This window comes from Mixophyes fleayi, chromosome 1 (assembly GCF_038048845.1).
Source record: "Mixophyes fleayi isolate aMixFle1 chromosome 1, aMixFle1.hap1, whole genome shotgun sequence".
Taxonomy (NCBI): domain Eukaryota; kingdom Metazoa; phylum Chordata; class Amphibia; order Anura; family Limnodynastidae; genus Mixophyes; species Mixophyes fleayi.
The window spans coordinates 340,447,267-340,519,355 of record NC_134402.1 but is presented as its reverse complement, the minus strand read 5'-3'; the positions used below and the strand labels follow the sequence as shown (position 1 = coordinate 340,519,355).

The 72,089-nt window shown below is 38.2% G+C and overlaps 1 protein-coding gene across 1 annotated transcript; it reads right to left on the bottom strand.

Moving 5' to 3' along the window:
- Positions 1-35,694: 35,694 nt before the first annotated feature.
- MAPK1 (mitogen-activated protein kinase 1) lies at positions 35,695-68,368 on the bottom strand. Its single transcript, XM_075216297.1, has 9 exons — positions 68,015-68,368; positions 57,255-57,437; positions 55,827-56,016; positions 53,878-53,994; positions 46,870-46,984; positions 46,642-46,773; positions 44,623-44,732; positions 41,059-41,186; positions 35,695-38,932 (listed from the first exon to the last, which is right to left on the bottom strand). The coding sequence occupies exons 1-8, from the start codon at positions 68,143-68,145 to the stop codon at positions 41,076-41,078; spliced, it is 1,089 nt and encodes a 362-aa protein (XP_075072398.1). The 5' UTR covers positions 68,146-68,368; the 3' UTR covers positions 35,695-38,932; positions 41,059-41,075.
- Between the last annotated feature and the right edge of the window lie 3,721 nt (positions 68,369-72,089).

Genomic DNA, 72,089 nt, shown 5'->3' with positions numbered 1-72,089 from the left:
TAATGAGCAGGGTCCTCCATACCGTTTGTTTTCATGTCATTTATTTTGTCTGCCTTGTCTGTGCTTGTTTTACGTATGTCTTGTTTTATGTATGTCCTTGTCTTCCCTACTGTACGGCGCTGTGGACCACTGTGGTGCCTTACAAATCTACGATAATAATAATAATAATAATAATAATAATAATAATATGCCTCTTAGTGAAGCAGATGATACACAGAGTAGCCTTGGGTACATGCTGCTGATGTTCCTGCTGGTGAAGGCGAATCACCAACCCAGTGGGCTGTCACAGTCATATAATCTTTAGTTTGCACAGTTCCGCTTGTCCACGTATCTGTGGTTAAGTGTACAGTGGGTAGAATGGCATTTTGTAGCCCAATAATTACATTTTTATGAACCTTCTGGTAGAGGTGAGGAATAGCTTTTCTAGTAAAATGGTGTCATGATGGAATTTGGTCATGGGGACACAAGACCTCTAGTAGTTGTCGAACACCAACTGCATTAATAGTGGATATTGGACATAGATCTAATACTAGAACAGTCGCTATGGCGTCTGTGATCCGCTTTGTGACTGGGTGACAGCTTTCAATCTTGCTAAGGATTGTTTAACAGTTAATTGTTGTAAGCATGCAATGATTACTCCTATTCTGACAAAAACAAAATTCTAACCCAAACTCTCTCCCAAATTACTGTCCCATATCTCAGCTCCCATGCCCCTCCAAGCTTCTAGAGAGACTTGCCTACACTCGCCTCACACTCTTCCTTTCCACAAACAACTTATTGGATGCTTTTCAGTCAGGCTTTCACTCTCAACACTCCAGAAATACTGCGTTGACTAAGGTTGTCAATGATTTGATTACTGCTAAAAACAAAGGTCATTACTCTACTACTCTCTTCTAATTCTCCTGTATCTCTCTGCTGCATTAGCCACTCTCTTCTCATGGAAATGTTACAATCCCTAGTTCTTCAAGACACTATCCTATCCTGGATCTCATCCTACCTATCTAATCGCTCTTTCAGTGTTAATTTCTCTGGATCTACCTCTGCTCTGTTTCCTTTATTAGTAGGCGTCCCACAAGGCTCAGTACTAGGTCCTCTGCTGTTTTCTATCTATACCACTTCTCTTGGAAAACTAATAAGCTCTTTTAGATTTCAGTATCATCTCTATGCGGATGATACCCCAAATTTATCTATCCTCTCCTGATCTCTCACGGTCTGTCTTTTTGACATTTCATCTTGAGTGTCCTCTCGCCAACTTAAACTCAATCTTTCAAAAACAAAGTTAATAATATTCCCACCCACCAATAGAAGTTACCTACCTGACATTTCTATTTCTGTTGACAACATGACCATAAATCCCACCCCACAAGCTCGCTGCCTAGGTGTGATCCTTGACTCGCAACTATCCTTTGTTCCCCACATCGACTCTATATTTAAATCATGTTACATACATCTAAAAATCATTTCCAGAATACACACATATCTTACACAAGACACTGCAAAAACGTTAATTCATGTACTCATCATCTCCCGCATTGAAAATTGCAAATCCCTCCTTACTGGTCTTCCCCTAAACAGATTTCCCTTGAAAATAGTTCTTTCTCTGCTGAGCAACTCTGTCAGTCTCTACATTGGTTGCCTGTATTTTACAGAATCCAATGTAAAATTCTTCTACTAACGTACAAGGTCATCAACAAAACTGCACCATTATACATCTCCTCACTTGTCTCAAAATATCTCCCAACTTGACAACTTTGTTCTGCACAAGATCTGCTTCTCTCTTCCACTCTCATTACATCCTCCCATTCCCATTTACAGGACTTTTTTCAAGCTGCATCCACTCTTTGGAATTCCCTCCCTCGCACAATAAGACTTTCCTCTGGTCTACAAACTTTTAAGTGTTCTGTGAAAACCCAACTCTTCAGGCAAGCTTAGAATATTCCTCAACCACCCTCTTAACCTCACTAGGCTACCCTATTACTACCCTTTACATAATTCACACAAGACAACAACCCTCTGAACCCAGACCAACATTGCTTTGTGACTGGATCACATAGCATACAAATTACTTTTTATCCTTTGCAATCTGGCTGGACCAATATGCAGTATGTAGATTTAACCTCATGTATCTGACTCCCATTGACCTATAGATTGTAAGCTTGCGAGCAGCGCCCTTTTACCTCTGTGTCTATTTTACCCAGTATTGTTTATTACTGTTTGTTCCCAATTGTAAAGCGCTACAGAATGTTCTGCCACTATATAAATAAGTGTTGATGATAATGATGATGGTCTGTCTCAAAAGTGACAGATGCCCATATCTAAAGTCATGGAACTTGGGACAGAGAAATACTAATGGCAAAAGTTATTTTCAAATCTGTGCATATCGTGAATCAGTCTCAGTCGGTACTCTGGAGGAGAAGGCTTTGGCCTGTTATTTTGGAGGCATACAGCACCCAGTCATTATTGTGAGGCATCTGCAGAGATCACCACTGGTAAATGCACATTAAAGTACTGAACTACTGTAGGGCTTGTTAACATGTGTTTTAATTTTGTAACTGCAGTCTGCTGTGGCTCCTGCCAGTACCATTCTGTATGTTGGTGTAGGAGCTGTCTTAGTGGTGCAGTTGTCTCACTGTAGTTGGGAAGAAATTGTGATAGATAGTTTGTCATTCCCAGGAATCGCTAAAGACTGAGTTTGTCCTCAGGGAATGGCATTTGCTGACTAGCAACCATTTTTTCATGGTCTGGCTTGACCCTCTTGTCAGTGTGGAGGTGACCCACATATGGAACTTCCAACACCCGGAACCTGTATTTGTCTGGGTTGAGGTTTAAGTTTATAGCACAGGTCCTTTCCATCACCTGACGGAGGCGCTCATTGTGTTATTACATGTTGCGACCCCAGGTGAGGATGTCGTCAACAATGATTTCCAGGGGTATATGTCAAAATCCCCATTTAGCATCCAGGGTGCTGAAGATTTTTGCCTCAGGCATGTCAGCAATAACCTGTTCAACCATTTGAATAGGTGTTGAGGCAGTACTTTGTTTAGCTGCATGGGATGTATGCATAGTCTGACTGACCCATCTATTTTCACTGCACCCCTTATAGGGGTAATTATACCAAGCTTTTTTATGCAGTCAAGTTCAGCAAGCACTTGTCTTTCATGGTAATGGGGATAAGTCAAGGTGCACAGACTGGGGTGAATTGATTCATCCAGTCACATGTGGTAAATGACAGGGAGTTTACCAAAGGTATCACAATTGAACAGATGTTTGAGTTCCTTGGGTTCTGAAGTTTCTGGCTGTACCATATGGACTTCGACTCCCAGGTGCATCAAACCGAGTTTACAGGAGTTATAGTGTTTATTAAAGGCTGGCATTTTTGTTGCCAAAAATTTCACCAAAACCACTTATTAATGTTTCACTCTTAAATAACATACACATGTAGCATGAGCCCCACTTGGTAAATTCACAAAGAATCATGGAGAATATGCTAGATTAAATGTATTTAATTTGAAAAATGTTTCCAAGGCTTAAGTACAAAACAGTTAATAACAAAAGACATACAAAATAAGTTGCACAAATAAGTTTCAGAAATAAAATAGGAACTAAAACCAGAGTTACTAACTTACTAGTTTAAGACTTGGTGTGAAAGGAGTACACTTTGAGAAGGATGACAAACTGCAACATAAATACTTAGGTTTCCTCAGAGAAATGAACAACATTATCAGGTCAGGCAACAGATTTAACTTCTTACACTGCAGGTTGATTCCCAGAATGACACAGGGCTTCCAAGTGAGTTATCTATTCCTGAGATATATATGTGGCATCTCAGAGGGCATGATTCTCACCTCTGCTCTACTTGACTGGCCGGACTATTTACACAACTCTTAACACTTACATTACAAGATTGCATACAATATACACATTGTCATACATGAATATTCAGGGGAATAATAACAATTAGTGATTAGGTGCAATACATAATCACTAATATGTTTAGCCCAGTCTGAGTATATTCTATTTTTAATAAGCTTCTTCCTATTTATTAGACATGACTGGTCTTATACGAAACCATCAAAATATTTTCTACAATATATTTGAGAATAAAACACTGGTATCAGTTGTCCTTTCTGTCAATCTAGTGGCACTGACCCAGTTATGAGGGACTGGACAAATAAAATAAATATTTGTCTATCAATTATCAAACTCAGTCTTGTAGCACATATAGATGGATGCCATTTGGGGTAGGTGTAGGTTGGTGTAACTACCCCTTCTCCTGTTAGTGAAGTAACATTAAGTAGTGTGCACAGGCTATTGCTATACAACCTACACTGAGGCATGTTTACTCTTTTTTGACTACAGTTGAAAAACAATCATATTTAAAAGATATTTCCTCTATTATCTACAATTACTTTTCCTCCTGTATCATTCAGTGGCCAAATATTAGTTTTGTTTTTCTTACTCTTTATTTACTTGAAAAACATTTTAGGATTAGACTTTCCTGCCCTTTCTAGGTTTAAAAATAAAAATACCCTCTTATTACCTTCAATAATTTATTCAACCACATTGCTTACTTTTATTGCTAGAAAATTTGTTTCCATTTGCTTGGAACTAATCAAATATTTTTTAAAATGCTCCCAAGTTAATTAACTAATATTCTGTCATGCTTAGGGTCATGTATAACAATGCTGCACAGACCCAGTTGTCCAATATTTTGGTTACCATGGCTAGAGAAAGAGACTGGGTACACACTATAGGTTTTTCACCCGATTATTGGGTCAATCACATGATAAACCACCGTTCAGCCCGATATTGCATTAGTGTGTACTCTCCAAAGATGAACAATTATCGTTCCATAACACATCGTATCGTTTGATTTTATAAATGGACTAAAAGTCTTGTTCAATGGGTGGAGCATGGAATAGAGCTCCCCGGCCTGATTATCTGATATATCTATTCTGCCGCAATACAAATATACTAAATTAGGTCTACTCTAGTGTAGGAGTAGCCCCTTTCCCATCCGGTCGGAGTTGTGGGGCTGCCGGAGGTTCAGGGTGGCTATTGTGGGCATCTGCATTGGGTGCTGGACTGGGCCTGGTCTGCGAGTGGCGAAGAGGTCTCGTGTGGAGCCAGATACCTGAAAAGAGCTGAAGAGAGTCATCACTTACTTCCTGCTTTCTCTCCAGGAAACGTTGGGGAGATGTCGGGCTGCTGACCGCGGGCAGTGAGGAGGATGAGGGTAGCCGAATTTTCACGCCACTGGACAAGTCGAGGCGCCATCTTGGGGGAGAGATTGCTGTGCTCGGGCAGTTATATATGTGGCTGGAGGTGAGAGGCTGGCGGGGGGACTGCTTATCTAGCAAATTTCATGTGGTGATACCATGAATATAGGCACAACTTAGCTCCTGCTTTCTACTTGGATCAGTTATTGATTTTGTAAAAGCTGCCTTCAGTGGGACAGTGGTGAGAGGCTGCTGATATACCAGACTCTATTGGAAGATCCTCTCTGACTGGGGAGGGGGGTAGTTTGAATAGAGTAGGGTATGGTTGGATTGTTTTTCTTATGCAAATATGTTGGGATGTTGAGGTCTGTTGATTTTGTATATGTCATTGTGGCTGTTTGGTGGCTGGGTGTCTGCCTGGGTATGTTAAATTGTGTATTCCCTGGTGTTATGGCAACTGTGAAGATGAGTAATGGTTCTCTTAAATTTCTGACCTGGAATGTTCGGGATCTAAATGATAAAATTAAACGGTCTTTAGTTATATCTCAAGTAAAGAAATATGAAGTAGATGCTGTCTTACTGAGACTTATTTAGTGGGAGGGAAGTTGATGGCTCTTAAAACACCATGGGTTGGATGGGCTTACCATGTTACTCACACTTGTTACTCCAGGGGGGTGTCTCTCCTTATACACAAAAGAGTTAACTTTGTTTTGGAGCTGGTGGAACCTGACCCGTTGGGTAGATTTGTATTTCTGAGGGGCATTTTTGATCCTACTCGTATACATCTCTTAGCTGTCTATGTTCCACCCCCTTATAATAGTGAAGTTCCTAAAAATTGTGGTGATTTCATCTCTTTGTCTCCTGATACTCCCGTGATTTGCTGTGGGGACTTTAATGCTGTGTTGGATCCTGCGGTTGATAGGTGGAGGGAGGCGGGAGATTCTGCGCATGCTGGGAAGTCGAAACTTGATGGCTTGGTGGATGTGTGGCACCTGAGGCATCCGGTGGAAATTTGTTTCTCCTGTTATTCTACTTCGCATTATGCTTTTTCCCTAATAGATCTGGAACTTATTTCTAAGAGGTTTCTGCCGACTGTCTTGAATGTTGCATATCTGCCTAGAAGGATCTCGGATCATTCTCCCTTGGTATTAACTCTGAAATGTAATGCTCCTCAGGGCAAAGTATTTCGGAAACTTAACCCCTTCTGGTTGACGTTACTGAAGAATGGGGACACATTAGAGTCTTAGTGGGAGGGTTATTTTGCTATCAATGTAAATACGGCTGCTCCACCTCTCATCTGGGATTCCTTTAAAGCTTTTTTTGAGGGGGTCTCTGATCAGTAGTATTAGTTGTCTTAAAAAGTAGTCTAGGTTTCGAGGTGATGTGCTAGAAAAGGATGTCTCAGGATTGGAGGTGTATCTTTCCTCCTGTCTGTCTTCTGACAGATAGGCTTGGTTGGCGGTACAGTGAGAGTGGTCAGACTACTTATTAGACAAATCAAGGCGTAAGTTGTTGTTTGCTAGACACACTCAGTATTTTGAAGCAGATAAATGTAGCAGATTTTTGGCGTATCTGGCTAGATCGGAATGGGGGGCAACTATAGTGGCAGGGATCACTGATGCTTTGGGTGTTGTGCATACTTTGACTGAGGAGATTAGTGAGGTTCTTTATACATATTTTAAAGATGTGTATGCATCTAAGGCTGAATATTCTGATTCTGACTTAGACTCGTACTTGGCAGCTGTTTCCTTGCCTGTACTTAATGTGGATAGCAGAGAGAGCCTGGATTTGTTGATTACTGATGAGGATATTGCTGCTGAGATATCTTCATTCCCAAATGGTAGGGCTCCAGGTGTGGATGGGGTCCATATAGAATTGTATAAGAAACATATCGGGTTTTTTGTGCGCCGCCTGCAAGAAATATTTGCAAGTTTTAGAGATTTGGGTTCTGTATCTCCATCCATGTCGGAAGCTCTTATAATTCTTATTCCTAAGATGGGTAAGGACCCCATGTTCCGGGACTTGTACAGACCTATATCCCTATTGACTATAGATATTAAAATATTGGCGAAGATTTTGGCGTCGCGCCTGAGTCGGGTGATTAGTGAGATCATGCATTCTGACCAAATTGGATTTATGCCGGGAAAATCTACAGGTATAAAATTGTGCATACTTTTTTGCCATCTGCAGTTGCCCCACTCGGCGGAGGAGGAGGTGGTGGTGGTGTCGTTAGATGCTGCTAGGGCCTTTGATTCTGTGGAGTGGAGGTACTTGTGGGTGGTAATTTTGAAATTCCGGTTTGGGACGGTTTTCATCCAGTGGGTGCGATTGTTGTATTCTTGCCCTACAGCTAGAGTCTGTGTCAACGGCTTTGTGTCTAACTAGATTGCCCTGGGCACAGGTACAAGGCAGGGTTGCCCTGTCTCCTAACCTCTTTGCCTTGGCCATAGAGCCGCTGGCTTGTGCGCAGCCAGATAATAGTGGGTTGACGGTGGGTAGCAGGACGGACACGATTGCCCTCTATGCAGATGATATGTTACTTTTCTTGTCCCGGCCCAGAAGATCTTTGCCTGCAATTCTTAGTGTGGTCAAGGTTTTTGGTTTCTATTCGGGGCTTTTGATCAATTGTAACAAATCTAGAGTGACTTCGGTATGAGGGACTTGCCCAGCTGGTCAGGTCTTGCAGACTCCTCTTAAATGGACCCCTGTATTCAAGTATTTGGGTATCTGGATCTCTAATGACATGGGTCAGTATATTCAGCGTAATCTCCAACCTCAGATCGACTATCTTAAGAGCCGGGTTCGGGTGTGGAAGCAGCTGCCGTTAACGGTTACAGGGTAGAATTAATTTGGTTAAAATGATAATTCAACCAAAATTCTTGTATGTTTTGCAGCAGTCGCCAATCTACATTCCTCATACTATATTCCGCTCTGTTGATCGTCTTATATCCTCTCTGGTGTGGACGGACAAGAGGGCCCGGATTAAGTTTTCTACTTTTTGTCGCTCTCGGAGGTCGGGGGTCTGGCTCTGCCGAATCTGCGGCTTTATTATTATGCTTCCCAACTGGCACACATTGATGTATAGCTGCGGTCTCGGGGAGGGGCTTGGATCTCCATGACAGGGTCATGGAAACAGTTTCTTCTAGCTGGTAGAAGGTCTAGGGGGGACCCCCACTTGTTGATGCAGGCCTTGAGGGTGGGGCGGCTCTCATTTCTAATTGGAGATGAGTCAGCCTATGAGCCATGTTCCCCACTTTGGGATAATCTGGAGTTTGGTGAACTTGTGAAGATGGGAGGAGCTGGAGCCTGGCGTACTTATAATGTTGTACATATTGGGCAACTGTATGTGGATGGGATAATGTGCTCTTTCGAAAAGCTATGGGGATTATATCAACTGCCTAGCGGATATTTCTTTAGATGTTTACAGTTAAGGCATGCTTTGGCCATGCAGTTTCAGGGGGCCGCCCTGAGTCTTAGAGCAGATTCTTTACGGGTCCAGCTGTCAAGGCTGGGCTCTGAGCGACAAATTTCATCCATGTATTCAATTCTGCGGGTAGTTTGCCGAGACTGCGATGGCTGTGGGAAATTGATCTTGGGGAAATTGATGATAGGACTTGGGATATTATGTTGAACAGTGCGAGTCGGCTTATTGCTTCTGTCAGGTTTCGTCAGGTCCAGATTTTCCTTCTACATAGAGTGTATTTCATTCCCCTCCGGATCTCTAAATTCAGCGGGGGTCAGTTAGTTTTATGTCCTAAGTGTGGGAGTGAGTGGGGTGATTTTTGGCATATGCTTTGGGAATGTCCATTGGTTTTCTGCTTCTGGAGGTAGGTGGGGGTTTGTATAGATTAATTGGGAGTGTCCACTATCACGCCAGGATTGTGTATATTTGGTCTGGGTTTGGACAAATATATCATCATCGTCATCATCACCATTTATTTATATAGCGCCACTGATTCCGTAGCGCTGTACAGAGAACTCACTCACATCAGTCCCTGCCCTATTGTGGCTTACAGTATAAATTCCCTAACACACACAGACAGAGACTAGGGTCAATTTGTTAGCAGCCAATTAACCTACCAGTATGTTTTTTTTTTTTTTTTTTTTTTGGAGTGTGGGAGGAAACCGGAGCACCCGGTTTCCTCCTATTATAATTAACAATGTTATTATTTCTTTGTCACATTCTGATTGTATGGACTGCCTTTATTTTCTAATGTATGATGCATTTTGATTATATATGTATAATCCTTTGACACTGCTTATACCCCTGCGTGGGTTTAGTTTTATTCTTCTAGCCTGATGTTGTGGGTTGTTTTTTTTTGTTAAAAGAAAAAAGAAAAATCATAAAAAATGTTCTGATGAAAGAAAAAAAAAAAGTCTTGTTTAACGATGGAACAATGTCGTTCCTATTCTGCAGTGTATATGCATTTACGACCTGCAGTGTAGGCAGCTCTCCATAGAGTTTACAGATCTTTTCTTCATCATCATCATCATCATCAAATAATCCACTAATTCTGCAGTGCTGTAGGGAGAACTCACATCAGTCCCTGTTCCACTGGAGCTTACTATCTAAATTCCCTAACATACACACATGCACACCGAGAGAGACTAAGGTCAATTTGATAGCAGCCATTCAGCAGATGGTTATGACAGATGAAGAGCACAGATCTGAAAGTAAATCTTGTAAAATTTGTAGAGTGTGTACACATGAATCAGCTTGCTGATCAGGACTTTCAGTCATTGGTAAAATCGTTAACAATATTTCATCAGGAGAAATTTTCTGTAGTGTGTACCCAGCCTTAGTGACAGAGAGAAGAGTGAATGTTAGGGCATGTTTGGAAGGAGGTACAATAATAAATACTGAGTATCTTCACACGAAACAGTGCTTAAGGCAAATCAACCAAATAATAATCTAGGGCATGAGCAGCAGTATCATGAAAAACATACAATTGAAGCAATTGGGCAGGACTCAACATGTAGCTAGAGCTGAAGATTTACTAAGTTACATACCAGCATATCATATTACATATCAGTTGCAGAAATGGAGATGTGAAAGCCTTGGGGGAAAAATTGGAAAACTCGGATCACTTCCCTGATTAATTTATTACAGTCTTTTCCAAATAATTAGAAACATTTCAAATTTGTGGAAAAAATAAATGAAATATGTTTTGTTTTTAGAATTAGAAATAACAGCAAAGTATAACTCCTCATACTTTGCTCCAGGCCTTACTCCTAAAGCATTCTCCTCGTGGACCACACAAGGGGTCCGTTTCTTAAACGATCTCACCTCTACGGCTGTGTTCCCCTCATTTTCTGACATCCAATCGCAAATAAATATTCCCACTAAATTATTCTACCAATTCCTCCAGCTCCGCCATTTTCACCATACTGCCAAAACTCGCCTCTCCTCCCGTCCCCTTACCACATTTGAACATCTTTGTCTCCGTCAGTCCTCCACGAAAGGCTTTATTTCAACATTATATTATGAACTCGCCCCACCTTCCTCAGACCTTAGAGTTTCGCATGAACTGGCCTGGGAACGTGACCTTGGTGAAGTTCTTTTGAGCGAGGAATGGTCGGAGATATATGAGAATGCTGCCTCCAGCTCAATCTGCGTTAAAATAAAAGACAATGTCTATAAGGTATTGTACCGATGGTACTACGTTCCCTACCGGATTCATAAAATTCTTCCAGACTCTTCTGATCGCTGTTGGCGTGGGTGCTCCCATGAGGGTAACTTTATCCATATATGGTGGACTTGTCCCAAATTATCAAACTTTTGGGCCGAGATTAAACACCTGATCCAATCGATTCTCCAGATAGCAATACCATTAGAGGCAAAAAAATTACTCTTGCCCTTGGGAGCGCCAGCGGCGACTCGACACCGAAACAAGTTAGCTAGGCACATCCTGACGGCAGCTACCTGCCAAATTGCAGCAGACTGGAGGCAGCAATCTCCACCTTCGCTTCAGGCCGTTATTAACAGAGTTTGGCAGGTTCAGCGCCTGGAATACATGACCAGCATCATCAATAGGACATCAAGATCGCTCACTAAGGTATGGAGCCCATGGCTCTCGTTTTTTCAGGCTTACTCCCCTTTCACTTGACTTTACACCTACATATATCCGTCTTCTTTTTGAGAACCCCTTTCTTCCTTTCCTTTTCTGCTCTGTTCTAGTCTCTCTTCTCCTCTCTCCCTGCGTTATGCCCTCCTCTTTTGCGGCATTTCGCTCTCTCCCTTACATCTTTTAAAAAAAAATAAAAAAATTCTGGTCATTCTTTATACACGTAATTTGACCTCTTTGCACTGATTTTTTACGATATTCTGTTGATTTTATACCATGTTTTATGTGATGTGTTTTTTTTTTCTTGCTGACACTGCATATCGGTTTTGTTTGTTATGTGACCTTCCAAAAATAAAAATTTAAAAAAAAAGAAGAAATAACAGCAAAGTAATACAATACCTTTTGTGTGCAATATTGATTCAGATAATGATAATAGATAATAATTGATGTAATGAAGCCAGTTATTTCCACTTTCACAGGAAGGACTTTGTGCCTTCAATATATATGGTCATGTTCCTGTACATATTAAAATCCAAGAGCTTATTGCCCCATGTTAAGAAATAGGATAATTTCTGAATGCCAGTTTTCTTCACTGTTAGCCCCATGCCTGGAGCTCTTATGTGTGTCATTATATCAGTGTTCACTATAGTATCATGCAACGTCAGGATGTCCACTGCTATGCTGTGGAAAGTTGCTTAACATCCAGTAGAATCCTCTCCACCAACTCAGCTATCATCTCGCTGATTCAGTTGATTGCTATGTAAATAGCAACTAGCATCTCTTGAATGCTTGGTGCAGCATCAGCTTTGCAATCACTGCTGCAACCATGCAGCTTCTCATCCAGCAAACTTCTGATTGGCTTTCCTTGCTTTAAAAAAACACTTCCTGTCACCATTCCAATGCTGGTGATAGTTTCTGCTTGATCTGGTGTGCCTTGCATTCTGACCTGTTCTGCTATTAGTTTCTGACCTGGATTGTTTAAAGAAACTCCTGTGTTTTGACCTCAGCTTTTTTTAATGGATCAGCTCTTACAGCTTTAGGTGTCCTGACCTCTGGCTTGTTTAAAGGAACTGCTGATTCTTCTGCTCAGGACCTTGGCTAGTCTATTACTCTGTATTTAACTCCTATCTGTCTGTCTCTGCGTTCTGCCATTTACATCCTGGTTGCTCACTACCTCCTACTGTGTCCACTCAACCGGGCAAATGCTAGATCAACAATTGCTACTACCTGAGCTTAAGTTCTGGGGGCAACCAAGTACGGCAGTTCCTCGGAAAGGGGGCTGCTAAAGGTGAACATCTTGTGAAGTGGTTTTAGCAGTTGAGGATTTCACGCTACTGTTTCTTAACACAACGCTTGTTAAAAATCTTTAAGAAAGAGGAGACAGAATAAGTCTAACAGCTTCATATTTAGAATCTGTATCCTCTTGCTGTGAGTTTGAGATCCAAAAGTCTAGAAGTACAAAGGATCTGAAAGAATATATACTATGATATAAAAAAGTAGGTTTAATTTCCTTTGTACTCAGTATATTAAACTATATTTAGGCTGTAATACATAATTGTATTCCTAGAAATATTATGTATCATATTTTAAGACATCATCCCAGCTTAGCAGTGAGGTGAGACCTGCAGGGAAATGAACTTATTTACAGTTTACTCAGTGCAGGCGCGTCACTTGCATCCATTACAAAACTGCAGATGTTGTAGCTTAATATTTATGGCAGTCTAATCATTAAGAACATCTCAGTAACTAGATTTTCTAATCATTTATTGTGAAATTTATTAAGAAAATGTCACCGGGCAGCTCAGAGAAACTCAACTCCCCCTGTGATACTGGCTGGTAGCAATAAGAAAATCCTGGGACCAGAGTTGCCAAGAACAATGTCAGACCCTGCTACAGGAACTTTTTGGGGCCCCTTTTATAGATGCCTACAGTCAAGTCCATAAATATTGGGACATCGACACAATTCTCATATTTTGGGCTCTATACACCACCACAATGGATTTGAAATGGAACTAACAAGATGTGCTTTAACTGCAGACTTTCAGCTTTCATTTGAGGGTATTTACATCCAAATCAGGTGAACAGTGTAGGAAGTACAACAGTTTCTATATGTGCCTCCCACTTTTTAAGGGACCAAAAGTAATGGGACAAACTAAACAATCCTACATCACACTTTCACTTTTTAATACTTTGTTGCAAATCCATTGCAGTTAATTACAGCCTGAAGTCTGGAAGGCATAGACATCACCAGACCCTGGGTTTCATCCTTGGTGATGCTCTGCCAGGCCTCTACTGCAAATGTCTTCAGCTTCTGCTTGTTCTTGGGGCATTTTCCCTTCAGTTTTGTCTTCATCAAGTGAAATTCATGCTCAATCGGATTCAGGTCAGGTGATTGACTTGGCCATTGCATAACATTCCACTTGTTAGCCTTAAAAAAACTCTTTGGTTGCTTTTGCAGTATGCTTCGGGTCATTGTCCTTCTGCACTGTGAAGCGCCTTCCAATGAGTTCTGAAGCATTTGACTGAATATGAGCATATAATATTGCCCGAATGACTTCAGAATTCATCCTGCTGCTTTTGTCAGCAGTCACATCATCAATAAATACAAGGAAACCAGTTCCATTGGCAGCCATACATGCCCACGCCATGACACTACCACCACCACCATGCTTCACTGATGGGGTGGTATTTGGATCATGAGCAGTTCCTTTCCTTCTCCATACTCTTCTCTTCCCATCACTCTGGTACAAGTTGATCTTTGTCTCATATGTCCATAGGATGTTGTTCCAGAACTGTAATGGCTTTTTAGATGAAATAACGAGGGAATAGCCCACACATGTCCATGAAATAGCTTTTGAGTCGATTGTCCCATTACTTTTCTTCCCTTAAAAAGTGGGAGACACATATAATATAATTATTTAAAATATGTCTGTTATGGGCTTCCTCAAAGTATATGAGACTGATCCAGTTGCTACTATTTAGTTGATTGGTATTATTTGTACCAGTGAGGTATCTGTACTATATTTTTCCTCTTCCCCACCATCTGTTTTAATATCTAATCCCTTTATAAACATGACTGTACCAAAACTGATAATTTACTAGCAATGGAATCGACCATTAACATCAATATTATACTTTTTTTTTTTTTTTTTTAACATATATTGCAAAAGACAATTCCTCTGATGGACCACATTCCCAAAAAATCAGATGCACTCACCTCCCAGGTATAGGGGGTTTACATCTACATCACAAGCCAGCCCTTGCTAGATGTAAACCCCTATACCTGGGAGCTGAGTGCATCTGATTGTAACTGTTTGTTTGACTGCCTGTGCTGTGCTGTTTATGCAGATAATTTGAACCATTTGGCACACGGGGCAGTTGAAAGGTAAGACTGACACTACGTATTTGAGAACTGTACACCGCTATCACCATTCCAGCACTGAAGCACCTAACATTGTGTTATTTTAACTTTAAGATGGAAGCAACTTGCACAATGCAAATTGTAACACAAGCCCATAATTGTATGTAAGAATTGTGTTGCAAACATGAAAATTCCTTTGTGGGTCTGATAGGAGATAGATCATGATGAGGAAATTACAAGAAGTTCTTCCACTGTTTCAGTCAATCCAGAAGTCGTGCTACTACTGCTTCTTCCATCACACCAGCCTCATCAATGGGTGCCCAGTCAACATCTTTAATTAATATATAAAAACACCCACCAAAAACCATGTCCCATATCTTCATTTGTAGAGAAGATGGCAGCTGAAGATCAGGAAAATGTAACAAAGCTATTATAAAAACAATATATTCTTATGGAACACCATTGGCAATAACAAAATTCATATTGGGAGGAAGCTTTCACTTTACTTGGACCCAGCAAACCAAGGTATCCTGCATTACTTACAGAAATGTATTGACAAATATGTGTCAGTGTTTACATGTTTCATCTAGAATGAACCTAGAAGACATATCTTCACAAATGACTGAAGAATTCCTGCTAGACATTTTCTTTTATGAGGTGGCCCAGATAAAATCAGCTGTTATGGAGAAGCTAAGTGCATCTCTGCTTAAAAGTACATGAGAAAAAATGAAACACTTTCTGTTTAATAAATTCCAGTAAGTTTTTTGTCTTTTTTTTCTTTGCCAGTCAATGCTGTTGTTACAATTCTCTTCGAGATGGCACTGGGAAGGTACTTCCAAAATTTGCAGACGACAGAATATTTTCAGGTGTTTGGTTTAAGAATGCACTCTGTGCTATGCCATGCATTATCGCTCCTGTAGCATGCCTTGGCAGAACGCAGTACCTGACATCTCTTGGTTCTCACCGGCTTCGTGTTCCGCCATCTTCTGCAGCACGCAAAATACCCATATCAAATCAAGAAATAGACTAACATGATACAAAGGATAGAAACTTGTCTCAATGAAAGTACACTTTCCTTTTTTAGAACGTTGGAAAGATAGCCCAAAAAAAAAAAAAAAAAAAAAAGAACCAGAAACTACTGCTAATGAGCTCAAAAAATTAGACCGATCAGAATGATTTTATTTAACAAGTAATTTGTCACACTTTATAATTTACATAACTATTTTACAGTGTTGAGAATAATTTTTTTGAGCAAAATATAGCTCCATTTGTAACAAATGTAAAAAAAGGGATTAAAGTACAGATCAATGCATTTGTAATTACTGTCTAAATAAACTGCACTTTCAAATGTAATAAACATACCAAATATAATAATTCATACAAGCAAACCAAGTTAAACATGATGTCGGTTAGGTTCTTAAATAGCAACGCGAGTTTAGAACTACGAAAGGTTCCAAGCAAATAACTCATTATGCAACACTTTCCCCGAATTTTTTTTTCATGGCGTCAACATTAAGAAACTTTCCATTACTAGTTGTAGGGCATACTGCTCTCTCTTATGTACAACATGTGTATCAACAATTGTACGATAAATTCATAGTTACATCTCAAATGGTCTCATTAAAAATGTCCCACTTGCAATCCTATTTCTGGAACATAATAATAGGTACTTACCCACTTTCATAATAAATATATAACAAAACAATAATAATGAAACCAAACTACATTAAAACAGATTACTGTGAAAACACTGGATCATTCAAAAAAAGTCCAATATTCTTTAATTACATTTTGTGGATCCTACTTAACCTTTAGGGATATCATCTACAGCCCTGAACCAATCATTTGTTGCTTGTAACAACTTTTAACCAGGAAATTACTAGGGATAACACTATATTATCGCTGACGAAGCATTAGATGAAGAAAAAAAACAAAAAAAAAACCACAAAACAAAAAAACAAAAAAAAACAGGTATTAAATCTATAGTCAACCATGAATACATAGCATAATTTTATTTCCCTGTGCACTGAGTGTTGCTACACAGCTTTCTATCAACTAGTATGCCATCTCCATTTTTTGTGTCATGTATTTTTGTGGACATTGAGCCTGCATCCCTCCCCTCAACCACTGCATTTTTATGGCCCCATGTTTCAACTGACCTGTAGATGCCCACTTCCACCTAACAATGTGCTTGTCCTCTGCAAACTAAACATGCTGCAACAAAGAAAACTTTTTAGCCCTTTCACCATTTCCCCCAACACACTTCAGTTTAATCCAGGACTCCATTGGCGCATTTCCCCAACTGGTTAATAAGGAATCTGATATTGCTCAACAGCCTAACAAAATGTGGAACCTTCTCCACATATGCAAATTTACAAGAAACTTTACAACCTTCCACCAATATTTGCAAATCAGCCATTACGCTCAGTCTTCCATCACCAGAATATCTGCTAGACCACTGGCAGAACTTGAGCACCATTGTCTGAACAGTCCCTCATCTAGAGGCCTCATTATATCACTCAATGCTGACCTCCAGTGAATCTGGGAAATTCCTGCATGAGAACAACTGGGAAGGGTATCTTGACAAGGAGCTGGATGCAGAGGATTGGTTAGACATCTGAATGGGAGTAGCGGAATTCTCCTGGGTCTCCCTATTTGTTGGAGAGGTCGCAAAGAAAGCATCTACTTCCTTCACATATTGTGGACATAACCATTTCTGAAGAGTTTGTGGCGTTATGGACTTCATTGCCACTTTAACCAGCACTAATACCCCCCCCCTCCCTTCCTCCTAAAATATACGCTACTTCCTTTACCATTCTGACCTTCCAAAATATCTTAATAAGCTCGCTAGACATGTCCTGAGCGCAGCGACTTGTCTGATAGCTAGCTCCTGAAAAAGCCAAAGCCCATGGATGAAACAGATGACAGGCATTCTGAGGAACTCATCCGTCTATTTCCTCAAAACCTGGAACACCTGGACCCAGCTCAACACCACCCTCTCTCCCCTATCTCCAATCTGACCTAAATGTTCGCATGGAATTTACAATCCCTTACAGACTCTGCTTTGCCCAAGAACCCACCTCTCCTCACCCTTTTTCAAAACAAAAAAGCAAGCATGAGAGCCCCTACACCCTGCCAGTGTTTGATCCAATATTTGACTGCAGCCTTATATTTGCTATAGACCAGGCCTGTCCAACCTGCGGCCCTCCAGGTGTTGTGAAACTACAAGCCCCAGCATGCTTTGCTGGTAGACAACCAGGTGATAGCTGGAAGGGCATGCTGGGACTTGTAGTTTCACAAACATCAACAAACAGGTTGGACAGGCCTGCTATAGACAAATACTGTTGTGCTGTTTTCACTCCTCTGCGAACAATGTAAAATATATCTCCCATATTTTTGTACTTTTTATATCTTGATGCTGTTAATAAAATATTTAAAAAAGAAAAGATTAAAAAAAAAAAAAAAGAAGGACACGGTCAACAGTCCCAGTGATGCAACACTAAAAACTTTAGTGCAGTAGGAATACATGCCATTTTATATACTTTTTTTCTCCTATCAAGTGGTCTGACCTTATGTATCAGACTGTTATGTCGCATTGAATTGGGACTGAATGGACCAAGATCCAATTTAAAACTTGCCTTCTCATAGAAACTAACATTAAGCAAGAATGGTCCTTCAAGAAACAATGCGACTTCTAAAATTGACATTTATTTATGTATGACTGAAACCATGACCAAATTATTCAAATTAAAAAAAGTCTAAAAACATAAGCACACGGTTTAACAATAAACAATGACATAAGTTAAAATAAGTATGAAAATTAAAACAATGAACTTATTTAAGATTAAATTCAAATGCAAAAACTGGAATCTTTCCATGGTTTAACACTAAAGGAAATGTGACTGCATACAAACAGTAGATATTAAGCAGGTTAAACAAGGTTTCATTTTTGTTTTAGGCTTAACCTTATTCACATAGCAACAAAGGGAAATGGATTCGTACCCTTTAATAGAACATTGATTCAGAGTGCGCATGGCTACCTAATTGGCTACGGCTGAAGGCAACCCAGTTTGAAGATCATGTTTGTTGTTTATAAACAAATACCACATTGTTGTTTATAAATTAAGTGCAACTTGGTCCTTGTACATTTTTATATCACTATGATATACTTGTAAAGTATCATTATATTGGTATACTGAATGTCATAAATTATTACATAGTCCAGAGTGACTAAAATAAAGCTTAAGATATAGAAATCATTATTTCCCATATGGAGTTTCTTTATATCTTGTGAACTTGTGGCTGTGGGCAAATAATGGGGTTAAAAAAAGCAATGCTGACAGTCTCACCTGTCCATTTGTCCTGCCCAGGCACCCTACAATGACCAGTGTCTACACTTAGCTAGACTGGATAACTTCACCTCAGCTCAATACAACTTTACAGGGGTCAGCAGATGTAAAGTCTTTTTGAAGTTACAAAAGGTGTACTAGCTATAAAGTTCAGAATGTTCTATATAGCCCATATATACAAAAGGTAATACATAATTCATATTGGTTTCAATGTCTCCATATAGGTATAAATCAGGGAAGGTAGGCCCCTAACTGGTGTCAAGTTTAAATTCTAGCCCCACACAGGAGATCAGCAATAAAATATTGTCTCCATTAATATAACTAATCTTGTCAGATTTTATATGCATGTGTGTAAATTTGTGACCAGTTCATAGAACGCATTGTTTTGTTTCTATGATGTATAGGCAAAAAGGTTTTTCCATTTTCAAAAATTTCCTACTAAAATTGTGTGTAGTGGAAAAATATGTTTATATCCCAGTGTTCAATTTGCTATTAATAGCTGATAGGAGTAACTCAAATTAAGCAAAAAAGCATATTGTACAATGCAAAAAAACAAAAAAAAAATTAAAACATTATTCAAAACAAGTAAATGAGCAATACGTTATCAATGATCATCAAGATGTCAGGAGATTAAAAACAGAGAAGTTATAACAGATAGTCAATCAACATTTGTATAGATTGAGCTCAGCGTGACATGCATTCCAGGCATGGCCAGAGTTTGTAAGCACCATTACCTTACAGTAAGTAGTTGTCTCGTTATAAAAGTTTATTCGTTACATGTCTAATATTTCGCTTTTATTTTTTGATTTTTTTTCCATTTTATTGTGTCATTTCATTATTCTTTTGTTACCTCAAGCATTGTGACTATTTTGCCATACTACATTTCATTTCATAACATTCTGCCTTTCTGTTCTTTTTACATTACCCAAGCTATCATTTAAATTTGTAAACACTACAAGCCTGAAATACAGTGGATTAACTTGCTTACAAACTCGGGTTAAATTAAATTTGATTGTAGGGTGTTTTAAGTTAGAAAGAACCTAAGAGCTCCCATCAAGTGTTAGTGTCATACCCACCACAATGTCTGCTTTATCTTGTCCGTATCCAATTTCCAATTGCGATAGTAGCAATTTGTCACACTAGCCTGTATTTTATATATTATACACACTATCATTTCATCCTCTTTTTTCAAAATCACAATTGCCTGGATTATTATGAATTCTCTGTAATGAAGTGTTTGGTTTACTTTTTAACAGAACTGTGGTGAATTTCAGTTTGGGGGTATGAAAATATAGGGAATAATTTTCAATTGAAATAATTTTTCTATATTGTAACTATTCCGTATATTAATGCATAATTACTGTAAAACACATACAAAACATGGACGTGGTTAACTAATACATGTCTGAGAATGTTTTTTGGTGTAAATTAATTTGTTGTACAATTTATTGCATGGATATTTACTTTTCTTATAATTTGCATTATTGTAAGTACATTGCTAAAGATTGTCAAAAATGATCTTCTATTTTCAATGACTTCCTCACGGATAAATTCTTATCTATATCTTGCCATAGAACCCCTTGCAGAATACCTTAGACTTTGTAGGAGTTTCAGGGGATGGAATCTATGGGTAACCATCACAGTTTAAGCTTGTTCACAGATGACGTTCACTTATTTAATACTAGCCCAGAGACATTGTTGCTGCCGATGCACTGGATTCCCAACAGCTACAGCAGAGCTATAAATTAACTACCAAAAGGAGAGTTCTCTCATATTTAGGAATACATGTCCCTTTCTGATGTCAATTATCGCCATTGAACTCCTGGCTGGGAAGAGTGGCAGCATTTAAAATGATGCTGCTTCCCAAGATGTTTTTAGAACGATACCCTATCTCACCCCAGAGATATCTGGAGAGGCAGGCCTTCACGTTTGGCCTTTAATCAAATGATCTTGGCCAAGCAGGAAGGAGGTCTTGCCCTGTGAACCTAGTCAAATACTAAAAGGCATGCATCATCATACATATCAGAGGAGGATTGTTCCTGCTGCATAAGCCCTGGGTTGATCTAGAACAGGCCCTGAATCCTGCCTTCCCTATTGAAGATCTAATCGGTCTCCCCATATCACTCAGACCCAAATATGTTCATACTCCATCTTCAACCCCAGACTCCTTGAGTGTGGGACAGAAACCTTGTGTTAATCAAATATTTCACTCCCCCCCCCCCTCCCCAAATAGAAACCTCTCAATAAACCAAGTAGCTATACCTGACCCAAAACTTATTCCTGTGGACAACCAAGAGAATCATCTCAACAATTTATTTAGGGCTGAAAGCCTTTGCTCCTTTGCACAATCTCAGGAGCAATTTCACATCTGCAGTTGCGACACTGGATCAATGGGCTAATACAAAAGTAATGTCCTCTTATATTACCCCCGGCATTGATCCATGCCAAATTAACGAAGGGTGATCATAAAAGGTGGAATCGCCCTTACCTTAGTGTAAAAAGTCACAAAGATATCATTAACTCCCTCTTTGCTAGTGGTCCCCCTTCACATTTACATGAAATATATCCCAAAATACCATAGATATATGTGTGGGGCCACATCCTAATCGCACAGCGACAAATAGCCAACCCTGGAAAAACCCTCCCCCCCTCCACTACCCTAACAATTACCAAAATCCAGTTTGGTTTTGAAATAAAGACAATAGGAGTCCCCTACTCCATGGCAGCCTCCTCCCCCATGGTTAAATGGTATACTTGGCATGAGTTAGATACAGATGGTGAGGGCTCCCCCCTCCTCCATCGAACAGGTTTCATAGACACCCAACACGCCAGCTTGACTGAATCGCCTCCACATTTTTCACCGTTAACACTGCGTGGTAGTAGTTGGCCAGTGAGTATACTACGCTGTGAAGAAAAAGGTCTTAAGATTATTTTGTATTTTATAGTCTGATACCCATTATGAATCCCCCCTCTTCAACACAAAACTCTCAAACAAAAACTAGTGATGTTAAAAAAAAATAAATGAAGATACTAAAAATAAAAAAGTTTGGGGTATAAAAGTGTCTTATATGATATATTTGCTGATCATTAATAATTATCCAGATATGTAGATGAGAAATGTGACTTAGAGGTCTATTTTAACAAGCGCAAACATTAATTTACATTTCTTATTGCAGTAAGAAATTAATGTGGACATTTCTTGAAACTGATAAGCTGGGACAACGGTTCAGATAGGAGCCTGTCCCAGGGTATAATCTATGCTAAATTGATTGCAATCATGATCACTTTACCAACAGGTTCTTAATGGCCTGGTTGAATTTGCAATGAGGGTGCAGGAAACCTGCTGGGGAGTGATCTGAAGATCCCTCTCCTGCGATGATCTCCCCTTAGTTATAACTGCTAACAGCATCTTCAAACGGTGTTCAACATATTTCTTTTCACATGTTGTGATTTGTCTCTAGATAAAAAAAATGGAAACAATGAATTGTAATTAAAGTTTATGTATTCAAAAGAACAGATATAATTTGAATCGAGGTTATAGCACACAGATCTGTATTCTTGTTCTATAGGTGGTCTATTCCAGGCTGTGACTGTATAGAAAATGGCCACCGCAGCATCAGAATGGTTAATGATGTACTGCACATAACTGAGACTCACCCCTTGTAATAAAAGACTGGAATTATGCTGGCTGATGATTGAAATGTCAGCAAATTTGTTTGGTAGAGTAACTTATCTGTATGGATGTGGTCAAGTGCTAACTGCACTACCAGGGCCACAATGTGACCAATCCATTGGCGTTTGAGTTCCATCTGTACAATTTGGAAAGTGAACATTTGCTTAAGTGCGGATTTCTTTAGTCACACGATTCCAATGTTCTCTACAGGCCCTAATTAAAAGGGCATACAAATTATCAGACTAAGCCATGATCTATGCAACTCTCTGCTGGTTGATATTACACCTCCCACAAGTGCATACCAAAAGGAAAGAAATGTTAGCAGACATTGCTGATTGTTTATTGAAGTTGTGATCAATTATTTTAAAATAGCTATGAGCAAAAGAGCTTGTAGAATTACTAGCAGGCAGCAGATAATAGAGTAGATATAATGAGCAGGTTGCAGAACAGTTATTACATTACAGAGCAGCTTCCCACATATGGTGGGTTTGAAATCGTGCCTCAAAGAAGGCGGATGAGAAAGAGCTCTGCAAGCATACAGCATGGCATAAAGATTGCATTGAATGGTACAAATGACTGACAGTGCACAGCTGTGCATAAAGAGGGAAAAAAGCACTCTCCAAACAAATAGAGTACTTAAGAAATGTGTTTCACTTGTTTTTGTTGTATATTGTTCACACAATTTTTTACTGTTTGAGAATACAGCACAACCCATTTCTGGGAGGATTCTGTACAGTTTTGTATGTGTTGCAGTATGAGAATTGTATATTGCCATTCCAGGTCATAATAAAATTGTAAACTCCTGTAAACATAATAAACCTCTAGTTTGAGGGTTGGCAGTAAAATTAGTTTGTCTTGCCTAGTTCTCATTTTTACAACTTTTGGACCTTTGGGTGCATTTACTCATTTTTATTTTTATGAGAAGCCTCAAAATGTCCATGCTTTTGGATGGTGCTTTCGAAGACTGTCTGCAGCTTAGAGTAGTATGAACTTAATAAGCTCTACCATAGCACTTTGAAGTCATGTGAAAACAAAAGTAGACCCTCTTTCAAATCTGTGTTTATACATTTCAAGACATAAATCAACAATCTAGTCCTCACCATGTCCAAAGCTTTTGCAAAACTCACATACTTCACTTCTAATATCCACCCAGTCTTCTAACTTTCAATGCCTCTTTGCCAACTTCTTACCCTTTCTAAACCTACCTGCACCTCCCCCACCTTTCCCTTCACAAAATAAACACTATTTGACTATATTTTCACAAGTGAAATCACACGCCCCAACTTCTCCTACACTCCACAGTCCAAACAGTTCAATCTCTCCAAATTTATCCTCTTGAAGCTCTCGGAAGGTTGTATAAGATAAAAGGGTGATCAAGTGGTGAAAGCAGCAATCAATTGACCTATGCAAGTTAATTTCGGCTTCACTTCCTACCCATCAAACCACTCCTTTAGTGTCTCTCAGCCTCCTGTATCACCTCTACACTGACGACACCCACGTCTCCCTTTCCCTATTTTTTGTGTGAAAACAACTGTCTTACCTAAAAGCTCATTTTCTCTCCTCCCAATGTAACCACGTCCCGTCAAATCTCTCACGGACAATAACCCCACTATTTTCTAAGCCTTCCAAACCCCCCCGACTTTCACACTTGGCTCCACCCTCTGTTTCAATTCCCAATCTCTCTGTCCTGTTGCTTCCACATTCAAAACATTGCCAGAATATGCCCTTACCAAGAGGCTACCAAAACTCATCCATTTTCTCATCTCTCACTTTGACTACTACAAGCTTCTCCTATCAGGCATTACACTTTCCCATATTTCCTCGTATCGCAATCAATTTTAAATGCCACAAGATTGACCTCTTATTTTTTTGCCGCTCCACATCTACTGGACCATCCCGCAAATACCTACATATGCTCCCTGTGTGCTCCGCAATCCATTTTAAAATTACTGATCATTACCCACAAAGCTCTCTAAAATCTCATTTCAAAATACTCTCCCTCTTGACCTCAGATCTACCTCTGACCTGTGCAGCCCTCTGGTAACCACACCTTCAAATCTTTAAATACCCTCTGAAAACCCATCGCTGTTAGTGTCTACCATACTTCCACCTATACTAAACACACTAATGCACGACTCAATCAACTCAATTCCCAATCTCCACTCTGAACTACTCTATCCTCTTGTTTCAGCTGTGACCTCTTCCAATGGGGATGTAAGCTCTCATGAACAGGGCCCTCTCTATGCTTTGTTTTCATGTCTGCATTTATTCTACCTCGTATGTCTATTTTATGTATGTTCTGTTTTCCCCACTGTCCAGCGCTGTCGTGCCTTACAAATCAAGAATAATCCATAACAAATTTTACTTTGTCATACTTCAACAAAAAATATGGAAAATGAACCCATGTATGAAAGTACCCCCCTCACTGCTTCCATAGCAATGGAGGACAGTTGCCAATCTTCCCAGTAGAGGATGTCCCAGCAAATTCACCCAAAGATCAGTCAGTATGATGCTCTAAGTAGCAGAAAACCCAGAAGCTACATCCAGCGATCTACAGGGAACACACACAAAAGATGGGTTCATCTTAGGTTTGCAGTTACATATGAACAGAACACAAAGACTTCTGGAATAATGTCCTCAGGAGAGACAAGACCAAAGTGGATTTGTTTGACCTTATTGCATGCTGCCATGTGTGATGAAAAAAAGCATCATATCAACACATAAACCACACACACAATTGGGATAATAGGTACGGCGCTAACTATAGAGATCATCATAAAACACCCCTAGGACAGACAGATAACTTTCCAGACATAAATTATAATGTATAGTCCATAAGTCCCAAAACAGATGTTTTCCTTTAGGAGTGATTGAAAAGAATATCGAATGTTGGATTTCCACAGTGCATATAATGGTATGTCCCTGCCCTCTTCCAAATACTCAGAAGAATATATCCCAAGAATTTCTCTCACGAGGTTGTATATATAAAAAGGATCATAAAAAGAGAAAGCATCTTAGGATGATCTAAAACATATACCAGAACTCCGTCCCCCAAAGGATATCAATGTAAGTGGTTCTATAGTTGATTATAACACCACGTGAGTAATAAACACCCACTCGGTACACACTTACATGTAATTCGATATTCTTTTCAATCAATCCAAAAGGAAAACATCTGTTTTAGGACTTATGGACTATACATTATAATTATGTGTGGAAAGTTATTTGGTTGTCCTAAGAGTGTTTTATGATAATATCTATAGTTAGCGCCGTACCGATTATCCCAATTGTGTGTGGTTTAGGTTTTAACATACTTGGATGGAATGTATGTAGATTAATAGGGGGCTGCTGTTTATTATCAGTGCGGACTTAACCATATTATATTCTATCATATCATATCAACACAGGAACCTCATACTAGCAGTCAAGAAAGGGGTTGGAGGGAGTGATGAATTTAGGGTGCTCTGCAGCCATCTGTCCTGGATATCTTGCAATCATTGAATCCACCATGAACTACAGCCGCCAAAACTAAAACCAAATGGTCGGAAAAGAATCACAAATTTGCAGTAGCCACGGTCAAAATCCAGACCTCAACCCCATTGAGATTCTGTGGTGGGACTTTAAGAGCTGTGCATTAACAAATGCCTACAAAACTCAAAATTCTTGAAATATTTTCAAGGCTAATAAACTCATCCAGAAAACTAGTTATTGCTGCCAATGGTTGTTCTATAAGCTACTGAATCATGGGGTGCACTTTTCTCCACATGCCAATTTTTTCATATTTTTTTTTGGGAGTAAGTTACAAACGTAAAATTTGTTATGGGCTAGTTGTCACATGAGATTAGAGTTAATTAAATCATTGTCCTAATAAAAATATTTTCACGCCTAAATATTGTATGGAGCATTAACGATCGTGAATGCTGCAAAGTTGAAATCGGCGCATAACAAAGTGAACACTGGTCAGAACGGTTGTACAAACCAATCCACATGCATTATTTTTAAATGATCAATGCCAACTAGCATTCAGACTAACATGTGCTGAGTATTTATCAGTAATACACAAATATCTGTCATTTCAATACAGGTGTGTAGACTTGTATTTTCCATTGTAACTGTTTCAGGCACTTAACAGAACGTAAAATAAGTTTTAACATGTAGACTTGCTTCCCTGTTGCACAACAGTCACTCCTATCTGAAAGGTTTATTTCAGTGCAACATAGCATGAAATGTGTTGATATTTAATGGAAAATGGGATTTTTTTTCAGGGTATACCTTAGAAGATAATCACTGGACTTGGACCTTTGAAACATGACTATTCTCTTAATATTGTAATATATAGCTATATAAAATCTTGCACGAATGGTATTTGTTTCATTTAAAAAAAATGTTTTCCTATACATCAGCCCTGTGCTTATGGGGGGTATATTTCACTTGGAAACTTATTGCACTGTTAGTAGACTTGCCCAATGATTCATGGGTTGTGGGAAGAATGTTCTAAAATGATAGAAGTCTTGGATATTCATTTGGATTTGAATATATTGATTCTGGTAATCTGCATATATCTACCCTCCCTGAATAAAGACTTATATGACAAGTGTGCAGCAATCGGGTATGCACTGGTTTCTACGTGGCAACAAAACCAACATAAGCTAATGAAAAAAATATGCCAATATTCAATGTGATGTCATGGATCAGTATGTTTTTAGATGACTGGAGTGAGGAATGCATCGATGTTTAGTCTGTTAATTTGATTTAAAAACAAAAAAAACCCTAACATAACTATATTGTGTGGTTATCTTAGTTTTACTTACCACTGTGTTCAGCACTTCAAACTCAGACACGGAGGAGTTATTTTTACACAAGCTGCCTGAAATCATAATCTTGGAAATGTATACCCCTTGAAAACATAAGACTTCTATGTGATTTTGTAGCATAATTTGCTCAGCTGATAATTTATTGAAAACATTTTTATTTACATAAATCTGGCAGCCCGTATGGCAGCTTGAACACATTTTGCAGAAGGTGCCAACTTATTCATGATCCATTTAATAGCAACCATTTTACTGCTTATGTACTGTTCAGCGTTTACCTTCTCTTCAGGACAATTAAGATAGAGATGTTTAATAAAAATATGCTAAATATAAAATGAATTTTTTAGGCCAAATTAATACCAGTTACTCACACCATCATATTATTCCATGAGGAAAATACTTGCCATGAAATTACACAATTCCAGTAAACTAGCATTTTAGCTACGTTTCCAACAAATTATAACCTATAGTTAGTCATTTTAATGAAACAATTAGTTATTTCCACTATATAAATCAGAATGCAAAATATTAAATTAGATGTGATGTAGAATACTTGTTTCTATACCAACAGCTTTTTCTTCCCACTGTTTTTTAGTCAATCTGTTGCAAACGCATTTCATTCCTTTTTGGTATAATCAAGCTATTATAGTACTTCACTCTTTCCATGATTTATTTGCCTAGATTTTAACATAAAACCAGTAGTGATCCAAGTTCATGTTTCCTTCCATGAAAGGTCACTTTAATCTCCTCCTCGCCTTGCACTTGGCACCTTGGTGAACTCTCCCCCACACAAAATACAAAACAAAGACTCGGGGAGTAAAGGGGGAGAACCACTCATGAATTTACACAATTCCCTGATGCAGCTGCTGTATCCAAGGATATGATGCTACCACAGCAACAAGTTCTATGCTACAGCCTCTAGCAACAGAGACATTTAACTCAATCAATTCTGGAAAAGCAACCACATTATTCTGTTATCAACAAGCACATCCAATAAAGAGAGAGTTAATCCATCTGTAGTAGACTTGAGGCTGCTTTTCTTTTCCTCGTGCGACAGGTTTTTTTTTTCCCTCCGCTTTCTTTGCAGCTTGTTGCCATGACAGCAAATCATTTGTTGAAAGTGGAGGCATTTGGTGTAATTTCATTAAAACGCAAAGCCATTGCGATCCAGCTTCTTCCCCCATTTTAACTAAACTAGTGTATTCTCAGCTCAAGTAAACAGTGGGTATTTTTTTTTTTTTTTTACAATGCCCACGTAGTATACATATTCTCCCAATCAATGTACACACACAAAACAAAAATAAAAAACACAAAAACCTGCAATACGATAGACCAGTGTGAACACTAATTTGACACAAATCACACTGATCCGAAACAGTTACAAAGCTAACTTCAGACAGATCTCTGTGTAGCTGTTAACAGCATTTATAGTTAGCAACATTTACCATAGGTTAGTACTGTAAAAGTATTTACATGCAGAGGGCTCCATATGTGAACTATGTGCTTGTAAGCCCAAGACACTAGTGTAGCTAAATACAATGAAACAATCAATAATATATGCAGATGTTGTGGGCCAAAGAAGAAACAAAGCCTTGAGGGGCTACATGTGGACTGCATGCTGTCAACTGGGCAGCCATAGGTGGTAGGGCTCATTTAGAACAGAGCCCTGACTGAACTCACCCCCAGCTGTCATATTGATCACTAAACACAATAATGAGCAAATGTGTGCAGCAATCACATCATGCTGAAAAGTGAATGAGCATGAGTTGCAAGAGGGGTCAATTACTACGATAGCTGCATGTTTCCTTCCACTTTCAAGCAGCTTAAAAGGCAACAAGTTGTATTTATATACGAGCCGCAGTTGTGTCCATTTTAGAAACACACTGCACACCAGTGTCTGTAGTTTATGAACATGTAACAGTTACCATATTGTACAGCAGGTGATCTATCAAACTGCAGCAGACAGCTAGTCACATTGCCAGAAAATTGACTAGTACTTAAACTGCAACATTTTGTCAGTGGGCATATACCAGAAATGTAGTGGACTGAAAGGTGCACTATACCCTCCAAACATAGGCACATGAAAGATCTTCATGAATGGGATATGGAAAATGTTAAGCATAATTATGTACTTACAAGGATAACAGCTGTCAATTAGTTTGTGCAGAACATGTTTAAAACTGACCGGTTGTCAGCGTTATTTTTCTTTACAACATAGAGCCATACTGGAACCCCATCCAGTCAGGCAGGTTTCCTCCAGTCTGCACATTAGTAGTGTGCCCAAAACACCAAGACAGTGTGTAGAGAAGCACAAAAAAAAAAAAAAAAAGCAATAGTTGAGGACCTGATGACATTAGTTATTTTGTCATATTATACAGGTAAAATCTGCATTATACAGGCACACAATTACATGGTCTCTTTCTGGAGTTCAATTAAGGATATATGGCAATGCTATAGCTTTAACCAGCCAAGGCAAAAACAGGCTATGACAAACTTGGAAGAGTACCTGCGGCTCGCTGGGCTCATCTGTCCCTCCCCCCCCCCCCCCATGCTGGTTCCCTACTGGGCTTCCTTGGGCCGGGTCACCTGCATTGTGTTTTCCATTAAAATGTTCCTAGTAGGCTGCTGGGCATAAGTTATAGCCATTGAGAGCTCACGTGCACAAATGCATTTGTTTGAGATGTACTTACTAACTGCACAAAGTATACATAGATCAGACGGAACAAATTTTAGTATGCACAAGTTTACAGAGGAGCATGTGGAAAGCATATCGTATATAGTGTATACTATATAAAAAAAAAGGCTATTGCAGAGGGTTCATGGATCCCAACACAAAATTAATTTTGTTTAGAGTCTGATCATTACATGCTCAGACCACCATAAAGGACACTGTAGAAATACATCCATATGACCAAGTCCATCACACCCCCAATTTACTGAACCATAGTATGAAGACAAATATGAAAGACGCTACTCAATTTAGCTGTTCAACTAAAATCTAAACTATTAAAAACAAAAACACAACAGCTTGGTCATGGAAATCATTTGATCCCATTCAATTGTACAAACTATATGCAATATAAGATGTACAAGATTAGGAAAATGTTTGGACTAGAGTTCTTTTACATCATTTTCTGTTTACCTTAGCAATACAACTTCTCTTCCGGAAAGAAATGTGTAGCATAATCTTTAATTTCTGTTCAGCTCATAATATACCGATTGGTACAACCAAAAATTGTGATTGGCTTGTAAAATATGTGTGACTAACTTAAGAGATGAATGTATAATATTGCTGTCATTTTCCTATTTATTGGTATTACCCATGTCAGACTGCAGCGTTTACCTTGTCTACAGCATTATTATTTCTTTCATAATACACTTATCTGTCAGTATCATTCATGTGCAATAAAGTGAAAAATAAAACAACTTGTGTGCATGACCAAGTGGCAGGAGGCTGGCATGTCATTTCACACAGGTTTTGAAAGGTGCCAAAATGTAGAAACATTCTCTTAATTCATGGAATTTTTTTTTCCAACATATTACCAAATGGGCTTAGTTGACCTTAATGCAGTAGTTCCCAAATTGTGCGCCGCAACTCCCTGGGGTGTCGCTGCGATCTCAGAGGTGCCAATGCCAGGGTCAGTGGTAAGCAAGGCAAGGGGACTACTTGGTAATTATTTGGCTTGAGAGTGCCTTGAAAAAAAACCTTGAAAGACTAAGAGTGCCTCAAACTGAGTAATTCTGGGATCAGAAAGGTTCATCATGTGTATGCCCACAAGATTAAGGTTGATCTCCAAAGCACTCCCAGTCAAAACAATTATAAAATCACTTATTATTAACATATTAAAGTACTGATCAATTGATTATACTGGTCTCCAGAGGAAAAATATTAAAATCAAATAGGTGAAAGTATAGGAAAACAGTGAAATTAAAATATATAAAATCCTAGGCCCGCTTCAGGAGCTGGTAAATTGTGTGCTCTCTTCAAACTGTATGTGATATCATTAGTACTTACAGGGAGATACTTTTTGAAGGGAGTATTAACATATGTACTGGACAAACTATTGCTAATATCACATTAGATTAGCTTAATATGACACATTTTCCTCAATGTATAAAGAATATCTACATGATAGCGATATGGATGTAATGGTGACTTGGGGAGAGATCCATATATCTAAATGGTCCTAGGAGTAATAAATCTCAGAGTTGAGACCACCATAAAGATTTTAATAACACTCCTATTAGGCAGTTCAACACCTACATTGATACTAAACATTATTGCATTGTTGTGCTTTTTCATGGTTGCTTAGCGTGACATGTCAGTTTGTGATTGCCATTACTTAAAACAGATTGATTCTCTACTAGTTGAATAGCTCATATAAGGCACTCTGACCTACACTTATTTCAGGCACCTTCAAGAGTCACTATAGTCATCCATTAGTGTATTGTATTTCAAGTTGTTCCTATAAATTCATAAAGGATATCTGATAATTCTCAATTTGCAATACAGCACTATTAGATCAAATATCCATAATTGCCCTCGCTTGTATTTTAAGTTTGGGATGCCGTGCCTTAATGCAAAGTCAGGTTTATCATCAGATCTGCCAATACCAGAAAAGCCATTTTCATTTTTAATCATGGAGAGGATACGATGCTCCTTCATTAACCTCTATATACAAACCTTGGCTGTCAATTACAGCTGCTGGGTGCAAAAATAGGGCCAGAAACAGAACAAAAACACTTCTTGACCCCCACAATATTTACATACCACCTTAAACACTTAACTGCCATTGCATTGTGAAAATGGTGTTAAGTGCTTCTGCATAGTAAGAAAATCAGAGTACCATATCTTCAAGGTCGGTAGGCCTGGGACAACAATCAGCTGACATGAATGGAGTAATAACAATTAATTTGTTCCATTAGTTTAAAACAAATGCGAGTATCCCATTACACAAGATTTTTTTTTTTTTTTTTTATTACAAATTATACTTGAGACATGTACCTGAAGACTGTGTGCAGAGTTCTATTCTGTGGATTGTTTAGAACTTTGATTACATTTGTGCACTGCCTTACTGGAACTGCTTAGAACTCAGAGTAGCAAAAGATTTAAATACATGACAGACTAGAAGAAAAAACCTAACACAAAAACACCTACATGCGGTTTTATAAATCAATTAAAGCTACTAATCAATACTTGCAAAAATGTATGTGTTTTATAGAGCAGAGTAATCATGCAGAAAATAGCTTGCATTTATTTCTTTATGTTCTTTCACTTCTCTGCAATAGGTTGCTGTATGAGGAGGGGGGTGATTTTTAGGAACAGCTTTGTAGATGTGTGTAGAAATGCATTGTGTGGATTGGTTGAATTACACACTGTCCAGTGATGTAACAGTAAATAAAAGGTCTGCAGAATCAGCATTTTTAATTGTAGATTTCATCAGGAAACTGTCCTAAGTTGGTGGGAGGAAAAACAACTTTTTTTTTTTACTTGAAAATACAACATTGCCTATTTTAATCATGTTTTATTAGAGTATTATCCATATTTTTTTTTTTTTCAATAAAATTATTGTTTATTATAAAAGTGGGTGTGCGTGCTTGTCAGTAGGTGGTTTTCCTTTTCACAGGTATAACAACTGAGCACTTCCTTGATTTAGTGTTTCTTACCAACAAACTATATATTTTTATCTCATTTAAGCTTTTTGGTTTTGCTCTTACAGTTTATTAAATATAAATATTGGGAAAACAGCTTTGGAAACTAAAGAACCTCTTAATGTGAGTTTTGTAAATTTGGCACTGGTCGAAACGTATGCACAAGTATTTCAAGTAGAAAATTTGAATGCCTGCTACTGTTTATTAAAAAGTTTATTTTGAACTGCAAGAGTCAATCATGCAACAGCTATTTTAATACAAGACCACCCACATTTACAAAACTGCATTGCACATGCATATATATTGCACACAATCAGTAGCTAGAACTGCACACACACCTTTATTGAAAGTGCAAGTGTTTGTGATGTAAAGCCTGAAATCAAGTTCATGTCAGTCATTTTTCCATCTTTAATGTGAACTTGCAACATTCCAGTGAGGATACAATTTTTAGGAAACAAAGTGAAGATAATAAATCTAGAATACCCTATTTCATAATTGTGCACACACTTTCATAATGAGGCTGTAGCTGTGTTCAGAGATAACCACAAAAGGTTTATACACCTCCTAGCAATGAAACCGATTGAGATTAACCCCAAATAAAGATCAGATATTCCGGTAGGATCGCAGTTTTCTTGGTTGAAGCCTACTGGGCTAGCCGAAGTCCGCAATCAGTTTTGAAAACATCTACAAAATCTCATTGCTGAAAGGTACAAATCAGGGCAGGTGTAAAACTAATTTCAAAGGCAATACATGTACCATGAAACACTGAAGACCATCAATAAGTGGAGAAAATGTGGCACAACAGAGACATTACCAAGAACAGGACATGCCTCCAAAGTTGAAAACAGGACAAGGAGAACACTCCATAAGGGAGATTACTAAGAAGGCTACAGCAACAATAAAAGCAGCTGCAGGAATTTCTGGAAGGAATTGCTTACTCGCTGTGACAATATCCCGTATTCTGCACAGAACTGGGCTACGGGGTAGTGGCAAGTCAGAAGCCAAAACACCAAAGTCTATTTAATTTTTGCAAATAAAAACCACCCAAAATCATGAGGGAAAAGGTCTTCTGGTCTGATGAGACAAACTAAGTTTTTTGGCCTTAATTCTAAGAAATCTGTTTGGCACAAAGACAATATAGCTTGACACTTAAAGAATACCTACTGTGAATCATGGTGGTGGCAGCATCATGCTTTGCATTTATTTCTGTTCAGCTGGGACATGGGCTGTAGTCAGGATACATGGCATACTGCTAGCTCCAATTCTGGCACAAACCCTGCTGGTTTCTGTTAGAAAGCTGAAAATGAGGCATTTCAACTTCCAACATAACAATCAAAAGGCACAAAACTAAGAAATCACTTCAGAAAAGATAAGTCGTAGAATGGCCCAGTCAGAGCAGGACCGCATTTCCATTGAAAACACGTGGAATGACCTAAAGAGGATTGTTCCCAGCAGATCACCTCACAATTTGATTTACTTTGAACTTTTTTCCCCAAGGAAGAGTGGGATAGAATTGCTGACTCCATGTGTGTGAGATATATTAAAAGACTGCTACAAAAAAAACCAAGACATCTTTCCACAAAGTATTTGTTTTGGAGTGTACCCACTTATGCAACCAAGATATTTTAGTTTTCTATTCTATTATTCCTAAAAATTGTCTATTTTTTACTTTAATTTTGTCAGTTGCGAAGTCATATTAAACATGCACAAAGGTCTGACACTAAATTAAAAAAACTGAGCTTTTTAATGGAACTGCCCCACCACATTTTGCAACAGATTAAACTGTTTGTTCGTTAACTGTGTTTGCACTGAATGCAATCTCCCTACCCAAACAGAGCAGTTCCTGGACCCCTGCAGTTCGCAAATGAAACAGGGGAACGTTGAATGAACACAGCGCCAAGTGTGTAGAACTAGCATTCAATAGAATTGAACTATTTGTTCTCTAATGTGAATATCCATGGAGAACTGATCGTCAATAGGGGACGAAAACCGCAGGAAATGCTGGTAGCTTAGACATGGTAAAGTCAGGGGTTATGCTAGTTGAGGGAGAGTGGGGGTGTTTTATTAAACCAAAATCATCTGAGTGGAGATCTGAAGACAGAAAAGTGTTCTTTTGGTTACAGCAGCAGATTCCTGGTACAAAAGTGACCTTTTGGCCCTGAAGGTAATGGTCACCCAATTAGATGAATATACATCATGAAGCGCCTGAAATATATTTAAGACTTGTCTTTGATTTTCTGTGATTGCCTCATTTTGAGACCATTTAAAAGTGACAAAAGGTAAATAGAATAAAACCATTTGGCAATACAGGAATACAGTTTTAATGATTTAATCTGCTTTTTGTGGTGTCTTACAAGATTTTTTTTCTTTGTTGTTTACACAGTTTTAAGCCAGAAATATAGAACATCGAACCAATTGAGGAAAAAGTTAAATACATCAATAGAACAAAAAAATTTTTTTTTTATAAACCTCATACAATTTTTTTTAATTGATTAACCAGGTTATATACCTTTCACAATAAAATACATGTTACATTACAGTTTAAAGGAACATACAGGAGTCTGTTATAAAATAGATTTCTCTCAATTTATTCACTGCTTGATGGAACATCTAATTCTTTCACACTTTATATAAGAGGAAAATAATCAGTGTCCATCTACGGAGTGAAGCCTCCAACTTTACAACCTACTTGAATCAGCTAGACACATTTTGAATACAAGACTAAAAAGGCACCAGTACAGTACAAAGCAAGTACAAAGCTCTTTTAATAATCTGTTAAGAGTGCTTGTATATGACAACACAAAAGGCAATGAGGAAAGGGGAGAAAGTCAGTCACCAGTCGCTTTTTTTTTTTTTTTTAAAGTTTGAACATTTGGCGCAAACGCCCGTCACAAAACAAAGAATCGATTAGTAATAATGGCCATAGACAGCGAGCAACCAGAACAAAATCAACACTGCTGTACGATTATATCAGACATTTTTCTTGGGAACAAGAGCAGATCTGAAGGCAGTAGGTGAAGTGCATTTAGTAGTGAGAAACCTCCAAGGGGGAAAGCAGCAAGCGGTTTTGGCTGTTCAGATGCTCCTGTTAAATGTATCACATGAACAATGCAATACTTAGACTGGAATGGAATACATTTCTCCAGAGCTAATTTTGAGACATGCATGGTGATTCCAGGTTCTAAAAAAAAAATTAATCAATTTCTTATCAACCTGGGTGCAAGGGTGGGCTTTAAACAAGCTAGTAATCTCGTAGTAATATAAACCATTTACTTTACTGGCATAATAGTTTATGAAATGATTTAACAGACGAGATTAAAAAACCACAACCCCAGCAACCTGTTTTAAATACAACAGGTAATTTAAGACAATTCTTTACATGCCTCTTCAGATTTAAATATGGCTTCTTCTTTCCCTGATGCAATTTGTATGACTAAATGGTCCATGCAGTACACTCAAGGGTAAAATGTCAGTGCATAGATATATTTATATATATTTCCCTGTTTAATGCCGTTTATGCAAGGCGAACAGTTGGCTATATGCTTCCTATAGCATCTGGTGTCATGATTGGGTTGTGAGTGTGGAGGGTTGGTATGTGCAAGAAGTGTATGCAAGGCTCACTGTTAAAAATCTGTCAAATTGAGTTGGACTAATTTCATAAAGCAAGAGATTCTTTTTCAGACCAAGGTGTTAAATTGATGCAACAAGAATAACTGTAGATATTGGGTGTGTAAGAAATTCTACTGATGAGTATCTGCAGTGATGTATGGCTAATGGTTCCCTCAAACACTGAAAGAATAAATTGAAAACTGTTAGTGATGCTGGTCTATTACAACAAAATCAACCCTTTTTAATTGTAAAGCAAACATATCAGGTTTAGCTTTTCACCAGCTCTCAATAAAGCAGACAACTGAAGTAGCATTGTTTACAGAAGATATTTTGCACAACTGTTTAATAAAACATAAGCATCTGATCTGACAATTAATCTAATAAACTGATATGCAACACAAAATTACCTGGTAAACCCATTCACCAAATTACTGTAAAAAGTTTACATAACCCACATTACAGAAACTGACCAATTAAGCAAACTTCAAATATAAAGGAAAAAAATATATAAAAAAAATGTTAATGGTTAATTTCTCCAATTTATTTTGAATTACAAGTGCAATTTTTGCTCATGTTCCTAGGCAGTTGAGACAAGTTGCAATATTTTTTGCTAGAAGAGGAAAGACAACATGAGAAAACCAAAAGGGTTTAATTTAAAATAGAGCAGTTTCATCCTTATGAAGGGTACAGGATAACATTTCATAAGAACACAATTTAGAGGTAAGATCTTGCTTCAATCAATCATAGGCATGTGGCACTTAGACAATCTTTGCACAGAAAAGCTTAACAGTCATGCGAGGGCACAGTCATTTTAAACAAGGCAAATCTTTCACCAGAGAGCAGTGAGGAAAAAGAGGCGGCACTGCACAGGGACATAACATCTAAAACTCCACGGAATACAACTCCAGGAACAAATACTTGCAGAAGGGGAAGAAAGTAATGTTTACAGTTTTAAAAGAGTTTAGTGCTGCTCTAGCTTGGAGGCAGGAAAAAAAAAGCAGCTTTCTAGGCTTAAAAAAAAAAAAAAACCAAAACCAAAAAACAGTGTAGTTTTCATCTCCAGGTGACCCTCCCCCCCAACCCAAAAAAAACCCTTATATTTTGATAAATAAAACAGCCATCCCCAATAATGAGAAATACACCATTCATTACATAACGATGCAATGTAGCACTATTTTTTATGTATTAAAAGGAGATGGGAGGAGTACTAATAGAAGTGCCTAAACATTCACTGAACATGGCACCAGTGGAACCAGCACTAGCAAGCTATTTCATTGTAGAAATATGAAGCCTCATGCCAACCCCCATAAAAGAAAGTTAGTTTTGGGATTTTGGTTTCACTTGCTTACTATACTTCTGCCCTATTGAAAACTCACCTTCCTCCAAAAGAGTCATACAGGGAAAAAAAACGCAGACTTCTGAAGACCAGTTGATGGCACAAAGACCCCATGTTATATATTTGTGTGTATAATATATGGTGTATTGCAGCAGCCTCTCATTGCTATGATTTTAATTTGATGTACAAGTAAGCAATTTTTTTTAATAAATGGATAGGATTTCACAATACAAGGTCCCTTAAGCACATAAATGGTTAAAATTGCTCACATCTCAACTAAGTGCAAAAGAAAACCAGAAACTAATATACAATAATTTCCATCAGGTTTTCAAAGCTTTTCACTGCAAAATTTTAAAATGATATGTGTAAATGGGGCTTTCTATTGATTTAAAGTGCCCAGCGAAATTAGTTTCCAAAAAGAAAAAAAAAAAAAGGTTTTCTTCCACAAAACAAATAAAAATAAATGCCAGTTACCAGAGTCATCGGTAACATCGGATACGACAATATGTAAAGCCCGTGAAAGTCAGGACAGTGTTTGTCCACATAACTGGAAAGAAACCACTGTTAAAAAACAAAAAAAAACAAAAAGTGAATATACAAGCAGTTGATTAAGGTATCAGCAACAGTTTGCCGCACCACACTGCAACAGGGCTTTACGAAAGGAGTGTCAAGAACACTTCTCCAGACTGAAAGAATTCATCAGAAGCATAAAAAAGCCACAACTACCAGGAACCACCCTCCTTAATGGCTCCAAGGAGTTCGACTGGACAAGCTGAGATGGGTCACAGGACATGGCCAAGGAGGAAGAACTGTCAAGAACACAGATGTCGGAGTGCGAAGTCCTTCACAGCCTTTCCCTTTGAAACAAACAAATCTATTGTTATTTGTAATAAAGAAAAAAAAGCTAACAGTTTTTATATCATGCTACAGGGTATTTTGTGCTTGTGTATATTTGTATACATACAAACTGATCATTTGCATACTGGTTCAGCTCACAAAATAGATACTGTCTGTAGATGAAAAGTCCACTTTAATAATACTAAAGCAAAGTAGTGTAATCCTGTGATTAAAATGTTGTGAACAGCAATTGTCCATGTACATATGTAGTCTTTCGTATCACAATATAGCTGTAGGCAGTCACTGCCACACTTGTACAGCTATGCATAGATGAGGAAGCAGAGAAACCTGTGGCTTGACTACTTTTACCTCTATATTGATCAGGGTCTTCCCTCTGGCCTGTTGTGCAGATGAGCAGTAACAAGAACTTCAAATGCTTAATTTCATTTTAAATGTATTTGATACTATTAAACAGTGGCAAAAAATACATTGTGCTAGTGAAAAGGAAACAGCACCAGGTATTGCTTGCAAACAGACAGATACAGGTCAAAATAGTCAAACTCCACATCCTCCTTTCTCACAATTACAGTAGCCACCATAGTTCATTATTGAACTACAAGTCCCAACATGCCCACATGCACTGTAGTTCCGCAACAGCTGTCTAGTCATAAGGTGCGGAAATTAGGATGTCAATGTATTGTGGGGCCGTGTGTCTGGTAATGGTATCCACAATGGATCTGTTCAGTAAGCTTGGCAACAAAGTTCTACAAAAGGGTCTGCTAAGACCAAAGAAACTTACAATCCTTGTATGAAATAAAATCCATTCATACAGAACTATGAAAATCAAAACAATGAGGTGAATTCAATGTACCTTGCAAGAGTCACCATTCAAATGAAGGGTCAACCTTGCTAGAGGATGCCTTTCTTTAAAGTTAAAAAAAAAAATAAAAAAATGCAACAGCACAATTCTAAAAAGATTTGTGAAACCCACATATAACCAAGACCATGGCTTTCATGTATAGTTCGCCCAGATATAGAACCGACATTGTATGCGGATATTTGTTTGCGCTCAAAAAAGGTAGAACAAAGATAGGACCAAATGCTACTGCCAAAAATGAGATGAGGATTCTACCCACACATGGCTCACACTGTTACTGAATTTCACATTCCTGCACATTTTGTTACCAATAGTGCCAAAGCACAATTCTCAACAGTTGGCGAAAAAATAAACAATTTTAACTTCATAAATCCCAACTACATTAACTGCACTTATTTCAATGGCTACTGTTTAATCTTCATAGACCTATCTACAAATGGTAAAATACAACTTTTCTACAGACACCTTCAGTATCATTTGGACTAATCAATCAGGAAGCATGGAATTACATTTCATTACGTAAAATACAGGGCTTTAAAATTAAATTAATTTTTCTGCATGAACTACATTGATGACTAATAAAATAAACTGAAAGGCTGGACACAAGTTTTCGTGCTTGGCGTACATTTTCCTTTAGATACACTGACTTCAAGCTCATACCGATTTTTATCAATTCCATAGACAACTGAAGAACACAGTGGACAAAGAAATGGTCTTTGTTTCAGAAGTTTTAATAGCCTTCGTCATGCTTTTAAAAATGTTAGTCTTTGTTCACATCTCAGCATTTCCTCACCCCAACCTTAACAGTGAGGGTTTTAAAGATATCAGTCTGAGCACAGATATTTAAATCACAATGACTGAGGCACAGACAACGGCATGTACACTGCACCATTGCAATGCGTCAAGTCAATTAAACATATAGGTAACAAGTATGAAAAATTGTGCACAGGTAAATGTGCCCAAAAGATGCCTAGCTTCCTTTTTCTAAACTGTAGTAACAAAATAAGGAAAAACGTCCTTGATTTTGTTTGGTTGCAATAGATTAGAGCAAATTGTATGCAATTACCTGTGCACCAGTAGGCAAATATTTTCCCTTGGTCCCATGTCATCTTTTTATAAAACATTCTAATGGATTTGTGATATGGTTTCCATTTGTCGTTGCAAATACCATTGATGGAGCCAGAGCGCAATAGTTTCAACTTCTTAAATAGAAATTAAAGCTTATTTACAGAAATGTTTAACACATTTTTTGTCTTACTGATCATTTACCTGTTATCATATTACAGTCAGTACCCAGGCTGGAATCTAGCAGTTTCGTCAAAGATTAACTCCTTCAGCGTCTCCTTGGGCAAGTCATCCAGCTCCATGTCAAACTTAAAGGGTGCTTCAGCTACAGGCTTAATTATAGAAAATATGAGAATTTAAGACAGCATACTTAAGTACTGTAGTAAACTGAATGAATTTACAGTTCAATTGGGTTGGTAAAAAGTTTCAGTTTACAAACAAAAATAAAATGCAAGTTTTGTAATACAGCACCAGCATGAAAGACCACTTGACAAAACTACAAATACACTAATTTCTAGAACTACTGAAGGTTTTTAAACTTTACCACTTTTTAAAATAACACCAGCCTCACATTGAGTAGGTTGTATTTATTACGGTACTAAGTGATGGCTCTGGTGGCTTTGATACAGCACATTAATACCACCAATTACGCAGCGCTGTACAGAAAGAATCTGTCATTCACATCAGTCCCTGCACCATTGGAGCTTACAGCTTATATTCACTAACACACCCACACTAGGGTTAACTGTCACAAGCCAATTATGTTTTTTTAAGTGTGGGAGGAAACTGGAGCACATGAAGGAAACCCACACAAACACATGGAGAACATACACCATCCAGCCACAACATTAAAACCACCAGCCTAATATGGTTTAGATCCCCCTCATTCCTCCAAAACAGCTGTGTCCTGTGGTATTTGGCACCAAGACATTAAGCAGATCCTTTAAGTTCTGTATATTGCGAGGTAGGGCCTCCATGGCTCACTTGATTTTCCAGCACACCCCACAGCTGCTCAATTAGATTGAGATCTGGGAAATTTGGAGGCCAAGACAATACCTTGAACACATGTTCCTCAAACCAATCCTGAACCATTTTTGCAGTGTGTCAGGTCATATGATCCTGCTGAAAGACGTCACTGCCATTAGAGAATAACGTTGTCATTAAGGGGTGTATTTGGTCTGCAACAATTTTTAGGTAGGTGGTACGAGTCAAAGTAAAATTCACATAAATGCCAGGACCCAAGGTTTCCCAGACAATTACAATGCCTACGTTGGCTTGCCTTCGTCCAATGGTGCATCCTGGTGTCATCTCTTCCTCAAGTAAACAACGCACACACACCCGGCTGTCCACATGATGTAAGAGAAAACGTGATTCATTAGACCAGGACACCTTCTTCCATTGCTCCATAGTCGAGTTCTGGCCCTCACTTGCCCATTGTAGGTGTTTGGCGGTGAACAGGAGGTTAGCTTGAACACCCTGCTATGCACTGTGTTCTGACACCTATCATAGCCAGTATTCATTTTCTTAGAATTCTTCTGTGGGATTGGACCAGACGCGTTAGTTTTTGCTCCACACTGGCATCAATGAGCCATAGGCACCCATGACCCTGTCACAGGTTCAACGGTTTCCCTTCCTTGTACCACCTTTGGTAGGTACTAACCACTACATACCGGCAACACCCTCACAAGACTTGACGTTTTAGAAGTGCACTGACCAAGTCGTCTAGCCATCACAATTTGGCCCTTGTCAAAGTCGCTCAAATACTTACTTTTCCATTTTTCCTGCTTCCACCATATCAACTTCAAGAACTGTTCACTTGTTACCTAAAATATCCCACCCCTTGATAAGTACCGTTGTAACAGGATAATCAATGTTATTCACTTTATTTGCCAGTGGTTTTAATGTTGTGGCTGATCAGTGCATCATGTCGATACAGATAAGACCCTGGACAGAAATCAAACTCATGACCCCAGCACTTTATGACAGACATGCTACCAGTGTTGCCCAAAAACACAATTCTATAAGACACATTGGACCAAGATGAAATTGCAATGCTTATGGGTATTTTTTACTTTTTCTACCAGTGTTTACAGGGACACAAGTGCGGCACCATGAACAGGTACTACAGTGTTAAGTAGTAACCAGATCTGCATGCATTTGTAACTCAATGTTGTAAAGCTGAACAAACATACGCTTAATCACGTGGAATTTTTTCTTTGTTAGATCCAATAGGTACAAGATGCTGAAAGCATAACGTGCATATTTACTATCGACTTATGTTTTATAATTTTTCACATTTTCCCCAAATGCCAACACTGGGGTGATGCAGTCAGTTAGGAGACAAGCTTACATGGGAATGATAAAATGTACAATATACAGGGAGAAAAGGGGAGAGCTGCATTCTATACAGCCAGGTAATGTCCTTTATGGGAAAAAGCAAGTTGCCTGCTACACCACATTACTTAGATCCTCTGCAACTCCAGACACCCAACTTCATAACAGCACTAGTAAAACAGACACTGAATTTCAGTTCTCTTTTGCTCTGCCAAATCTATATATTCCCTGACTACCAGTCAGACTTTACAATTTTCACATCTTCTTTGGAAATAAGCCATGAAGACCGACTTGCAACACTGTCTGCAGTGTTCTTAATGCAATCGCCTTTAAAAAAAAAAAAAAAAGATTCTCATGGAGCAATTTAAAAAAAATAAAAACAAAAACAGCAAATCTAAAAGTTTTGAAAAACCATGCAGATCAGGTTTCTTTAAAACTAATAATTGTAATCTTGTTTGCATCATGATTTTATGATTTTGCAATTCTAGCTCTGGAGTGATCCGATTGACTTAAAAATTGGACCTGGATTAAAACAGAGCTCTACTGCACTTTATTTTTTATAATGCAACTAGAATGTTTGCTGGAATTCAGCAGCACACTCAAGCAGTGCAAATTCTGCAGTATTCTAGAGATGTTTGCCAAGGGGTTTCTTCACTTGCATTGCACTATGTTTTGCATAAAAAAATAAATTGTCCTGATCTTGCAGAACACAATTTCAGTCGCATTGTCATGATTATAAAAAGGCTGCTCAGTGTTCTACACCTCTGACGCGCCACTGCCAATTTTGTGCCAAAACAACAATCAGTGGCCTTCTGCTTTTTATCCAGTTCTGATAATGCCAAAGATATTTTGTCATACGGATTTCAAGTCATATACAATAGGCAGAAGCAGTCTAAAATGCAAATTCTATGCTTACTTGTTATTTATTGTTACATAATTATAAAACAATTTTATACTGTAATGATAACACTCATAGCTGCAGCAGACTTCAGGGTTTCATTAATGCAACTTGTTTGTGCTTCTAGGCTACTGTTTTAGTCCTCACTTCAGGATCTTTTGACATTTACTTCAGGTTACAAAATGGAGCTCAGGACTGTCAGCAACCAAAAATGACAAACTTTAGGAGCAGCATGACCCTTCATTCATTATGAACATAGTTAGAAATGCATAGTCACAACACACTCACATAATGTATTCTTTCAAATATGCATCTACTGCGGAGGGATATATTTTACTAGTCACACACACACACGTGCCATGAGTAATAGTGGGAGTGTTCCTTGTGTGGCAAGCAGTACAAATAAAACACTAAATATGGGAATTGTTAATGTACCTTGTATAGCGACAGGAATTCAATAACCACAAGTAAAATAAATGCACATTTCTCATTTCTGTGGAGTCAAGTCCCCCCTCCATATAAGCTTAAGGTCTTACCTCATCACTTGGGTCATAATACTGTTCCAGGTAAGGGTGAGCCAAAGCTGCCTCTACTTCAATTCGTTTGTGAGGGTTGAAGGTCAACATTTTGTCCAACAAATCAAGAGCTGAAACAAGCGTGTATTGTAAAGGAGTTAAATGTGAGAGCTTAATGGCCTGTACTTATCTTGACAATTCTCAAATAGACTTTCACATTTACTACTTGATTGCTTTCCATACATCACTGAGGACTGTATCATCCGATGCTTTATATGCAATGGTTTAATTCTAAAAATTGATGACTACCTGCAGTTAGTAATATTGAAGCACATTCAATGTAGGTATTCCCCAACTATTATGACGCCTGTATGCTTCTAGACTTTTGTAAGGGAACACAAACTGCTCTCACACCAGAACAAAGCTGGGAAAATCGTAAACTTTTAAAACACAAAACAGGATCTAAAATACAAATTCAGACAATGTATTTTACAATTATGCATCATATGCCCATTCAAAAACTACATTAAGACTCTTTCACATCAATATCATAATGAAAGCAGCAGTCCCACCACCATAAACTCCACAGCTTGACTTTTTTTTTTTGTTTAAATACTTATTTCCAACGAGCAGGTTACCTATGGTCTCTTGGTGCCCTGGATTAGAAAGCTACCAGTAAAATCACTACACCCAAAATTAGGCAAATTGATGTATTTAGGTATAAGTAAACACCCCATAACACAATTTTTCTGTTTACACTGGTTTAGAACAAACCCCTCCCCCCCCCCCCAAAAAAGCCCCAAGTCCACCCTGTTTAAGTAAAAACACCACTACAAAACAATGGTATTTACTGCCAACGGCAGCCCAGTGTAGGCTTGTTACCGGGTTCTATTTCTAGTTCTAAATTTACACTCATGTAGAGCCATGTTGTGGTTTACAGAGGATCCTGTTTGCATGATCACTGCTGCAGGCTGTGCAACATATGCGGGCTACAGCATCCAGGTAAAGCGTGGTATAATATATTACCAGGATCTGATACAACTAGTATAAAATTATGGCTTCATTTTGTAAACTTTGTTTAGTTTTATTTTATTTTTTTTCTTTACAAAAACCCACTACGATACCAAATTATCCCTGCTTAACCAGCACCTAGCTCAAATTGATCTGGTCATGAAACGAAGAGCACTCCAGGTCATTATCGGGTAAAAAGAGTTAAGAAAAATAATTTTGACGATAGATCAGCCAAATGTAGGAATCCCTTTCCCTGTTATGAACCGGGGGAGAGTTTTGTAAACATAACTTTAAAATTTTACAAACTATATGTAGCAGTTCAGTAAGTACCCTAGCAAGTTGAGGCACATGTGATGGCAGCGGAGACAACGTCCCAAATTTCATGAGGCAGACATTTTTGTAAAACATTTTAACTAGCCAGTCCAAAAACTAAATGCATATTTAGCAATAAAGACAGTGTAGGCCCCTCACTGATTTTGATACATAGATTGGAATTGTAATAACCAAACTAAATGGACAGTTTTAATAATTAAAAGCAATAGGCACACAAGAGTGTTTTCTTGCAAACAAAATGTCTTCCTTAGCCTAATCCACCATTAAATACAATTCAGTAGCGTAAGAAGCACCTTAACAAAAAAAAAACAAAAAGAAAACACAAACCGTTCAATGATCTGCCTATGGGACAGGCATGAGATGAAGACACCTGCCCAGAGGCATGTCTAGGTCTGAACGGAACAAACCTGCTCAAGTTCATGTCTTCCCCCAAGCAGAATGGACAATCATATTGTGCCAATTACTAGTTTTGTCTAACACCAATCAATTCCTTAGTAATGTTAATTGTTTAATTTTTCCGGAAACAAAAAAAAAAAAAAAGTGGAGGAAACTGAGAATGTCAGTCTGCACAACACCTCACAACAACATTTCCTTAAATGCACCTATGATAGTAGCTATGTGACCTGGACACTGAACTTTCCACACTATATAAAACATTGCCACTGCACAGATCAGTGTATGAACATGAAACATTACCTTTGGGGTCTGCATTTGGAAACAGCCTATTCCAGGGCACCTTATTTTTGTGTGGAAGAGAAAGCAAGTAGTTCCTAGCTTTCAAATTGATTATACAGTTCAGATCTTCTTGAGAAGGTGATCCAAGTATTCCTGCACAGAGGGAAAACATTTGGATGAAAAAAAAATACTTACCTGCAATACAAAAAGTGTTACAAATATTTGCAAGACTTTCACATTTGACCTTACCAAGGATATGATTAAGTTGATCAAGGTAATGCTTTCCAGGAAATATGGGTCTGTTAGAAAGCATCTCTGCAAGAATGCAGCCGACGGACCAGATATCAATTGATTTGGTATATCCCTAATAAAGCAAAATAAAACACTTATCAAAAGGTCAAGCTTTTATAGTATTCCAAAAACCAAATTCTCTAACAAACAAGTCAGTCAATACACATTAGTGTTCGTTCAGCACAATGTCAATAGTGCTGGTTTTAGTTCATCTAATATATATAAGCCTAGCGGCGTGTGTTAGTGTGTGGAAAAAACTATTTTCTCAGAAAGGGCTCATCCAATTGACCTGAAATTTGGTATTCTGACATTATTTGACAAAAAAATAAGAGTGAAGTCAGTTAACTTCCATCATCCCCTCTTCCCCCCGTGGGAGGGGTAGTATAAGCTAAATTTACCAGTTGAGGGCTCAAACTCTTGACCGTGTGGGTATTTATTTACCTGCCTGTGTTTGGTCATGGACAATTGTATGTCGCATTTTCACGAGTACGGAGAAGCAGTGACGTGAAAGTGCAGGTTATGAATACTGCCCTTCAAGGAAGACTGATTGAGCACAGCGGTAAGGTGTTTAGCAGAAACGTTGTGTATTGAGAGGTTTTAGAACAGTAAGACGATGGAGATTAAGGATGTGGCGATGAAGATGAAGGATGAGGTGGTGACATGTGGACAAAACCACGTTAAAAAAGGGCGCTTACGTCGGGACGCAACGCTCTTCCCCTGAGGAGGCCTGGCCTAGCCCCAAAAGCATGACAAGAACCTTTTTAACACCTTAAGTAGCTTGATTTGACTAGAATACATGAGTATCATGCACAGGTTAACTTGTTTGATAATATTTCTTCTTCCTACTCCATAGCAGCCATTACTGATGGATAATCTCTAATTCAGCGGAGACAGGAAAAGATTGACACACCCCTGCAAGGTATATAATGCAACCCCCTCCTTCTGCCTCTTGCCTTTTTCCTGTCTCTTCATAGGTAAGCCAGACAGCGATAGTGCAGGTAGCATTTTGTGCTTACTTATGAACGGTCTTACCCAATGTTGTTCGTGAAAAGTAGAGGGTCCCGTTTGTTGCAACAAGTTTGGCAGGCCCAATTGGGAGGTAATTGATCCCGAACAGCAACCCCATCATCTCAGTCTGGAAACAATGGTTAGCGTTCTGGCAGCATGAGAAGACTCCAGCACTGTCATCAGGCAAAGCAACCTGAAGCAGCTGATGTCACGAATACCGCTTTCATAGTGCCGCTCTTGCAATTTCCCCGGTATTTCAAGCAGAGTTTTTGCCAAGGCACAGAACTTCCCCCAGCTCAGAGACCTCATTCACACTGCACCTTGCTACCGTGAATTTCCAGGGTCGACCCCATTCATACTGAACACGGATCTGCCCTGGCAATAAGTGTTAGTCATCACAAGAGGAGCTTTCATTGGCTGAAAAATACTGAGGTCATTTAAAAGGGGGGGGGGGGGGAGGAATAGTTTTTTTGCACACAAAGATAAGGTCAAAGTGGGTGGTGACTGTTCACAGCATTGCTTTAATCAAGGCCAATGAGTCACTATTGTGTCGCCCAGAGTTCCTGTTTTATTGCGTTAATTTGCTGTTTTATACAGCAAATGAGAGCTTGATGCAGCTGCTAACACTGTGCTACCTTGCAGTGTGTCATTTCAGGAGGAAAAAGGAGCAATTTTTGGCAGAGGCAGAATACTCGGTGTCTGTATATGCTCAGGAGGAGAGCTTTTCTCAGGGCCAGCATCCCAGACACCAAATCAGCTACTTTGTGTGAGACCTGGGTTGAAAAACATGGGTCTCCATTCATACTGCAGGCTAACCAGGGCCAACATGGGAATTACCCTACCAAAAGTCCCAGGATTTTTCAGTAACACCATTCCATACTGCACCTAAACCTGGGTCGACTGGGCTTGCCCTAGCAAAAACCCAAGATTTTCAGTCAGTATGAATGGGGTATAACAGAGCCACTGAAATCCTAAATAAAAAATGGGAATAAACTAGAAAAGCGACAAATGAATGTCAAAAAACTGGACCGTAGGTGTCTTTTTCAGAATGAGGAAATCCCTTGGTGGGATGCCTTTAGAGAATAGGGTGCCTCAGAGTCGCTATGAACAGAAAGCTAGAAAAATGTATCAGAAAACCAAAGAGTCTTCAGTAACATTAATTAAAGCAGGAAAAAACAATGGCCTCTCTTCCCTGGGCACTTGGATGGATATGCAAGACATGCAAGGGACGGTAAGCAGTCTGCTGAAAAATCTAGAAATCATGAATAAAAAGGAATTTAATGAGGCATCCTTGGATATAATTACATTTTCAGCTAGAAGCATATCCCCAATGGCAGTAGCCAGAAGAAAATTTTGGCTTGTGCCCTTGGAGAGCAGACTAACTCAAAAAATAGATGACACTTCTCTTTGAAGGCGGTCTCTTATTTTAGGCAACAAGTTAGTTAGGATTAAAAAGGTCACAGAAGGCAAGTGCATCACTGTCCAATGGACAGTAGAAGATCTTCCTTTTTCCAACAAGGCAACAATTTAAAGAAGCCAGGGTATATCACCCAGGTAAGCAATAGTCAAACAAATATGAAGGAACCACAAACAAACTGCATTTCTCTATTGGACTCCAAGCAACTAAAACTATGGGTAGCTTTCCTTTATAGGTTGGGTAGAGGGGTTAGAAAAAACACACCCCTGAATGGCATATAAGGCAGTCCCTCCGCTTCCCCTGTGTATTTTCCGCACTCTAAAATACATATGGTAGGTAATGTTGTTAGTTTCTTTAGTGTAGTAGATTACCTTCTCAATAAGTCCTGGAAATGCACCAGTGACTTTTGCAAGTCATGAATAAGGCTCAGTTCCTGCTCCATTGGAGTTCACTGTCTAAATTCCCTAACACACAAAGAGACTAGGGTCAATTTGATAGCAGCCAACTAACCTACTAGTATGTTTTTGATGTGTGGGAGCAAACCGGAGCACCTGGAAGAAACCCTCAGATAATTATCACACAACAGGAGAGTAGTAGCCTTCATAAAATCGGCAAGGAGGCACTAGAAGACAGACTTTTATGGTGCAGGTAGCAAAAATCATGTCATGGGCAGAGCTAAATCTGAAGGCACTTTCAGCATTACATATAGCAGAAAACAGAACATGTTAGCAGATTACCTCAGCGGAAAGCAGATTCAGCCAGGAGAGTGGTCCCTTCACAAGGAAGTGTACCAGCTACTCTTAGGAAGGTACAGACTTCCTCAAATGGACATTATAGAGACAAGGAGAAATATGAGAATTCCCAGGTTTTTCCACCCCAGGGTTTCAGACAGTAAAGATGATTTGTTCCTTCATCAGACCTTTTGTGGCACATGACATTTTAATTTAGTATTAAATGCTCTGATACTTGATGCTTTCCAGCTTCTGGAAAAGGTTTCTTGAAATGGATGACAGTGATTTTCCAGATAGCAATTATATCTACTTGCATAGTTGGTAATTTGCAAGAAGTCTTTTCTCAATGTTTACTAGGATAAAATAGTTGCCTGGTGCTAATATAGAATTGCTACATAAAGTCTGTAGTATGGTCTTTTGTCCGTGTCCAAAAGACGAGAAAAAATAACAAAAAGCCTACATTCACTGGAACTAGTAAGAGAAATCTCCATCTATCTGTCCAGGACAGGAGGACACAAGAACACAGAACAGCGGTTTGTGCTTACGATTGGGCATAGAAGGGGTATGCTCTTTCTAAACAGACCATCTCCAAATGGATAAGAAAAGTTAGTAAACAGGCCAAGAGTAATGGGCTTATGTTAAGTGGGCAGTGGGGTTCTCTGGCACCATGAGCAGAGGCAGGCAAGGATCAGGTTTCAGCAGTGAAGCTTTGCAAATTAGATGGATGGTTATCTAGTCACACGTCAGTCATTATCTGGATACCCAATCCACTTTAGGAGATATGAACTCAGTTTGGCTTCTAAATAAAGTTTATTATGTATTTGTTTTGGTACATCTCATAGTTATGGCTGTCATGGAGTCCAAAGGAGGAGAAAAAACAAAAACAAAAAAACAAACAAACAAATTACAGATCATTCCTTTTCTTTGAGACTCAATGGATGCACAGTTTGCAATCCAGGTTTGTGAAGTTGAGTTTATATTTTTCAGAAGAAAGCTTTGAGAAGTCAGATACCATATGGCTTGTGGTTTGTTTTTTCTAAACGGTCTCCCTAACCTAGATCGGGAAGCTACCCATAGTTACAGCAGTCATGGAGGCTATCAAAGAAAAGGAATCAATAATTATAATTCGTTCTTTTTTATCCTTTCAGAGGTTAAAGAAGGAAAACGCTCTAGAATTCCACAATGACAATGCACTCTTTGCTGCGCTTGCTGGAAGCCAATACTGCACAGTATATCTGGATCCAGGCTACATAAGATCAATGGGTTCAGGATACTAAAAACAAGGGGTATCCGATAGTTTTGTGTCAGAATCTAGCTACTGCAGCTGCTGACTTTTCAAGGTCAACAGCAGCAGTCATCTACAAGAGTTTGTCTGTGATATTAGGAATATTTTCAACAACCATAAGTGTTCTAGAGAGGGCACATGAGAAATCTCCAGCTAGAAATATCCAACCAGTCCCTGAATCAATTGATATACAACACATAAAGCCAAAAAGTCTCAATTGGTGGTTACGTCCAAAACTAAAAAACAAGGGAGTTCCACCATCAGAGAGAATAGACAGTGATGACCACAGTTTCAAACTCCAGAGGATGGGGCACTTACAAAATAAGAGCAGGGCAATATGGGGTGTGGTCACAAACTAAGAACGGTTCCATGCAATCTTAGAAGCAAACAATAAACATTTTTGGAGCCACAATTGCAGTGCAAACATATAAAGATTTTGTTGGACAGTTGCGGTATCACCAGGTGTATGCCCATGATAACAGATTCCAGCATGGAAAGAGAATCAAATACATGACAGCCTGGAACATAACTGGCATAGACAACAGATTAGCAGACTACTTGAGCCTTTCATCCAGGGTAATGTAGCCTAAAAATAGAATTGTGGCAGTTGACAAGGCAATTCATGAAACCAAATACAAATAGACCTAATGGCAACTAATCAAAATGCCAAAAAGAAACAATTTTACTCTTCTCACAAGGATATCCAAGCATGGGGACACTGATAAAACCACAGAGTTTCACTCAAAGTTATATATTCCCTCCAATAGACCTAATAGAAAAACAGGGAGAAGTAATAACCATACTTCCAAACTGGACTCTGCAACAGTGGTTCACTCAGGCACGAGAAGTGTGCCTAGAACCACCTATGTCTCATCATACAGATTCGCTACATCAAGGGCCCTTGAGGACATGAACGCTGAACGGGCAATACTTAAAAACAAAAAAGTAGCGAAGGTAGGATCCTCCAAGCGGTTTATCAATAAATATGTTCATATGCAGGATCCCAATTGTTGGGTGGGTTCCAAATGCAATAATCCCAGTGCCAAGAGTACTGACTGGGTCATCCTTAAGGGTTGCCATGGAGAAGAAAGAAAATACTCACACACTGATGAGTATTTTGAAGAAAATAAAATGGCAGCACTAATATTCCATCCCATATGTGTAGATCATTATGTTGTTTCAGGGATAGCTTGGGAAGTTGTGGAAATAGAAGCTATAGAAGTCACATTATGGGCCTTCAGGGGTGTCAAGTAAGGGATGCCAATGAGTGTTAAAGGAAAGGAATCAGTGAGTATAATTTGTTTATATCTCACTACATACCCATCGGCATACACAAGGCAAAGCTTATTGTATTATGTATTGTGAACTAGAACCAATCAGATCTCCCCAGTAAGGTTGGTTGGTTCCCACACAAGTTGATTTATAAAGTGAAACCAGCATTATTGTCATGGATTCCTGAGAGGGGCGATATAAATTCTGGGCATTATGGGAGTGTATTATAGGCACGGCGATAATGAGCTGTAAGTGAAACTGTACCTCTACCAAATACAGAGATATGCTGCATGTGTTCTGGACATTGGACAGTAAATATGAACAGTAGAATTAGTTTTTTGCCATCCTGTGCATGCCAAGTATTTACGCTGCATGACAGCATTTTGTATTAACTTCTCCTTTTTAACCACAAACTGCAATTCTGGCTTATATTCAGCAAAAAAAACAACAAAACAAAAACATATTGCATTTATTGTGTCCAGGGAGAAACAGGAGTTTGCAAGTGGGGCTACCATTCAACCCATAAATGCAGCCAACAGCACAAAGCATAAATTGTTCAATGATCCAAACCTTCCAATGTCTGAATTCCAACGTGCGCGCACTATGCAGTCGATCCCACAGTTTTTTGGGGTTTTTTTTTTTAGACAAATTTTATGCAATGTAACCTTTTCACATCAGTTTTTAAAAGAGATGCAGTGAATAAGCGTGAAGTTGCAGCTTGAAGTTGGATAATCAATGTTGATGCCTAGAGGTAATAATAACTAGCCAACGTAATGAGGCCAAATATAAGCAAAATAACCCAATTACCGCAGTCTATAATGATGGGAAAATATGCTGTTTATTACAGAATTTCATAATCACATATGGGAAACGTTGAAAAAAACCTGTCGTCTAAACATTCAGTTTTCAGAGATTAAAAATAAAAACACCTTTGGGGCTCCGGTACTTTTACTATGGTTTAAAAACAGCCCTAGAATATATTTCAGTCATTTCTATTAAGTCACTATTTCCATACAAATAAAATAAACAAACAAACCGAAATATATTAATGATCTATCTTTCCTTAAGAGGTAAATAACCAAACAAAATTATATCACAAAAGTGCAGCCTTAGGTACTAAATTCATCCTTAAAAATAAAAAAGATTCACAACATAAAATGCAGTATACCTTTTGCACAATATCACCAACCTCCTCACAAACTGGTAAGTTAATCAAGGTACACATGGAATGAACTGAATCATTAAATGACTACCTTGGAATTTAACATAATTTCTGGAGCCCGGTACCAGCGAGTGGCAACATATTCCGTCAGAAAACCAGTGTGGTCATGATCTGGGTCTGCAACGCGTGCCAGTCCAAAATCACAGATCTGCATAAAGAAACATTTTTGACATTACATTAAAAGTCATGTTGACAAGACAACTTCAAGTGTACACAAGGCCTAAAAGATGTATATGAGCTGGTAACAATAGAGCTGATCAGAATGAAAGCTGGCTGATAAATAGCTCACACAAAAAAAACAACAATGAAACAAACATCCAGTGTATATAGAACATAGAAATTGTGCAGATACCTATACATAGAAAATATCAACGTAGATCGACAATTGTATTTCTCAATTGATTTTTTTTTTTCAATATCAATTTGTCCTTTATACATTTAATGCAAAACGTATGAAGAAAAACATCAAAAAAGTCAAATAGGAAAATACAAAGTTTTGAAACCATGTAGCACAATTTTAGTTATATTAGCTTGACATCAATTTTTAAAGTAACCACCATAACACTGAAAACAAGGTAAATTCAGAGTGACTAAATGCAGTAGGCAGAGATTGTACTACAGACATAAAACAAGCAGGTCAGCAATAAATCTTCTTGGTGAAGCTACTTTAAATCAGTGTGAACAGATAGCCCAATTACTAAAAATGTCAGGTGGTGAGATTTTCTCATATTAAAAAAAACTAAAATAAGAAATTCAGCAGTCATTCCTTACTCTTCACCCCTCCCCTACTTAATACCCTCTTACTAGAGGTCTTGCCTCTGGAGTGGGAACTTCATTTATAAGGCTATGTTAACCAGCTACATCTGCAGCCACAGCATATCACAAGGTTACATATTTCCCTTTTTTTTATATAGAGAATAAGTTCATGCGTTTCTCAAATCCAGACATGAGGACACTAAGTGCACATGTTTTAACCAATCCTAAGCTGGAGTACAGGTGTTTTAACTATGGACATTGTAAAAGAGCCACATTCTAATTATTTCACTTGTGATTCTGTGAGGTGACACTGAAAATGTGTCAGCGGTTCCTGAGGACCAGATTTGATAAACTAAATAGGGTCAGACAATGGAGTGCTCTCCAACACCGCCCAGCCAGTCACAAAACTAGTGGATCCAGTTGTGTAAAGTGTTGGAGACTCCCTACCACTCATCCAGTCAAGAGCTGTCAGCAACACAAGTTATAAGGAAATTACACAGTTGCTACTAAAGCAGCAAAAGAATAATTTTATCAAGCTCACACAACTATTTACACAGCTCTACTCAGCGATTTAGAAGTGAATGTATTTGTGTGAGCAATAAAGGCGCATGGGAAGCACTTTGCATGACTTCACTACTTGCCTTCCCTGTAACATTTCTGTTGGAGGGAAAGGCTGGCCCTATTAGGTCAATGGAAATAAAAGGCAGCAAAGCCAGCTCTTCTACTGTGCATTATCACATTACAGGATTTTTCCCAATAACAATGAAATGTTGAAGCCTTGCACTGAATCGAACACCACTAATTCTAGAGCTTTAATACTATAAATCATGAGGCTGAGCAGATATGTAACTGTTATCATCACTATCTACCAAATACCTGTGGAGGGAAAGCCACCAGTAGCAGGCTGCAATGTTAGTTTGCAGGGATTTTGTGCTCAGACCTCTCCCACAGAACTGAATAGAAGAACAAAGAGGGCTTCCCAAACTTTCTGCTCCTATTGTGTGAATTCATTCTGATATCAGCAATCAGCTTCTGCCAACAGGGTGGAAATTACCAAGGGGAGGGAGCCTTAATATCCAAAAGTGGACAATCCATTTAAAATGCAACAAATTACAAGAAACTAATGAAATCTGTCAACTTTACAGTATTCACAATTTCAAAGATTAGAGCATGTCATAAAATGTGCAATAACACTTTAAAATAGTACTAGGTATTACTGCATACCTTGAGATCACAAGTAGTGTTGAGAAGCAAGTTTGACGGTTTGAGATCACGATGTAAAACATTGGCTGAATGGATGTACTTCAGTCCTCTCAGGATTTGGTAGAGGAAATAACAAATGTGGTCATTGCTAAGGTGCTGGGTCTTTAGGAGTTTGTACAGGTCAGTCTCCATAAGGTCCTGAACAATGTACCTGGTGGTGTTTATGTAAGGTAAGCAGTTTAAGTCTCAAAACATTTGAAATCACATAGGGGTACAAATACAATGACAGAAAGCATATTTGAAAGTATGGCTCTAAAGCGCCAGCACGGCTCTCCTCTTTGAAGTCATGGACTGCCTGCCCAAAACAAGCAGAAGCAGCACAGAGGAGAATAGCATAGGACCATAAGAAGCACAATCGGAACCGCTGGAACAGAAGAATAATGCACCACAAATAAGTAATAAGCCTGCTTTGCGCCATCCAAAACCAAACTAACTTTTGGTGGAGTTCATTAATTGTAGTTAATTTGTGAAATTAGGTTGGGGTCTGCCGAAGAAACACAAATACCCACCAACTATAGACGGCTTAAGTTTTCCGCCCACGAATGGTTACATTCGCATTGAAAGATCATATCTCTAGGTCCCATGAAGATAACTAGTTGGATCAAGGGGTTTCACAGTAAAGCAGGTTTACCTTCTAGTACAGAGATTGGCACACAATGTAGTTCCCCATCTATTTGAAAAGCTAAGAACACTAGTCGTTCTGTTGATGCAGTAAGCATTTAGAGAAGTGTATGTGGTATAAATGACATACCAGTCCATATACAGATCAATAATTTTTTGATGTACATGCTGATAAATGGTTTCAAGCAAATAAGAGGGGGGTTGTGGGATGGGTTGCACTGTGGCTGAATATCTAAACCAGTGTGTACATACCTTAATGTAGGCATACACACATCTTAAAAGTAAAGACTTCATAAACGACCCAGAGTGCTTTACAATGCTGATAAACGCATTCACACCAAGAGGATAAAGTCATGTGATTGGTAGACTTGCACTTACATAAAATCACAGACTTTTGTGCAGAAGCACCTTCTGCAAAGTTCAGGATCTTTACAATATAAAAACACACTACAACAAGCAGGAGAGGATAAATTATCCACACAATCTTCTTGCTTGTCAATTGCAAAGAGCATCAAATAAGTTATAACAGATTACAGAAAGATTGACTTGCATTTTACTTGGTAAACACATTTCTATAAAATTTCCCCTCTCAGATATTTACATACTAAAACCTCTAAAATGCTTGAGCCAACTATCTTTAAGTTGTGGATCCCATCATCATAGTAGTTCTCGCCTCATTAAGGTTACTGCCTTCACAGCCTGTACTGGAAATTTGAAAAAGTGAAACATATATTGACAGCTGTTGCTGAACTTTTAACTAAAGGATACACATCTTTCATTTGCTCGATGGTTGAAGCTCGAATAATGTCATTTATGCCAATAATATTTTCATGTTTAAAACGCAACAAAATTTTGATCTCTCGCAGTGTTCTCTGGCAGTACGTTTGATGCTCAAAAGGGCTGATTTTCTTGATAGCAACTCGTACTTTGTTCACGTTGTCATATGCAGAACTAGAAAGCAAAAAGAAAAGATGCACTGAAGTGGTCATATTTATACATCATATTCTACATTACACATACATGGCACAAAAGTTTCTACAACAGATTTCACCCATCACTGCATGGCATGCAATGCCTTTACAGTTGGAAACTGAATATACAGTGAATTTTTTAAAGACATTTCTGTGACAGATTAATAACTTACTGGATTTTTTTTAAAAGTAAATATATAATTTCTAATAAACCGATCTAAAATATATCGAGATTTTGCAAATTCAGTTCCCAACAAGCTTTCCAATGCTATATTCTCCATCTATATATAGACTCCTGGCCTCAGGATGTCCGCTGGCACCTTTGTACTACAGGTATTTTAACCTACGTCTGTACTTCTCCTAGACAGACTGGAGCTGCACATAGAATCCACTGGGCTTTGGACAAATCACTATCCTATTTTTATTTCCAATTTTGGGAAGAGTCTAACATTTACATCCTCACGTGATTGTTTCCATCAGAGATACCATCTCACCCTTTTTGAACTGGCATCTACTAACCATCCTATCCTCAACACTAGCCAACACCGAGGTAATGCAATGAATAAACTACACATTCTAAGCCTACCCACAAAAACACTATTCCCACATCCATTACATAACGACCAACGCAAACACTACGCCATGACGGAACTTCTGCAATATACTCCATTGTTCCTGGTCAAACTATGCACGGTTACTGCAGATTTTGACAACTAGACCACTTTTAGATACTAGCAATCGTGCCTTAACAAGTCACACTTTCTTGGTAAAGCTAACAGGGGAACAATGAAGTTTGTCTGACATTTTTAACCAACCTGTCTGACAAATGTTGCTAGGCTATGGGCTGCCCACGACACATAAGTAGCTGCTTTATTATAATGGAAAACAAACAACGTATTGCAAGTGAGAAGGAATTAGAAGACAGGTGGTACAGCTTTGAAAAATCTTAAATCAAATAGTTCCAATGGAGCAACTACAGTTTCAAATCCCAAAAAAAACCAGCTGCTTTGCAAGCTCTCAATTCTTTGAATGCAGAGAAACATAACTGAAGAATTGTTGGGCTAGAATTGAGAAAAAATGTCTGAACCTTGTCTTTAGGGTCAGAACCCTTGAGGGCTTTAGCCAAAGTAAGATCCAGAAAGTATTAAAAACAAAAACAAAACACCTTACATATTTTTAACAGACATTCACCACACCATTATATGATCAGCCTACATATCCAACAGGTAGAATGAATCCAGTGTCCTTCAAAGCACCTATTTCCTGGCTCTACCCAGCTGTTTTTAATTGCCACCCAGCTCTTGGAGCTCTTAGAGTCCTATTATATTATAGAAAAAACTATTGTTTATTCTAACAGGCACTATGTGAGCACTACAGCCAGTAGTGTGTATTAGGCCACTCCTGGCAGCTGTGGGCAATAACCTCCAATATTTTTCATTATCATTGCAAAGTATTACATTGACCCTACTCGGCTGCATCTTAATGCCACCCAGCTGGTAAAATTTTCTGGGGAGAACACTGGAATCCATGATTCATGTTTACGCCATATTCTGACTATCTGTACGTCACAGTAGAAATAGAGATTCACCAGACGTTTTCCCCATCTTTAACTATCCAGTTTTGGTGAGCCTGTGCCCACTGAATCTTCAGTTTCCTGTTCTTAGCCGACTGTGTGGTTGTTTGTTGCTGTAGCCCAGTGGTCAGGGAACAGGGGTAAATTACCCCAAATGGGGTAAAAATAAAATTCCTGGGGGTAATGCTGCTGATTCACATGCTGTCAGTTGGATTGTAGACCCCTTTAAATGTGAAATTGCTGTTGTACCAGAAGAGCCTCAAGGGTTGGCAGAGGCACTTCTTGAGCTTTGATGCAATAATGAAGCACGTATTGCATTTGAAAACAAAGCAGATCTGTCATAGTTTTTGATGTCAACAGCTGCAAAGGCATCAAAATTGCACATGAGGAGGCAGCCAAAAAGTTGCTGCCTTTTTGCAACAACCTACCTTTGCGAACAAGGATTTTCCACTCTAACGAACATAAAAACAAAGCAGAGAAATCGATTGGACGCTGAAGACTGTATCCAAATTGCTCCGACATCAAAATGCCCCAATATTGATGCTCTCGTATCAAAAATTAAGCAACATCATTTCTCCAAAACCTGAAGTTTTGAAGTTGAAGCTTTCAAAGAAATTTTGAATAGATTCAATAAAATTTTAAATTCCAATAATTAAGAATATATGATTTCCTTCCTTTCAAATCAAGGGGGTAATATCGGCGTATTTAAATATATTTGGGGGTAAAAAGGTAAAAAGTTCCCTGACCCCTGCTGTAGCCCATTCACTTCAAGGTTCGTTATGCCGAGTGGTCAAGGATACTCTTCTGGACCATTTGAGTTACTGTTGACTTCCTGTCAGTTCGAACAGTGTCTGGCCACTCACCTCTGAACACTCACTAACAAAGTGTTTCCAGCAACATTCAGTATTACCTCTAGAAAATCCATGAAAATCCTAAGAGAGCAGTAGTTTGTAAGATACTCAAACTACCCCCGGCTGGCACCAGCAATCATTCAGTGATCAAATCAAAGTCACTTAGATCACATTTTTCCCCATACTAGTGCTTGGTCTGAAACTCTTGACCATGTCTACATACATTTAGATATGTTATTTGGTTGATTATATGTTTGCATCAACAAGCAGGTGTACCTACACAGAGTGTGAAATAAATCTATTTCTATATACATGCACACAATTGTCTATGGTGCTTGTTAAGCAAGATTGGGGCCCAACAAAAAGCCTCAGAGGGCTGCATCTGGTCTCTAGGACTCCACTTGGATAATCCTGATCTAAAGTATATAGAGGCAACGCTTGTAGATTAGTAAATCAACATGAATAGGTGCCAAAGAGACCCATAATTTATGTGACCACCTCATCTATTTGCCCAGTATGCAGTAAGATATAAATCAACCACAGGTATCTTATGACCACAATGGTGAACAGCCACTGGCTAGAAGAAAACATTTGCTAATTAAAAAAAAAATATGACTTATGCAAATAGTAGTTTATATAATACTAATATACAAAAACAAAACACCCATTTCAGAAATTTCTAGATACTGTTTTTAAACACACGTAAACAGATGGGTCACTAAGTCACTGGTCCAAGAGGGTCTATTCCAACTACTTCCATTTTCTGCATTTCAAAAAACACTATACAATTTTGTCTAAAACACAGCACATCACGCTCACAAAGTTGCATGCATTTGATATGTTTTCAAATAAAAAAGCATTTCAAAAGCCATTGATAATTTATATTTAAAGCAAGGATATTGTTCCCTTGGGTTTCATTTAGATCTAGGCATCAATGGCATTAACTATATTACAAACTAGACCGGTCTGCGACTTTGGCATTATTGATCCCTATGATCATTGCACTGAGCTATTCTCCTAGCAAATTTTCTTCAATTACTATGTATCACATGAGCAGGGCCTTCCCAACCCTTTGGAATCTGCATTTTTTTTCCCTCTACCTTGTATATACCAGTTTTATGTATTTTCTATTTTCCACACTGTCCAGAGCTGCTGAGCACTGCAGCACCTTTCTTTCTATTTTAAAATCAGGAATTGTGCATTATACTTTAAATGAACAGGGAAGAGTAGTGATCATAGAAATAGATGAACAGAAACCAACAATGCCCAATCCATAGAATCTACCAGCTGTGAACGCTCTACATGTATAATGCTTAAAAAATGTAATATGGTGTGAGCAGAAGAGTTGTTAGGAAAAAAAAAAAAGCTCTAAAGGTAGACATTGACAAACAAAAATGGTATAAAGCAACAATGCCAACATATAGAATAAAAACAAGCACAGAACTGCACCTTGCATACAGAAAAATTGTATTCGGCAGAAGGACACGTTCACTACCACCATCCAACAGAGAGCTGGGCTATGAAATTTACTATCAAGGGAGGTGGTAATAACAGAAACACCAATTGAAAACCAACAATCCTGCAGTTTTACCTCATCTATCCTGCCCCAAGTCTGATAATGTTTAATCCCCCCAGTCATCATATTTACAGATCGTTATAAGCTCCGATAGGTCAACAGGAAGAATTAGCCTACTTTACTGTAAAAATATTTTTTTTACACTTTGCAATAGTTGCCAGACATTAGAAACAGATAGAAACTGTAAATTAAGCCACTAGAAAGTAACCTGGACAATGTTAAAAGCACCCCTATTTTCTAAAAACACAAAAACAAAATGCTAAAGCACTATCTTGCACCGTAACAAGTAACATTAACTTCTCTAAACCCTTAAGATTTTTCCACAATAAGTTTAAGATTTAAGCTATTAACTTGATCTAAAAGCTAGGCATTTCAATATAAATAATTACAGCACAGAAAAATAGTACAATACTTTGAACAGATACAAATTTACTTGTCTTTGTATAAAGATTTCTTGAATGATCAAGAGTTTCATGAATTTGAGAGGTCCAAATTAATAAAGATTATAATTAGAGTTTCTGGTTTCAAAGTGTTTATTTTCGCAAAATTTGTTTTATTTTCTGGGCTTTTGGCTTCAAAATAAAATGGATTTTTTTTTTAAATTATATTTAAAAGCATCCATTTATTATAGACACAAGTGTGTACAGAGGACATGTACACCATAAATATATATATATATATATATATATATATATATATATATATATATATATATATATATACACACATATACATATACATATACATATATATACACACACACATACACACACATACACACACACACTATATAAATCTACCTGACACAAAGTGGCAGTCAGAATATAAAAAACAAAAAACAAAACAAAAGAGGGCCCATACCTCCATATAGAGATCTTTGTAATAGTCAATATTCTCTTTCAGCACAGTGGCTCCTGTGCCAAATGTTAATGTTTAACGTTGCTTTCTACTTGCATTATCATATTCAATACCACACCCTTTTTCTATTACGAAACATTTAAAGCATCTTTACCAAGGACAGAGCATAGTCAGATATACAAGATTTTCACAGAAAAGAAATGCTAGCCCAGACCATATGAAAAATGTCAAATACCACCTTGTGGGATTAAACGACATCATATTATGTAGGATACAGTTTTTGAAAGTAAATGAGTTAAAGTCGACCCTGCCACTTAGTTTGAAGGGTAGGAACAATGTCTTATTTTGCAACACTTATGTGATGATCGGCCACCCGCAATATCCGTGCCCTGCATGTCAATTCTGACTGAATCCCGACAGTCAAGCTGCTGGGTCACCCTATATATTGCACCTTTACCAGGACTGGCCTGTACACCTACCTCCACCATGTTACAATGTTCAGAGTCCCAGTGAGAGCACACAAAACACCCTTTCTAGTCAATTTATCAAATTATTCATACGAATTTAGTAAATGTTCATTTCTCCTGTACACAGTTGTGGCAATGCTGTGTGATACCACAAGCTACTAATGTGTATTGACTGAGAATTTATATAAATACTGATTTAAAAATAAAAAATATACTGGCATTTGTTAATATGACAATGCTTCATTGAAAGGTAGCAAGGATAACATACTTTTTCATGTAAAGAAAAGTGCCACAAAACACAGCTTATGGTTGCAAAGTTGAATCGGAAAGAAACAAGACTCCTGGAATAATGTCAATGACTGACCAGACAAACAGAGCCGGTTGGTCTTAATGTACACCGTAATATGGTGCAAACCAAACAGTGTTTCACTGCAAGAACCTCATGCCAAGCATGGTAGAGTGGTGCTAATTTGGGCTTTTGCAGTCACAGTACCTGGACGGCTCGTAATTTAGTCCACAATGAACTACGCTTTATACTACAGATTTCTCAATAAAAGAGGTCCATCTGTCTGACAACTGATGCCAAGGGGAAACTGATCATGCAGTAAAACAATGATCCTAAGTACACTATCAAATCTACAAATTAACGTCTGATGTCGATGTAATAATGTTATAATCTCAAACAGTAAGTTAATATTACTAAAGGAGACTTTCAATTATATTCCTTTTTCAGCTTACTTTTTGTTTATTGTTAATTATGTCCAGATACATAAAATTCCAGAAAAAGGATGTCTTATTTTTCACATGATTATTAGCTTGGAAATGAAGTATAAATAAAATATGTGTAAGAGTGATATGGTAACTTAAAAGTAGTCCTTTAAAGGGGTTTTCCACAAAAACTATTATTGCAGCGTCGTATCTCCGACAGAACGGGCACCAGACGTCAGAACCCCACTGTTCAAGGACATCAAATGTCAACAGTTAGCATGAAACTAGTCTGGAACGGTTTGCTTTGGTAACACTGTATTGTAATGGCTCTGTTGGCATTAAGTCCACAAATCTAGGTTCTTTGAACAATAAAATAGTGTGAGCTCTTTTGTCCTATATTTAATTTATTTCCATCATACATTCAAACCATATTTACCCAACTGTATCATCTACAGTCTCAACAAGATACAATCCGGATAGTCCCATGTACAATCAATTCAAGCTACAATATCCATTTTTCAGTCATTTGCATCTTTACATGCAGCAAATTCTCATATCTCACACACAAAAAAGCCAATATTGACAGGATCCAAATATGCATGGAATTAAGATTAGTTACAGGCTGTTAAGATGTGGCCCACAAAACAGTTTTGTGGGCCACACAAGGCTTTGTAGAAAATCTACAAAGCCTTGCATAACAAGATGGACATTTTCATTTGTTCAGAAGTCTCCATAAAGTGTACATAAGTATATTTTAATTTATAAATGCCATTAGTGTGCAGAGTGTTTTCTATGACAAGAAACATGACACTAATTTTGTTAAACTCAAGCGAGACAAGATTCGTCACAAAATGTCTCTTCAAAACAGATCATATTCCATCTAAATTCTAGCACATTTGAAAAAAAACATTTTCAGAACTCAATCTGAGACTAGTCAAAGATGGCTATAACAGAATACATAAACCGCTCATTAAAACGAAGAAAAGTAAATAGTATTTTTAGCGGATTCCATGAGAAAGCTGTAGTATATAACTTGGTGTAAAGCATGCCATTAAATGTATATAGAAAGACTAGTATAGACATGATAGAGCATTCCAGAGATCTCAGAAATCTTTGGCACATGCACAATTTTAAATACAAAGTAATGAACATTGCAATTAGGACAGATCATGTACACCCACAATGAAACCAGCAAGCCTTTTTAATATGATACAACTAAACTCTGATTTTCTTATGCAGCCTCTAGCCAAATCACTACTTATGGGTAAAATGCTATTGTATGATACTGCTGCAGACCTTACTTGCTTTACCACCAACACAACTTTTCTTTAAAGGTATTCAAAATTAATTTTCCTTGGAAACTGCTTCTAGACATTACACAAGTCTGCTCTTTGCTAACATCTCTGCCAACCTGGATGTTGAAATTCACATCTTTACATTAATGAGGCCAAAGGACAGAATGACTGGAATTGGAGAGTGTGGTTTACGTAGCCCCTCTATTGCTTGAGTTAATCCGGTGTCACCTCCTAGGATCCTGCCCTGATAAATAAGCATAGAAGAATACTAAAAGGCTAGGTTGAGACAAAGTATATGCTTGTTTATTGATATGACCTATCATTCTCTTGTTCTTTTAGTGGCACCACCCAATAGCAGTTTTCTATAAGTGAGCATAGGGCCAGTATTTTAACATACATTGGTGCCAATTTAAAACAAATAACCAACAAACGAAAACCAAGGTAGCACTGAACTACACACAATTTAAAAATCATAAACTACATTAAATACTTATTGGTTTATCTTTATGGTACAGGCATGGAGTATTCATGTTTAAATGTACATAAATTTAGACTGGTATGAAAACTTACTAAAGAGCAAGATGGCACATGCATAACATGTTCAATCTTCCTCACAAAGACATGTTCTTCAGAAATGTAAATTGCACTACTGGCTCTGAAGAGCATAGATGCACACCATGAGCAGCCTGAATCATGAAAGTAAATGGAGACTGCAGCACAAAAGGGCAGACACTAATATAAGGCTGGATTGAATGTAAACACGATGGGCACATGGGGCTTTAATATAGGAACATATGCTGCAATGTGGGTAGTCACAGGTTTTATGTTAATATTATGATAGCAAAATAATTTGCATAGTAAAAAAAGGGGCACAGAAACATTTTGATCCATCAACTGAATTCTTTAATACAACCACAAGACATGTATTGGGCTTAAACAAGGTTAAGTGACACAAATATCAACCCAAATTTATAATTAAAAAATATCGAACAGCATTGATATCAATAGTAATACGATTTGCACGCAAATCAATCTTAATGTCTGCTGTTGTAACACATTTAAGAACCACTGAACTCAAATACATAAGGATTAAATATAAGAACCATGAAGGCAAAACACATTAGTCAGTGCTAACTAGACATTCAACTGCAGGTGTTAAAATGTAAAATACTCACTCACCACTACATACAGTTGAAGTGCCTCCTGTATTTTTAAGATTGGGTCCTATTGGGATTCAAAACAGATAAAAAAAAAAGCCAAGACTGTAGTCATTTGAGCTGCTGTGAATTGTTCTTGTGTAAAAAATACAAAAATTCACACAGTGAATTTCATCTGAGCAAACATGCAGGCCTGTTTGGTCTTAGACTTACACCTACCTCCTAGCATGGCAATATTCAGAAGGGTAATAATTAAAAACACAATTATTACATATATTATTCAACAAAGTAACTGAACCTTTTAAATAATATCAAATAGTAACTGCTTGTTTTTTAGTCTTCCCAGCATATCTGCTGCACTAAACGTTATAGTTTTGCCTCACTGTGGCAATATTTGCACCAAAAAACAGTTATAGTTGCTTCCAAAGCTTAAATGTAGTGAATGGGGTGTGAAAACTCAAAACTACAATCTTTCCAAACACACTAGAAGGAAGTTACTAGTAGTCTTCAGGACATTAATATAAATTTTTATTTCCTACAAATTGATAATTTTTTTAAATGGTATCACTTGGGGCAGAAAGGGGTGCAAATTTTAAAAAGATACTTTTTCCTTAATAACCATACAAAGTTGTATGCGACAGGTCAAGATGTATTTGAGCTCCAGGAACTGCCATATGAGACCTCTTTAACAAGATTACTTGATCTTGAATTTACAGACCATGAGGTAAATTTATCCAGCCGCGAGTTTGAAAAAGTGGAGATGTTGCCTATAGCAACCAGATTCTAGTTATTTAGTGCATTCTACAAAATGACAGCTAGAATCTGGATTGGTTGCTATAGACATCTTTACTTTTTCAAACCCAAAGCTTGATAAATTTAGCAAGTCCCACTCAAAACAACTAAAAAATACACGCCATTCATGCAAACTAAAAAATATAAAAAGACAAATTAATAGTTCATATATAAACATGCACCTATTAAGTATTTAAGCAATCGATAAAACCATGCTTTAAAAGTAAAACCTGCAATATAACGATAAAAAAAGTAATGATATTATAGAGTAATTCCTTAGAAAACACTAGGAGGGAAATCAGGAGCAAAACAGCAAGAATCCCTGACACTTTACCAGCACAAAATAGAACACTACAATTTTACTTTATTTATGCATTGCCCCCCCACCACCACCACAAATTGCTTTAAATGGGCAAAATCAAACTTTTATAAATGGTAATATGCACATCACATTCATAAATGCCACAAATTGGGTATTGTGATTAATGCATTGGTAACTTGAAATGGTCAGCGGTGACACCCAATTTAAAAAAATGCATATCTTTATTTAAAAAAAAAAAAAGACTGATTGCTGGTATTACCAAATATGATTGAACAACTGAAACCTGGCCTGTAAGCATTCACTATCAAGAACCACTGTGTTAAATAGGACTTTCCAATGATTGCAGTACAAACTGCAGAATGGATTAAAGAAAGATGACAGCAAGAAATATATATATTTTACAACACAACTAGGTTTTAGTTCATAAATCTTACCACTTCAACATCAAATCAATTATGTGTATTGTTGTGAGACCCACTATAAGAACCCATTAATAATTGACTTTTTGAACAGGGGCATGTGCAATTCCGAAAAATCAAAACATGACATTATAAGATATTCAAGTATCTGATATTATAAGATATTAAGTAGCTGGGTGGGGTGTTGTACGGAAAAAATCCCAACACGAATTAAAATACAGACACTAAATATGCATATGTAGCAGAGTTCCTATTTCATAAACGTTTGTGTCACTGCACAACGTTAACACTGATTACGACCTAAGTCAGAAGACGAGGAATACAGCAGCGCTCAGGACGTGTGGGGACACGTAACTTGGGAGAACAACAAGGAGGAAGAAGTGGTAATAACGTGTGCAGCATGTCAGGCACTGGCACACAGCTGTGTACTCAGGGAGGGGTAGTGACAGCCTGGGGAGGGAGTGCTCCGGGGAGAGGTGGGTGCAGGCCCGGGACAGACATATCCCAGCTGGCCGAGACACACGGCTCCTAGTACTTACCACACCATGCCATAGGCCCCTTCCCCGATGTAGGAGAGGTTCGTGTATCGCGGGCCCACGTCAAACGCCTGTCCCCGCACCATCTCTGGTCCCCCTCCGGGGTTAGCCGAGGCCCCAGCCGCAGCCGCCATATTTGCTGTCAAAGGAGAGTATTTCCTGGCGTTGTCCCCTGCAGGGCTGACGCTCACTCCGTCCGCCGCTGCTGGTGGTGATGTTGTTGTCCTGCTGGGTGGTGAGGAGAAGACGGCCGAGTCTTGCTGTCTCTCGTCCGGTCGGTCGGTGGTTGTGTGAGGCGCTGTCTGGCTGACGCCTTCCCGCCTGCTGGGTGTGTGAGGGGAGGGTCGTATGGGCGGGGTTCTGGAGGCGGGGCCTTCCTCACGCTTTGCTGCAGTGGGCGTGGACGCGTAGGGTTTTTTTTTTTTTAAGAATCTTTATTAGAATATATTTTGAAAACAGTAGAGACACCATCGTTAATAAGCAAAATCCAGAACTCCATCTATCTAATATTCCTCTCAAAATATTTCTATCATAAAATCTGTCAGATATCTATCATAATATCTCTCCTATCTAATATCTCTGTCATAACATCTATTTCATATATATCTATATATCTCGTCTATCTATCTAATATATATCTCATAATATCTATGTATATATCTCATATCCGTCTATCCAATATCTCTCTCATTATCTATCTAGTTGATATCTCTCATCATATCTATCTATTTCATATCCATCTATCTAATATCTCTCTCATAATCTATAACTATCATAATATCTGTCTCTCTAATATCCTATCTATCTATCTAATATTCCTCTCAAAATATCTATCATAATATCTAGCCATCTATCTTATAATGTATCCTATTTATCTAATATCTCTGTCATAACATCTGTTTCATATCTATCTATATATCTCATGTCCATCTATTTAATATCTATCTCATAATATCTATATATTTCATATCCATCTATCCAATATAGCTCTCATTATCTATCTATTTGATATCTCATTCTATCTATCTATCTATCCATCTATCTATCTATCTATCTAATATCCCTCTCAAAATATCTCTATCATGATTTCTATCTATCTATCTTATAATATATCCTATTTACAGGGCCGGTGCTAGGGTCCATGGCGCCCTAGGCATTTTGAAAAAATCGGTGCCCCCCCTGCAAAAATCGGCGCCCTCCTCCCCCCTCACCCCGTCTTTCCTTACCTTGTCACACCACCGCCGCCTCCCTGCTCCGTCTCCTCCCCTCCACTCACTGACACTAGTGAGTGGAGGGGAGGAGACAGAACAGAGAGGCGGCGGTGGTGAGCAATAGCCTCTCCCCCCTCCCCCGTGCATCTGAATGCTGTGCGGCGGCCGTGACAGGTATGGTCAGCGGTCGCCGCACAGTTTTAAAGTAATTTACATTCTTGTGGCGCCCTCCAGTCGCCCTCCAGAGCCCGGCGCCCTAGGCAAGTGCCTAACCTTGCCGAATGGGAGCTCCGGGCCTGCCTATTTATCTAATATCTCTGTCATAACATCTATTTCATATCTATATATATATATATCGCATGTCCATATATTTAATATCTATCTCATAATATCTTTATATATTTCATATCCATCTATCCAATATAGCTCTCATTATCAATCTATTTGATATCTCATCATATCTATCTATCTATCTATCTATCTATCTATCTATCTATCTATCTAATATCTCTCTCATAATGTCTCCTATCTATCTAATGTCTATCTCATAACATCTATTTCATATCTATCTGTCTATATATCTATCTCATAATATCTATTTATATATCTCATATCCATCTAGCCAATATCTCGCTCATTATTTATCTCGTATCCATCTGTCTAATATCTCTCATAATCTCTATCTATCTATCTATCTATCTATCTTTCTATCTATCTAATATTTCTCATAATATCTATATTATCTCTCTCATAATATCTATCTAATATCTCTTCTATCTACCTTTCAATATAATTTCTCTCTCATAACATCTATTTCATAGCTATCTGTCTTATCTATATATCTCGTATCCATCTATCTAATATCTATCTATCTATTTATATATCTCATAGCCATCTATGTAATATCTCTCTCTAATTATGGGGCCTATTTATCAAAGATCTGTATTATTCAAGCATCGCAACAGATATCTCAGATATCTGCTGCTCTGCTTCTTTCGTCGTTTTACTGAGCACTCCCCATAACAGTGTATGGGAAGTGCTCATTAACGCTATGTAACAATGGCCGGTACTTAGTTTTCAATCATGTTAATGTATGCCATCTGAAGCTGGCGTACATTACCATGATTGAAAAGTTTCACTGAAAACAGCTCTGCTCCGAAGATCAGAGCTGCACAGCGCATTTTTGGAGGGATCATGTGATCCCTCATCACATGCCTCAGGTTCATTCATTCGGGGATCTCTGTGCGCATGCCCAAGTTTACCGGTCGGCGCATGCGCACAGGGATTGTAAGAGGGGCGAACAGCACCGCAGAGGGAGGAGAAGAGAAGACCCAAGTGAAAGGTAAGTGTTAATCTTCACAGGAGCAGCCGTTTTTCGGAACGGCTGTTCCTGTGTTGATTTTTTGATACATATCAATCCGCATCTATGCGATGAGGACTGAAAAGTTTCAATCATATGTTGCAGTGATTGGTAAATAGACCCCTATCTATCTATCTAAGATCTGTTATAGTGGCCTATTTATTAAGCAATTTTTCCATGTAAAATCCCCGAAAATGATTCACCACAAATGTAAGTATAGTTGAAATTTATGAACATTGCATCGCAGCAGATAATGTAGATCATCATTACCATTTATTTATTAAATAAATTAATAAATTTATTATTAGTGCCACTAATTCCGCAGCGCTGTATAGAGTATTCATTCACATCAGTCCCTGCCCCATTGGAGCTTACAGTCTAAATTTCCTAACGCACACACACAAACCTAGAGAGAGAGGCTAGGGTCAATTTGATAGCAGCCAAATAACCTACTAGTATGTTTTTGGAGTGTGGGAGGAAACCGGAGCACCCAGAGGAAACCTCTGCAAACACAAGTAGAACATGCAAACTCCACACAAATAAGGCCATGGTCGGGAATTGAACTGCTGTGAGGCAGAAGTGCTAACCACTTAGCCACCGTGCTGCTTTGCATTTGTTTGTTTTACAGTGCAGTCCCCATAAAAGTGTATGGGGACTGCCCCCTTACACTATTAATCAACTTCTGAAAATGCTACATGTTCAGAATCCTTTCACGTTAATGTACGCTAGCTCAAGCTGGCATACATTTCCGTAGGTTTCTTTGTGTGCTTGCCCAAGGTTCAGCGCATGCGCACAGGGATTGAAATCAGGAAGCAAGATCACAATCCGGATCGCAATAGGAGAAGAGGCAGTGTAAATTAAGTGTTTTACTTCACATGAACAGCCGTTTTTCGGGAACAGCTGTTGCTGTTTAGATTTTTTTTATAAATTTGAATGATATTTCAATCCTTATCTATGCGATGAGTACTGAAAACTATCTTTCATATTTTGTGGTGGGTAATAAATAGGGACCATAATATCTATCTTATATATGTTTAATCTATCTCATCTATCTGTCTAATATCTCTTTCATATTCTATATCTATCATAATATCTATCTCGGATGGGGTGCGTTTTTTCGGCAGCAAAAATGCTGACAAAAGTTAGAGCGTCTTGAAAATTCTGATTACTATGAAAGCGACAAAAAGCAAATATACACTTATTATGTAATAGACATATGTAAATTGCGACTATGTAAAATCTCTCCAGTCAGAATGACGTCACTAGACAAGGACCAACTCTTTTCAACAACACCCTGAATGAACTGGACTACCATACCTCCTGATTGTAATATTCAGTTCAGATGTGGACACGCTATGCCACTAGCAATTTACATTTGTTAACTTAAGGTGCAGACTCTAATGAAAATATCAGCAAAACTCTTTACTTCCTTCCACGCCTTCTCTCTTGCAAGAACTTCCATCTCAGTGCTCTTCTTCCAAGTATTCGTTAGATGACCACATTTCTG

Bases quoted from the DNA above. Each gene is read 5' to 3' on its own strand.
- MAPK1 (XM_075216297.1), bottom strand. From the start codon at position 68,145: ATGGCGGCTGCGGCTGGGGCCTCGGCTAACCCCGGAGGGGGACCAGAG. The intron at 57,438-68,014 runs GTAAGTACTAGG...TTTGCTTTCTAG, and splicing joins GGGGCCTATGGCATGGTGTG to TTCTGCATATGACAACGTGA. The intron at 44,733-46,641 runs GTAATGTTTCAT...CGCTTGTTTCAG, and splicing joins TCCAAATGCAGACCCCAAAG to CTCTTGATTTGTTGGACAAA.